Source organism: Pectinophora gossypiella, chromosome 23, assembly GCF_024362695.1.
Source record: "Pectinophora gossypiella chromosome 23, ilPecGoss1.1, whole genome shotgun sequence".
Taxonomy (NCBI): Eukaryota; Metazoa; Arthropoda; class Insecta; order Lepidoptera; family Gelechiidae; genus Pectinophora; species Pectinophora gossypiella.
The window spans coordinates 3,495,109-3,567,197 of NC_065426.1; the positions used below are offsets into that span (position 1 = coordinate 3,495,109).

General features: G+C 39.2%; 3 protein-coding genes across 6 annotated transcripts; all 3 read left to right on the forward strand.

Moving 5' to 3' along the window:
- Nucleotides 1-16,106: 16,106 nt before the first annotated feature.
- On the forward strand, nt 16,107-34,129 carry LOC126377350 (vitellin-degrading protease-like). Of its 2 annotated transcripts, none has more exons than XM_050025067.1 (10): nt 16,107-16,264; nt 17,580-17,739; nt 19,906-20,143; nt 22,894-23,040; nt 23,855-24,038; nt 24,314-24,458; nt 24,598-24,651; nt 25,672-25,924; nt 26,883-27,038; nt 32,989-34,129. In XM_050025067.1, exons 1-10 carry the CDS (start codon nt 16,201-16,203, stop codon nt 33,172-33,174), a joined length of 1,587 nt encoding a protein of 528 aa, XP_049881024.1. In that variant the 5' UTR covers nt 16,107-16,200; the 3' UTR covers nt 33,175-34,129. The 2 variants fall into 2 exon arrangements, with proteins under 2 accessions (XP_049881024.1, XP_049881025.1); XM_050025068.1 differs by lacking the exon at nt 32,989-34,129 and adding an exon at nt 29,585-29,734.
- Nucleotides 34,130-34,265: 136 nt separating this feature from the next.
- LOC126377363 (vitellin-degrading protease-like) lies at nt 34,266-47,875 on the forward strand. Of its 3 annotated transcripts, none has more exons than XM_050025087.1 (6): nt 34,266-37,233; nt 37,818-37,998; nt 39,159-39,411; nt 39,894-40,043; nt 40,307-44,228; nt 44,889-45,026. In XM_050025087.1, the coding sequence occupies exons 1-5, from the start codon at nt 37,191-37,193 to the stop codon at nt 40,481-40,483; spliced, it is 804 nt and encodes a 267-aa protein (XP_049881044.1). In that variant the 5' UTR covers nt 34,266-37,190; the 3' UTR covers nt 40,484-44,228; nt 44,889-45,026. The 3 variants fall into 3 exon arrangements, with proteins under 3 accessions (XP_049881044.1, XP_049881045.1, XP_049881043.1); XM_050025088.1 differs by having other exon boundaries at nt 34,266-36,421; XM_050025086.1 differs by lacking the exons at nt 34,266-37,233; nt 37,818-37,998; nt 39,159-39,411; nt 39,894-40,043 and adding exons at nt 46,436-46,655; nt 47,573-47,875 and having other exon boundaries at nt 41,409-44,228; nt 44,889-45,111.
- Nucleotides 47,876-65,224: 17,349 nt separating this feature from the next.
- LOC126377458 (uncharacterized) lies at nt 65,225-65,742 on the forward strand. The gene is made up of 2 exons (XM_050025193.1): nt 65,225-65,630; nt 65,735-65,742. The coding sequence occupies exons 1-2, from the start codon at nt 65,225-65,227 to the stop codon at nt 65,740-65,742; spliced, it is 414 nt and encodes a 137-aa protein (XP_049881150.1).
- The last annotated feature ends 6,347 nt before the right edge of the window (nt 65,743-72,089 follow it).

Sequence of the window (72,089 nt, forward strand, 5' to 3'; positions counted from 1 at the left end):
CATGAAAAAAAGTACCTAAAGATGCCAATATATAGCCACTTCATATTGAAACAATTATAAAAACATTATATAAATACTTATTATTAAATTGGATTTATAATGATTTTCAAACAGAAAATGTTACAAAAAAATTGGAATGCTCACAACTTTTGTAGGGCTTTACAATTGGCTCAGCATTGGAATTTTGTTATTCGCTCGTGTAATTTACGATGAAATGTAGAACATAGGTATAATAAATTATTTGTGAACCAAGTCACGGTCTAACAAAATTATCACTCTCATTGCAAAGGCCAATTTTGCTAGCGCCTTGGCGAGAATGCGAAGGGAGGTATTTGATAGGCCATGACAACGACGGGAATTCATAATCATTTTGGTTTGGAAAACTTTCTTTGATGAAAATCCAAACACTTAGTAATTGAGTACCTAATTTATCGAAGGGTGACCAATATTATCAGATGAAGTTTCAAGCAAAGAGATCCCTTGGAAAAAGATATCATTAATTTTCGATGAGATAATCTCATTATCCACGTGAGCCGTGGCAGCCCAATTTTAGGGTCGCAGGTTTGAATACAGCACAGGCTTATGCCAATAACTATCGAATTTGATTTCGAATTCATGTCTGGTTAATAAATATCGTGAGGAAACCCACATTCCCGAGAAATGCATTAAGGTACGTGACCTAACCTGTTTTGGGCTAGTCTTCCCTTCGCGGGTCGCTTCTGTAGAAAACCATACCTGTCAAATCTTCAGGTTAGGTGAGCGGACCCTGTGAAAGACGAGATCACAAACGAGTCACCACTCGATGACAACGACTGCTGTTCAACCAATCAATCAATTAATAATACTTTATTGCACAACGACATATACAAAGGACATAAATAAGCACAATAGGCGGCCTTATTTCTAAACAGCAAATTCACAATTTTTTTGTCATTTTTTGTTGTTCGCACACCTCAATAAATGACGTCATACTTTTTTACTTCCAGCAGGTTAACTACTCGGCAGGAGCCATCATCCACAGCCTGCACTCATCCACTGCTGGACATAGGCCTCTCCTATGGTACCATCATAAGCAATATCATATAAGTACCCACTTTAGTACCCTGTCGCACTATCATATTTGACATTTAATGAGACTTACGGTTTAATTTGTCAAAAAAGTTAATGTGAGATGATTTCAAAATGTATACATATTAGTACCCGTGACCGTATGCCACTGAGCTCGGTCCTCAGATTCTCTCCTCCAGCCGCTGGCAGCCCTCTTAGGGATGTCGTTACTCCATCTAGTCTGAGGGCGTCCAACACTACGTTTATGAACAAATATTGTGAGAGAGAGAGAGAGAAACATTTATTTCGCGAAACTGCACACACAAAAATCAAGCAAAAATCAAAGAAGAACAAAAAACAGTAAGATTTTACAATAAAAATAAAAATTACAAACAAAGAAATATACAAAAGTTGTGTGCAGACAGGAAAAAGGGGTACGACTCAGCGATATGCTTGCTTCATACAGTATTATAATGCTACAGTACTTGAGATAAGAAGGAATATAAAATAGGTTAGTAAGATGATTTAGACGAACAAAATGCGAGCCAATTTTCAATGGGTTGCCGTGCGTAAGCGAAATTAAAAGAAAGATTTAAGAGGCGGGGGGGGGGGGGGGGGGCTCGTGCCGCAGTAAAGCAATTCACCGAAAAAAAAATACAATATTTCTATTTGACGTTTCCTAACATCGCGTAATTAATTTTAATTGCGCAAGTATCAAATTGCAATATTGATTTTATGACCTGTTTCAACCTCCAGTATCAAGATTCACCTCGACGTAATCCCCGCACGTTGTCTGGCCCGCATTCAAAAGTAAACTTGTAAATTCCCCTCATTTTACACGGAAGCGAGGACAAGGTGAAACCGAAAATTGTTTTCTCAAATTGTTTATATTGCTGAGTGAGCGACGAAATTCCTTCGTGTCTGCGCCAGGCCCGTGAGATAAACGCTCTGCTAACCCACTTTGATTCAAACAAAGCAGTTTTTAATGACTTTGCCGATGTTAATGGACTTTCTTGTGTTTTGCCGGACGTGGCAGATGTTGAATAAACTGTTGATTGTTTTTGAACTTTCGTCTTTAAGTTTCGGCCTCTGGAATGAAATTATTTTTAAAATGTCTTGATCCTTACAAAAGCAAACTTAGTTTTGAAGAATTACCCTATAGAGTACTCTAACCGGCAAGCATGCATAGAGATTTTGATAAGAGTGGAAGAGGGAGTTGGATTACCAACCCAACCTAGGTTAGGTTATTATTGAGCCGCCAAAGGCCCCTGACATGGCTCATGTTACGACTACTTACTTATCAGTAAGCAGTAACCGGGAACGGCCTAACGTGCCAAAGCACGGATCATCTTTCTTTCGGACAATCAGGTGATTAGCCTTTAATGTCCTAACCAAACCAGGATTCGAATCCGGGAGCCCAACAATCAACCACTGGACCACAGAGGCCGTTTACAAAAATAATAACTAATTATAAATGTTTTGGTCCCGGTTACTACTCACTGATGTAGGTAAGTTAGTGGTCGTTACATGAGCCATGTCATGTCAGGGGTCTTTGGCGGCTCAATAATCTGACACCAGGGTTGATGGGGTTGGTAATCCACCTCACAACCCACATGACAGAGAAGAATGTTTTGGTAACCACAAAGCTGAAAATTAGCTAAAAAGGGACCGAATGTTGCCACTATAACAACAAACAGATATTTATCTCACTCCAACAACATTGGTGCATACTAAATTCTCCAACAAAGGAATTTTGAACACCAATTTATAGATTTGCAACTGAGTTACAAAATACCCCACAATTCAATAATGTTTAATCATATTTATTATGCGGCAAAGACATTGCGGGTTTTGCCAATTCAGTTTCTCTTATTGTCAAGAAGATGTTTGGGCCAAGGTTCCTTTCAGAATAATGATTTCCGCCAAATGTAACGAAGAGGCGTATTCTTGAAGTCAAATGGAGACGTAACGATGGCGGGTCTGAACAAATATATTATGACATGACAAAGTGATTGTGGTAGGTATAATTCTTTAGAGAGAAAATGAGAAAAGACATGCACATTTTGTTACGCCAAGACTTAGGTTCATTGTCCGTATAACTTCTATACCACCTAGTAGTGGGATATTTCAGTCTAGTATTTATTGTGTCACGAAATTTAGATATGAAGTAAATGAAAAAATAAAAATTCAACAAGTTGCAGGTTAAAATTTATCATTTAACAACTTCCATGAATCAACTGTCTCTGTCTAGCAAATAAGGTTTTAATCGCACGAGGTCTATCACTAATTATTCTACTCCGCAAACCTCTATTTCACCAGCAAAAACCTCCTTTAACCCTAATTCCCAACTTTTCACTCCGACCAACAAATTTCCTTAGATAATAACATCCACATTACTTCTAAAAGACCAACCGACTCCGCCATCAAGGAAAAAACTACAACAGATATTAGCCGAAACAAATTATGGGCATTATATTAGGCGCTTCCATTTCATTTCGCTAGAATACAGCTTCTAACATTAACTGGAGCATACTTCCAAATAAACATGGCCGTTCCCTTTTTTTCTGGCATATTTATCGGCCCTTATTAAGCGCAAACGGTCCCAAACTTGCCAGCGTAATGATAACAATAGGAACGCGCAATTCCATTCGGGGGGCTGGGCCACGAGGTTATCTTTTTGGGATCAACATTACTATATTGAACACAAGACCGTGGAAGTTAAGGGCAAAAAGTTGCTTTTTGTTCTTGTGATTGACTTTGTTGCGTAAGTATGTTGTTACAAATGTTGCATTAGAATCAGATAACCATTTTTCTACGAGTAGCTTGCAGAATGCAAACGCACATATAGCATTTTTAGACTTAGAGAAAGAGTTTGACAATGTTCACTAGAAATTGATGATGGAAGCGCTCACGGACATTGGAGTAGATTATAGAGACCGGAAAATAATAATAGAATTCTATAGAGAACTGAAAGCACTGATTGAGAATGGAGAAGAAAACTTCTCCAGAGAGAGTCCGTTTCTCAAAAGAAGATCATCATCACTTATTAGACTTGATTAGACTTTTTATTAAAATATTTTCTGCCTTAAGTAAGTTGAGATGCCAATACACCAGCTAAGACGCTCTAACGCACAGCCGGACACTGGGAGCCATAATAATATAATCTATAGATGGACCATGGAGCTCTTTCCCTCAAATACCTTGTTTCTCTATCAACCCAGAATAATCAAACAATATGAAGCTTATTGCAGTTTCCAGATGGGGTATAATAATCGTTTTTTTTTCTATCTAAAGGCTAATCGAACGAAACGAAATTATTATATTCTTCATAGATAAAGAAAGCAAAAGCAAAAAAAAAGCGCACCCCTGATGCCGGGCAGCAGCGGTATCAGTACTGGTTGGAGGCCGAGGAAATGGATTCTGGTAGGGCTCTAGCTAGAACATCACCGATTGAGAAATTGGTCGGTGTACTGCGGAACGGAAGGCGATTGGGGCAACCACCGTTCTACACGCCCTATCTATGGAGTATTGAAGGCGATTACTCCACTGACAAGAGCGCAGCTCTTAAATAAAGAGAGAGAAGGGCTAATCAATATCTGCACCTCGCATACTTTCTGGCCGAACCATCCGAACGGTTCTGTTACAAAGTGTCACTGTAATCTTTATTTATAACAATGCTGTTCTCAGATTGGCATCGCATTGTATTGTGGCTTATTGCAAATTTGCAATACATCGTGGATCTTTTTATGGCGACCCCAAATTGGGATTTGTGACCTAAATTAAAAGCAAGAGTTTTTCATCGACGTTCTCTTTATAATAAGAGCTTATCATTAGAGTCACGTGAGTCATTACAGGGGATTTTGGTGGCTCAATAATAACCCCGACATCAGGGTCGATGAGGGTGGTAATCGACTTTAAGGACTCCTCAGTGAAGCGGTTGGTTCCATACGTATATTGTCTTAGGTTAAATGTGTAAAACTGGAAAAGCGTGTCGCAGATAGTTTCCAAAACATTTTGAGTTATCAAAGCTAGAGTGAAAATAGTAAGCGGGTTCAGTATTCGTTACGAAAAAGCTCAGTATTCGTTACGGTGTCACTAACACACTTCATGATTAGTGTTTTTTTTTTCTTACTATGTTCCACCATAATTTATGTTTGTGACATGTAATAAATATGAATATATGAATATGAATATTATTTTCAGTTCCATACTTTTCCAATTCCACTTGATATCAACTCAGAATCATGGTCTGAATCATCCCTCAAAGTTTTTACTTGTCACTAACACGTGATGCTATGTTATGTGTGTTGTTGGTTTTAGGGTCTTCTTATAATGCCCACCAAAAATAACCAAAGAATATAAAGAAATGGAACATAGAAGAATACTAACACTGCTTCTTTGTCTGTGAGGTTGGGCTATAAGGTGCTATATAAAGTAAAAGCAATCTAGGCTTTCGCTGGCAACAATAGGAGCGGAGAAGTGGCCCTCACTAGCAAGGGAGTGACCATAGAACTAGGATACTAGCTAATACTAGAAAAGTTAGGAATGCAAAATGCATGACAATTTTTCTTCACGAAAAGATTATCTCAAGAGTAAATGCGTTCTAGACTATACTTTTATTTATTTTAAGAATGTGTTTTTGAATTCGTATTTTGATCATAATGGTTATCACGTGCTCTGTGGTGAAAGAAAACATCGTGAGGAAACCTATATTCCTGAGAAAGAAGTATATGAACTTAGAAGTGTATGACCAGCTAACCTAAAGTTTCAGAAATTTCTTCTGTGAACTGGAAAGTTAGATAGGCATTCGCTTTAGGTAAACCGCACCTGTGAAAAAACAGGGTATACCTAAAGAGATAGTGATTGTTGCATTTTTATTCCATAAGACATGAAATACTTTCATCTTGCTTGAAATAAGTTGTTGAACTTGCGTCAATGTAAATTGGTAGTTTAAAATAAATCAGAAATCATAATCAGAATCATTTATTCAACGTTATTATCATAGATAAACTTGTTGAAGGTCAATATAACATTTTTGAATTTACGTCATTTCGCAAGGTGTTATGGCTGAGGAGAAGAAATTACAAGAAACTGCAACAGCAACACATCTTTTTAACACCAATGAGGATATACATTACAAGTTATTTAATATCTAGAAGAACACATTCAATACCAGACATTTTTATCATTTAGGTAGTCATTAATCTTAGAAAAAGCTTTTTTACACAAAGTAAACTTCACATGAGCTTTAAATTAATTTTCTGACAAATTTAAAATATTATCTGGTATTTTATTGTAAAAACGTATACATAACCTCAAAAAACTAAATAGTTATTTAGTGTATATAGAGTTATAGAGTTATTAGTGAATATGAATATGAAAAAGATGAAAATAAAATATATCTTAATCCAGCGTCTTTAAGTCTGTTGTAAACGTCAAGTGGTCTACTAAGAACAGGCGCCGTCAGTGGCCGTTTTATTATATTTTACAGAGGAAATATTGCACATAGAAGGAAATTGCAATATGTCTGCCACTTAGGAGAAGATGAGGCCGCGCTAATAATATTGTCTTGTTGGTACATTCGTTTGTTCAGAGAATTTGTAAATGGAATCATGAGAGATTTTAAATTACAGCAGAATTTAATGTGGGACTTTTTGATAAGCTTTTGCCATATTATATTGCACTGACTGTACCCACTAACTGAGTGTGTGTGCGTGTAGATGCGTATATAAGAATGTGCGTGAGTTAGGGAATGCCATCTTCATTCATTTTTCAGGATCAATCCCAAAGAATCATTATATTATTCGAGATTGACGGGATTGGGCGAATCTCCTTGAGTTATAACAATAATAATAAAATATTTAATTCAGATTCTGCATCCATATTATGTTAGTAAAACAATAGAGACTTACAAACTAAGTTAGTAGATTAAATTAGGTAGCATTACATGAAACTGGGCCACACGGCGTATAGGTAACACATGGGTCATGTCATGACCCAGTGTTTCCAGAATGAACCATCTGTTCCCTCTGCTACGTTTTTTGTTTTGATTATGCTAATTTACAAAGAAAAGTAACTAAATAGTAATAACTAACTAAACAGTTAAAAGTTACGAACTTGACGAATAAAGGATTTTGATCTCGAAAATTTCGGATACTCGCGGGATTTCGAATTTGCGATCTCGAGTCGGGATTGCATTCCGTAACGTGTGTGCGTCCGTGTCTCTCTCTGTGTGTGTGTGTGACAAGTCATAATAATTCTATGCTGAATCTGCCACTTTTCGTTTCACTGGCTATGTTATGAACCTGACTATTCTCTTTATTCTTCGTTTTGAAATATAGTGGATTTAGTTTATTTTTCTAGAATACGTGACTCAGGAAAAACTGTCTCCAACAAGGGTAAAGTTAGAATTCCGCGGTACAGATAACTCTATTGCCTTTCTACGAGTATATATATTTCAGTGGAACCGTGCGCAGTGCTTAGACAACATCAAAGCGAGTATTCCTTTGACGTAAACTTGCCACATTACTTTACAATGAGCAATGGTTTTCAGTATTGTTTCAAATACTGAAAATTCTCAGGCTCCTTTCAGGGTAGACTGAGCTACAAGCCTGAATATTCAATTCATTTTTTTGTGATAAGTGTAAAACAAAGATCTTTTATCGTGTGGGTTGTGAGGTAGACCAACCTCAACAACCCTGGTGTCAAGGTTACTATTGAGCCGCCAAAGGCCCCTGACACAAAAAAATAATAATCGCCTATCATACAAGGAGATCACTCCTTACCACAAGAAAATTAAAAACTCCAGTATAATCAGCTATTTGTCAAAAAAATACTTTTGTTTTTTACGAAAAGTAATGATATTGCTGCCTATCACATTAAATATAGATTGCCGATAAAGTGGCTATGGAATTTGAGAAGAAATAGAGCTATCGTAGTTATCTGTTTGCAGGAGTAGTACTAAAAGAGAGTTTGGTTGAACCGGCGACAGCGGTTTTCATACAAAATGCTCGTTAGGGGCCTTTCCAACCTCTTTCTTCTATTCCGTGATGAATACATTGATATTAACTCAGAATCATGATCTGAATCATCCTCCTGAGTATTCGGTACGATGTCACTAACATCCTGTGACTATACATGTATACAGTATGTTAGTGACATCGTAACTAATACTAAGGAGGACGATTCAGACCATTATTCTGAGTTAATATCAAGTGGAGTTTTTCGTCGCAATATTTATGTTTTTTTTTTAATTATTTTCAATTCTATACTCTTGTTGTCGAAAATGCCATATCTTACTTGATATCAACTCAGAATCATGGCCTAAATCATCTCTCAAAGTTTTCGTTACGATGTCACTAACACCCTGTTTGTTAGTACTTAAAACTCGAAGTAACAAAAGTTAACAATTTAAAGCAGTTATCAATTCAATCTGCTTCTACTTAAGCCAGCAATAAACTCTTACTTCCTTTAGAACCAGGCAGAATGAGAATATACGCAGTAACCAGTTTCAGCTTTCTTTTATAACCGCAAAATTACTGTGCACCTTTTCTAACCGGCTAAGAAGGTGGAAAATACTGCCATGATAATCCAGGGAACTGTAACGTGGAATGGTAGAATTCTCTAAAGCTGAAGCTAAGAGTGGAAACTGGTTAGGAAACCCAGCTTTGTTTCTTTCAAGTGAAATTACATTAATAAAATTACATTGAATCGTTTCACTCTTTTTAGATCGTCGATTAGGTTGTTTGTTGTAACAGAGTGGAAAGTTAGTTTTAAATTTCGAATCACTTAGCATTTCGAGTGATTCTAATCTAAGCTACTGAACGCAGTGCGTGAGTTAAAACACGAGTCATAAAACACATTTCCTCTTGTGTGAAACATGCAACTTTTTATGTCTAGGAGCTATGGTTTGATTTTTTAATGTAAATTAATCGTATAAGGCTAGGCAAAAAATCAATGATTTTGTTTTCACAGCAGTTACCGGTGCTTAGGGAAACTCACAAATTTCCATCCGATTTAGACTCTTCATTTAGGAACGGATGATTGACAACTGTCAATTTTAAAATGAATGAATGAATAATCTCTATCTCGCTGGTATGCAACCCATTTGAGGTGTGCTTTCAACGTAATTCTGTCGGATTTTTTTCAATTCTTGTTTTAGATTTCTGCCTAAAATTGAGGTGTGTTCCAAAAATTTTATGCCCGTCGATTACGCGTCCGTTTCTTTTTCAGCGGATGAGTGTACAGGAAATTAGCAGCATTATGTGTATAAATATTTATTAATAATATTACAGCATGAATTTTATGGCACAAAAGGACCATTCCAAAATATATAGAAAAGTCCTACAATCGCATTTTTCCTACATCTAAGCCAGGGAGAACATTTGTGCTGGCTAAAGGAGCCATTATGGTATTTACAGTAAGACCTACGCTCTTTGTGGACTTCACACAATAGTTGATACCGTTTATCCATAGCATAGATAGAACAGTGGGTTCACTCCATCATTGGGGAGTTAACCCGCTTTGGGGGTTAAACAATTTGCAAACGATTATGACAACCTACATACATACATAATAAACTGCCTATATACGTCCCACTGCTGGGCACAGGCCTCCCCTCAAACAACCGGAGGGGGTATGGAGCATACTCCACTACGCTGCTCCAATGCGGGTTGGTGGAGAGACAAACTACAGTCATCAGTAATTTAAGAGCCACGCCCTTGTCGGTGTAGCATTCCCCATGGAACTTTTTTAAGGAAAAATAGAGCTGTGGTTTCCCTCTTGCTTTCTGCCCCGCAGTACTAGTGGGATGGAGCCCAGAGTAGTCTATTTCAAACCCGTACTAGGACTCCTTGCCTCCGCTTCTGAATAGTACTGACAGTTACTGCTACCCTCTATCAGGGTCCAGGTTACAGTCCCTGACAGTGATAAAAATGTATGATAGTAACATAAGGTGATGGTGATACGGTGACATCGTCATGACCTTCCTAGCGTTATTCCGTATTCACGGAATACGCTTACCTAACCTGAAGATTTGACACAATTTTTTTTCACTGTCACTGTCCATTACCATAATCTTTTGCAACTTGCTAAGGTCCTTGGTCAAGTAATCAAAAGCTGTGCATGATCCTGGTTTCAAATCCTGGTGAAGACATTGTTAGAACTCACTATGAGACTGTCCCAGTTTATTTGGGAAGTAGCAGGCAAAATTACCGGATTCACCGTTAACATAACTTGCTTCGGAAGCCAGTATTTCAAATTAAATGGCTACACATCAGCATCATCACCCACCTACACGATAAGAAGAGAGAGAAGAATGCCTACATAGGTACTCGTTACATGACACATTTGAGAAGCAGTTTTTAACAATAAGGGCCGCCGTACACGGACTGCTCGAGCAGTTAGCGGCTGAGCTACGTTACCCAACTGCTCGAGCACATTGATTTTCTACCACAGTCGAGTCATGGATTCGATCCGCAAAGGGCGGGGAGAGGGAAGTCGGAGAGCCGTCGACTGCTCTAGCGCAGTCAACGGCAAGAGCAGTCGGTGTATGCCTCGCAACCGCTCGCGAGCGGTCGACGGCACGATGAAATTTCATCATGCAGTTGACGGCTTGAAGCGGTCGCGACTGCTCGAGCAGTCGTGTGTACGGCAGCGAATGAATGACTATAGTTCACCGCGCGGTCGCGGCTTTTAGCAATCGGTCTCAACTGCTTGAAGCAGTCCGTGTACGGCGGCCCTAATAACTCTGACACTATATTTTCGTATAGTTGGTAAACGAACCTACTCACATACCGTCGTGAATTTATTCAAAATTAGTCGTTTGGGCGATATTGCTATTTGACATTTGCGCATATAAAAATAAGTGCGCAATTCAAATTCAAATATATTTATTTCAGACATTAACACATCCATAGGGGTTAGTATGAAAGGAAACTTAATAGCTAATGTTATCTTAATACTTAATTTACTTATAAATAAGAGCTGGGTTACGGCAATATATGAGCCTCTGTACAGCGCTCAAACAATGAACCCTGGCCACAGGCTGCTACAATTTTCAGGAGGCTGTTTCCGCTGCCACGTACCAGGGTGCGTACATCAAGGATGCTGCTCTCTTGCGATGCAATGTCTATAGAAATATTGCTTTTCAGATGGAGTGCTTCAATGTGGCTTTTTTAGACCCCCACCCTACTGCACCTTAACTAAATTACACCAAGTTATGCACATATACATACATTCCTTTTCCTTCTCTTGTATGAGTTGAGGTCAATGACCTTGGTGTTATTATTCTATGAAGTGAACCAACCGTTTTATTTTTACTACCCTTTGACTGCGACGTTTGAATCCCATATTCTATCAGATAAAGACTTGAATGGGTTATAGTGTTTTGTTCGAGAAATGCTCTGTTGAATTTGGGAGGAAAATGATAGATAGATACCTGTTTCATTCAATGTTTAAAGACTGAAAGGACTCTAGTGGGCCGATAGTGGGCCGATAGCGATATGCAATGCATGAGGGAAAACGTCCTTATTCGAACGGGTCGTTGTGGCGAGCCGATTGGCCAGGTCGTGGCCACAGTCGTTTATAACGTCCTGTAGGCACAGATCAAACGTAACAGTTTGGCGGGTTAATATTGTAAGAAATAAAATTGTACTTACCAATTTAACAATAAAAAAAAAAAAAAAAAAAAGATATTTTTCAGTGCCGTCCTTAAGGATGATGTATTCGGAAGCAACTACCAGGGGATTAGGATAGTGCGGAGCTTTTTTTTTTTTTTGACGTGACTTATTGTAGATTTGCCGCAGATGGCATTGACTACTTGGCCGGACAAATGGGGAGCGCTGAAGGCTCTCACCCGGTACAACGTTTAAGGCAACAGGCCTATAGTGCGGAGCACAATCGAAGAAGCATTTAGAAACTAGTTTGAGCCATTAGGCAATGGCGAACGACCTAGGTCAATTTCCGTTATAATCAAAACATCGTTAGCACGTTTTTGAGAAATAACATTCTGATGTGATTTTCATAAAAAAAAAACTCGTTTTCATTCGATTTCGAAGTCACAATAACCAGAGTCGCAATAACATTATATTACATAAAAAACAGCCTATATACGTCCCACTGCTCGGCACAGATCTCTTCCCAATCAACCGGAAGGGGTATAGAGCATACTCCATCATTACAAATTAAAAAAAAACTGTATATATTTTATTATAAACTGACTTTAAAAAAAATCAAACCAATTTAAAAAAAAAAAAACGACAAAACAATCTCTACATAGGTAACTAAAAAGCGATAAATAAATCACATAATTTATTTATTTATCTACCTATAACTATTTAAATATTGACAACTTATTACCTAACAATTTTACAAAGCATAATTACTATTTAAATATTTACAATTATCACTTATTTTTGAAGTCGGTTAAATTAGGCTCGCGTTTGACAGAGGGAGCGGGAAGACTCTGTCGACTCGCTCCCGATTCGCCGCAGGCGACCGGGAAGGCGGCGGCGGGCGTACCTGGTCGCAATCGACCGAGCGCCGCCTTGACGGGTACCTGTGAACGGTGGTCGGGGGACCGCCGTCCACAACATAGGTCCCGTGATGTAGGGCTCCCCAAGTGTTCCGGGCAGCCCTCGGCGGAGGGGGAGGCGCTTGACGCGCTCCTGTGCCCTAAAGGGCATCCGCCGGCGGGGACGCGGTTGTGTGCAATTGCGTTCCCGTATCCCCGCCACACGGCGGCAAGGAGGAACACCGTTGGGTTTTAGTGGCTATACCGGGTGGCGACACCCGGGGAGTCCCACATAACCACGTCGCCCCCCCGGGCGGCGTGGTATGCGTAACGCATTTCCCAACGTTAAAAAAAAGGCTCGCGTTTGACCACAATCTCACCTGATGGTAAATGACGATGCACTGTAGGGTGGATCACGCCTACCTAGCAAATGCCTATTCACTCTAGCCTTGAAGACTCCCAGATTATAACGAGTTGGAAAAGAGACGACGGCAGACAGTTCCAGTCCTTTGCTGTTCGCAACAAAAAGGAAGAGGCAAAATGTTTAGTTGTCCTGGATGGAATGGAGTGGATGAATGGAGTGGGTGGAATTAACTCGTGAATAATACATTTATAATACACTAGCTTTTGCCCGCGACTTCGTCCACGTGGCGTGTTCTTGAGAGATCTTTGTGTGTGTGGGAGTGCATATCACAAGCGTCTAACTTAAGCGGTTTAGATTTTTCATACAAAAGGATTTTCACGCTAATTCCCGTTCCCATGGGAATTCCGGGATTTCCTTTCTTATTGCATATGTACGGTACCTATGCTACGTCCCTTCCAAATATCAAGTGCCTACGTTTAGCCGTTTAGGCTGTGCGTTGATATGTCAGTCAGTCAGTTTCTCCTTTTATATATTTAGATTTCCTGTAAAATAAATTATACACCTCCACCAACACGCAGTGGAGCAGCGTGGTGGAGTAAGCTCCTTACCCCCTCCGGTTGATTGAGAGGAAGCCTGTACGGTCACGAGCATTAATATGTATTATACACTTTGGTACCATGTCACATTAACTTTTTTGACAAATTGAATTGTAAGTCTCACTAAATGTTAAATATGTTAGTGCGACAGAGTCCTAAAGTGGGTACATTATATTGCTCATGACTGTACCCAGCAGTGGGACGTATACAGTCTGTTTATGTATGTTTTATGTAATATTTGTACAAAACTTGGAAAATTCCCATTTCAGCAACTGCCTGATTTAAAATTTGAGCCGACGAGCGTTCGTCCCATTCATGACCCTGGGCTATCACCATCCATCCATCAAGTGGGGTAATTTAATCTGTCCATGATCGATCGTCGTAAGATTCCCGTTCCATTCGGGCTTTTTGACTTATTAATGGCGGGAGAAGCTTCCATACTTACTACTGGTAAGCAAACAAACAAGTATGTGGCAGGTACGGAAGTCCGGAAATCGTTTACGTTTTGCCCCCCCTTCTTCTTCCCCTCCCCCCAGGAAGACCTCCTACTCTTTTGTTATAAAAAAAATTGATATCACGTGGAATTTTTCGTCCAGTTCCGTACATATATATATATAGTATAATATCCCCCTTCCTCCCTTCTCCCCCCCCCTCGCCGAGGGGGACCTCGTCCTCTTTTGTTATAATATACAGGGTGTTAGTGATATCGTAACGAAAACTTCGAGGGATGATTCAGGCCATGATTCTGAGTTGATGTCAAGTGGTATTTTCCGTCTTAAAATTCATGTTATTTTTTAATATTACATATTATATTTGGTATAAAAAAGGTCGTTAACTATTGTTTGTATATCAGACAAATTTAAGTAATAAGACAGGCCAAATATTAATTTTAAACCAAGCTAACGTAGCGTTAAGGGTAAAAGGCCCTTTTTGCCATAAATCCTGGAAATCACGTGATAATTATTCAAACAACGAATCTCTGAATTACCTAACACACATTTTTTGTGAAAAGTAGTCATGTCTTTTTCAACTTATAGATAACTGAAGGGCAATCCTAACATGTGGAAATCCCTAAAGAAGAAGACAAATAGGGATGTATGTCAAGGGTCATTGACATCTTCTTTCTTTCGTATCTTTTCTCGGTGGATTTCGGTACAAATATATTCTAGTAGTAGTAGAGGAGCTCGGTGGCGCAGCGGTAAACGCGCTCGGTCAACGATTGTTGAAGTTAAGCAACTTTCGCAAAGGCCGGTCATAGGATGGGTGACCACAAAAAAAAAGTTTTCATCTCGAGCTCCTCCGTGCTTCGGAAGGCACATTAAGCAGTTGGTCCCGGCTGCATTAGCAGTCGTTAATAACCACTCCGCACTGGGCCCGCGTGATGGTTTAAGGCCCGATCTCCCTATCCATCCATAGGGAAGGCCCGTGCCCCAGCAGTGGGGACGTTAATAGGCTGGTGATGATGATATTCTAGTTAGTATTCCCAGTCCAACAAAAAAAGACACGAGAACATACATACATACTCACGTCTATTTCCCACCGGGGTAAGCAGAGACTATAGAATTCCATTTGCTTCGAACCTGACACACTTCTCTTCCCTCCACCTTCATCACTCGCTTCATACACGCACGCCGGTTCACAGCAGATCGTACTGAACCTTTTCTAAGAACATCTCCAATTTGGTCAATGTAAGTCCTTCTTGGTCTTCCTCTGCCAGCCCTACCATCAACTTTCGCTTTATATACCGCTTTCGCAATTCTATTATCCTTCATCCGCTCTACGTGTCCAAACCAACCTAACATTCCCTTCTCAATCTTAGTCACTATATCGTCTTTTACAGCACATGACTGTCAAAAAGAATACAATACAATACACAAACGCTACAGCACATAATATAAACACAACACTAAAAACAATTACAAATGTGACAGGAGAAGTCCAATCGGTGGCCTTATTGCTAAATAGCAATTTCTTCCAGGCAATCTTTCAAATTCAGTAAATATAAAAATCTGTTTGTATATTTAAAAGCGAAAGGTCACAATGACTGACTCGCTCATCACGAAATCTCAGAAACTGCACGGCAATTCTCCAGGGCTAGGTTTAAACAATGTCTGTCTGAAAAAATAAGTTGAGTCCGTGTATCGGAGAGTACTTTAAGCCGTTGGTCCCGGCTATTAGCCGTAAAAATACCTCCACCAACCCGCGGTGGAGAATCGTGGTGGAGTATGCTTCATATTTCGGGACGTATATAAGCTGTTTATGTTATATATTAATTTGAGTGTAAGTACTAGTGGTTTTGATCATCCTAATAACTCCGACACTAGCGTTGATGAGGTCGGTTATCGACCTCAACACACACGAAGATGTAGCTATCAGCCCTAAAACATCTCCCGCACTGGAGCAGCGTGGTAAAGTATGGCCTAGGAATGTGCTCAGCAGTATATTTTAGAGTCTATTAAAGTTTTTATGTTTCAATTGAGTGGAACATGCATTTGCGTTTGCGCATTTTTATGTCTAATTTTATTGATATATTGAGTGATTTATTAACACCAAGCTAATAAATTCCAATTTATTTATTACTGTAGAAGGTATTTCTCAGACATAATAATATATCATAAGCACTAGTATTTATAAGTAAAGTACGTACTATTTCATACCATTTGGAGCACAAAGTTACAACGATGAAAGGCATTCAAATAAGCATCCTGGCTCTTTTGGCGATCACGCAACCCATTTGGTCTTCAGGTAAATACATACAGGGTTTGAGTGACATCGTGACGAATACTAAGGGGGATGATGCAGGCCATAATTCTGAATTGATATCTGAATTAAAAAATACACAAAAATCTTCATGAATTTTTCCGGCAAGAAATTCCACTTGATATCAACTCAGAGTCATGGCCTGAATCATCCCTTAAAGTTTTCGTTACGATGTCATTAACACCCTGTATTATTATTATTAGCCTGTGTGATCCCAGTTGGGCAAAGGCCTCCCCCATGTCTTTCCAAGTATCCCGGCCCACACTCTGTATATACTTACTTAATAAAGCACACAGCCTCTGTGGTGTAATGGTTAAGCGTTAGTTTATGTTTTTTTTTACTTAAAAATAATCCATTAAATATTAATAATAATCCATATAATAATCCAAGGAGGCGTATATATTATGGTGTCTGTGTGTGTACAAAAAACAGGTACCTACTTATTCTTCTTCTACAGTGTGGGTTATGAGGTAGATTACCAACCCCATCAACCCTGGTGTCAGGGTTATTATTGAGCCGCCATAGGCCCCTGATATGACTCATGTAGCGAATATGTACCTACTTACATCAGTAAGTAAGTAGTTACCGGGACCAACAGCTTAACGTGCCTTTCGAAGCACGGATCATCTTACTTTTTGACAATCAGGTGATTAGCCTGTAATTTCCTAACCAAACTAGGGATCAGAAAGTGATTTTTGTGATTTGTCTCCACCGGGATTCGAATCCGGGACCTCCGGATCGTGAGCACATCGCTCAACCACTGGACCATAGAGGTCGTCGTTTAGCTATTTACATAACATAATATAAACGACCCGGACCCGGACCTACGGAGTATAACGTAGAACCCTAGCCCAGGGATACGGGTGAAGATCTCAACGGTTGCAGACGCGAAGATGGGAGCCATCGGTACGGAAATGCAGGACGGAAGCGGCAAGTCACAGGGACTGTAACCTGGAACCTGACAGAGGGCAGCAGTAACTGTCAGTACTATTCAGAGGCGGAGGACAGGAGTCCTAGTATGGCTTTGTAATAGACTACTCTAGACGCCATCCCACTTGCGTCAGACAGAGTATTGCGGGGCGGAAGGCAAGAGGGAAATCACTGCCCTATTTTTCCCTAAAAAAGTAGCATGGAAATGTTGCACCGACAAGAGCGAGGCTCTTAAATTGATGATGATGGATATAAACATAATACGTCCCACTGCTGGGTACAGGCCTCCCTATACCACCACGCTGCTCCACTGCGGGTTGATGGAGGTGTTTGTACTTACTATTACTTACTTTATCAATTTTGTCTACAGCGCACACTTCGCCGAAAGATATACAAATAGTAGGTGGTTACGATATTGATATCAGCCAAGCACCTTACCAAATATCTCTCGAGTTTAAAAACGGGCACATTTGTGGAGGTACTATTGTATCTAAGGACTTTATTGTAACCGCTAGGCACTGTGTCAAGAAGTAAGTATACTTTTTAAATATTATTATTATTATTTAATAGTTTATTGTACACAGAAACTAAAAAAAAACATGAATTTTGCTACGGAAAATTCCACTTGATATTAACTCAGAATCGTGGACTGAATCTTCCCTCTTAGTATTCGTTACGATGTCACTAACACTCTGTGTACTTATTATAATTTTGTTATATTTTTATTATCTGAAACGTGTGTCTGTCTTACGTTAGTATAATGTAACTATTTAGTACTAACTATTAGTACTTACTACATTATTTAATAAGATGTTAGTCTAAGACTGACATAAGTAAGACAAACGGTTTATTTATTTATTTATTGTATCAACAGCTTATATAGTATACATAGTAGTGATATAATATTTTAAGTAACAAGAAAGCCAATTATAGATTACCCCGGGTTACATATGAAACGTGTAGGTATCACTTAGTTTACAATTATACATAGAAAATCCTTCGATAATGTATATTATGATCTAAGTAGGAAACAAACAAAAATTAAGAAAATTATGCCTGGTGTTGGTCACCATAAGCCATTACTACTACATGCACCCACAGAAAATAAATTTCAATATCAACTTGCGCCCATATTCACTAAGGAAGTAAGCAGAGTAATTCAGTCAGAAATGAATTATCAGGAGATATAGATTACCCCATAATAGAACAAACATACCCCACACTTACTTTAATATAGTCACCGAGGCGATGATGCCTCTTCGGTTCAGCTAATAAAAATATAACATAATTATAATAAGTACACAGGGTGTTAGTGACATCGTAACGAATACTAAGGGGGATGATTCAGTCCATGATTCTGAGTTAATATCGAGTGGAACTTTCCGTAACAAAATTCATTACTTTTTTAGTTTTTTTTAATATTTTTAATTCTATACTTTTGCGGCTAACACCCCGTACAGATAGACATACAAGTAGGTGTGGGTGTAAGTGACATCGTAAAGAATACTGAGGGGGATGATTCAGTCCATGATTCTGAGTTAATATCGAGTGGAACTTTCCGTAACAAAATTCATTACTTTTTTTAGTTTTTTTTTTTAATATTTTTAAATCTATACTTTTGCGGCTAACACCCCGTACAGATAGACATACAAGTAGGTGTGGGTGTTAGTGACATCGTAAAGAATACTGAGGGGGATGATTCAGTCCATGATTCTGAGTAAATATCAAGTGGAACTTTCCGGAGCAAAATTCATGATTTTTTTTGTATTTTTTTTAATTGTTTTCGGTTTCATACTTTTCCACTTGATATTAACTCAGAATCAGAATCATGGCCTGAATCATCCCTCAAATTTTTCGTTACGATTTCACTAAAATACTATATAAAATAAATATAAAATAATGTTTCCTTTTTATGTGACTTATTCTAAATTTGTCGCAAATGGCACTGTCTACATGGCCGGACAAATGGGGACCGCTGAGGGCTCTCACCCGGAACAAAGTTGAAGACAACAGTACTGAGCTTTTTTCGTTCCATGTGAGAGCCCTATTATGTTGTATTACCATAGAATAATTACTACTTACAAAAGGGACACTTCCCTCCCCGCACTGTTACAGCTTATTTGCCTCACCCCCTGTTGTGGGTTGCTTTAGAATTTTCAAGTCGCAAGCCCTTAAGGGGTAAGGGAGCGCGCGCGCTCTATTTGTCTCGCTCGCACACATGGGATAAGGCGGTAAACACTGCACCTGTGTTGTCCGCGAAAGGATAAGTTTCTTGGACAGAATGTCCGAGGTGTAGTCATTATGGTTAATTTTTTAACAGCCTCCGTGGTCTAGTGGTTAGAGCGTTAGGCTCACGATCTGGAGGTCCGGGTTCGATTCCCGATGGGGACATTGTCGAAATCAATTTGTGAGACTGTCCTTTGTTTGGTAAGGACTTTTCAGGCTTGAATCACCTGATTATCCGAAAAAGTAAGATGATTCCGTGCTTCGGAGGGCACGTTAAGCCGTTGGTCCCGGCTATTAGCCGTAAAAACACCTCCACCAATCCGCAGTGGAGCAGCGTTGTGGAGTATGCTCCATACCCCCTCCGGTTGATTAAGGGGAGGCCTGTGCCGTATTGATTGAGGGGAGGCCTGTGACAATGGGACGTATATAGGCTGTTTATGTATGTATGTATGTGTGTACATTTTTCGTAGATTCAAGCAGGAAGAATTACGAATCCGAGTCGGTTCCTCCATACGCAATGAAGGAGGGGAACTGCACCAGATAAGCAAAATAGCCTGGCATGACGGTTCAGGCAGCGATGTTGCGGTGCTGAAACTCACCAAACCATTGAAATTCAATGAAAATGTTAGCGCCATTCCTATGATCAATAAAGATGTTGAAATTCCCGAAGGAGAGCAAACAAATGTAACAGGATGGGGGCGTCTTAAGGTAAATGATTAGCCATATAAAGTTATTTATCATTATTTATTAAGTTCCTCCACCAACCCGCAGTGGAGCAGCGTGGTGGAGTATGCTCCATACCCTCTCCGGTTGATTGAGAGGAGGCCTGTACCCAGCAGTGGGACGTATTTAGGCTATTTATGTTATTATGTATTTATTAAATCACTTCTTCAATCTATCAGTAATACTTTACTGCACAAGGACATAAACATATGAATAAAAACATAAGCAGCCTTATTGCTAAACAGCAATTTCTGCCAGGAAACCTTAGGGTGAAAGAAGTTAATGCATTGGAGCACGGACTGGTGTAATAAACATATTATTATTATTATAATGATACGAACATAACTAAAAAATAATAATAATAAAATAAATTAACACAACACATACTAATAATTTCTTCTTCTGCTTCTCTCGTGTGAGTTGTGAGGTAAATTACCAAACTCATCAACCCTGGTGTCAGGTTTACTATTGAGTCGTCGAAGTCCCTTGACATGACTCATATAACGAGTACATACTTACATCAGTAAGTAGCAACCGGGACCAACGGCTTAACGTGACTTCCGAAACACGGATAGGCTTACTTTCCGACAATCAGGTGATCAGCCTGTAAGGTCTTAACCAAACTAGGGGATATTTGCCCACTGGGATTCGAACCCGGAGCCTCCGGATCGTGAGTTGCTCATTGCTCAACCACTGGACCACGGAGGCCGCTAAGTCACTGTGATTCTGTTATTCACTGATTTGCTTTTCAAACGGGGAGTACCAGTTCCATCCCGCGATAGCTGACTTGCACCAGAGAGTTATTAGCAATTTTCTCAAACACATTTGGAATACGGTACTTACGAAACAACACGGTTACCACAATGAGGAATGTTACTAAGACAGTAAAATGACTTTCAGAAATCCCAAGTAGTAATTATTTTAACATTGTCGAAATGACTTTGTGAGACTGTCCTTTATTTGGTAAGAATTTTTCAGGCTTGAATCACCTGATTGTCCGAAAAATAAGATGGTTCCGTGCTTCGGAGGGCACGTTAAGCGGTGGGTCTCGGCTATTACCGTAAAAAAAACCTCCACCAACCCGCATAGGAGCAGCGTGGTGGAGTATGCTCCATACCCTCTCCGGTTGATTGAGGGGAGGCCTGTGCCCAGGAGTGGGACGTATATAGGCTGTTTATATGTGTGTGTGTGAATGTGGCACAGTTGACACAGACTGTCATAGTTTGCAGTCTGCATAACTATGCAAGCACTGTGACTTACAAAAACATAGAATACAATAACGCTTTATTGCACACATGGAGACAACACTAGAAACAATCACAAAAGTGACAAGAGAAGCGCAATCGGCGGCCTTTTTGCTAAATAGCAATTTCTTCCAGGCAACCTTAGGGTGAAAGAACTTGCTACATATTGGGGTCGGGGACGATGCAATACAGGTATAAGTAAATAATGCAATATAACTCAAAACGATCTACATCAAAACATAATGATACTATGTAGAAACAAATCTAGTATTAACTTAAAATATACATACATACATTTTACTTAATTTATCGTAGATTTTACGCATATGCCATTAACCACTAGGACTTGGCCAGATCAAACACTATGGGAAACTATGTCCACTTTGTGAGTTAAACTAAACTAACTTAGTTGAGCTACTAGTCTGCAACAGGCATTAAGATAAACAGGGTGTAAGTGACATCGTAACGAATACTGAGGGGGATGATTCAACTCATTATTCTGAGTTAATATCAAGTAGAATTTCCTGTCGCAAAATTTATGAATATTTAAGTGTTTTTTTTTTATTATTTTCAGTTCTGTACTCTTTTTTTAAATCTTTATTTAATAAAGAGGGTTTTGTCAAACATTGACTACGCCACCCCCATCGGACTAACCTAGAGATTATCGCTTACGTAAAAACAATTTTACATATTTATATAGCACCTTAGCCTTGTCCAACAATGGGTAAGCCAAGATACTATTATACAAACCAATATCTTCGATATTAATATTCAGGAATCGTATTAGAAATTGTTGTCTTTCCGCTTCGACCCGCGCGCACACCGCCATCACATGCAGAGCATCCTCCACAAGCGAAAACATGGCGGACAACTCCTCAGGTATAAAGATGTTCTGAAGCGGCATATGAAAAGATGCAACATTGAGCCTTCTCAATGGGAGGGTTTGGCAGCACAGCGCCCAGAATGGCGCAGGCTGGTGATGAGGCGAGTACACGAGATCGAGCAACAGCGCACGGCAGACCTCGACGCTAAACGTGAGTTGAAGGCCCGTCCCTCTGCCGCTATTCATTATAATTACCAAAACGGTGTGCTCACGTGCCCTCACTGTGCGCGGGAGTTCACTGTAAAGTTAGGCTACATAAGCCATCTTCGGGCGCATCAGCTTCGTGCCGACTAGGAGTCGAAGTGGTCGCCATGGCCGAAATCGGTCGGAGAGATCATCATCATCATCTATACTTTAGCGATGAAAAATACCACTTGATATCAACTCAGAACCATGGTCTGAAGCATCCCTTAAAGTTTTCTTTACGATGTCACTAACGTTGTATCATCATCATCAATTTAAGAGCCACGCTCTTGTCGGTCAACATTTTCCATGCTACTTTTTTAGGGAAAAATGGGGCAGTGGTTTCCTTCTTGCCTTCCGCCCCGCAGTACTCGAACGTTGTATATCCATCCGTGTTGAAATTCTAAAGCTATATTTCTTTCTAGGAATATGGAAAAATGGCAACGAAACTGCAAATGGTGCAGGTCCCCATTGTTAGTCAGGAGCAATGTCAAAAAGGCTATGTTAATAAGACAATTAAAATTTCAATGCTTTGCGCCGGGTATTCTGAAGGAGGCAAAGACGCCTGCCAGGTAAGAGATGATTAGACGTCTTACAGATACTGACTAACTAATGTGAGATAACAGCCTCCGTGGTCTAGTGGTAAGAGCGTTAGGCTCACGATCTGGAGGTCCGGGTTCGATTCCCGATGGGGACATTGTCGAAATCACTTTGTGAGACTGTCCTTTGTTTGGTAAGGACTTTTCAGGCTTGAATCACCTGATTGTCCGAAAAAGTAAGATGATTCCGTACTTCGGAGGGCACGTTAAACCGTTAGTCCCGGCTATTAGCCGTAAAAACACCTCCACCAACCCGCAGTGGAGCAGCGTGGTGGAGTATGCTCCATACCCCCTCCGGTTGATTGAGGGGAGGCCTGTGCCCAGCAGTAGGACGTATATAGGCTATTTATGTTATGTTATGTTTATGTAATGTGAGATTCTTCTTCTATCGTGTGGGTTCTGAGGTGGATAATCAACCTCATCAACCTTGGTGTAAAAGTTACTATTGAGCCGCCAAAGGCCCCTGACGTGACTCAAGTAACAACTACGTACTAACATCGTTAAGTAGTAACCGGGACCAATGGCTTCACGTGACTTCCGAAAAACAGATCGTCTTACTTCTGGACAATCAGGTGATCAGCCTGCAATGTCCTAACCAAACTAGGTCTCATGCCAAAATACAGGGTGTTAGTAGACATCATAACGAATACTCAGGGGGATGAGACCATGATTCTGAGTTAATATCAAGTGGAATTTTCCGTCACCGAGGGCATTTAACGATAAAACAATGAAAACTGAAAATTTGCTTTGGCAAACTATAATTATTATGGTTACTTTTAATTGTCAGGGAGATAGCGGTGGACCCTTAGTCTACGATGGAAAACTCGCTGGTATTGTGTCTTGGGGCATAGGATGTGCCAGGCCTGAATTACCTGGAGTCTACGCAAATGTCTCAAATTTAAGACCTTGGATCGATGAAGCCATTGCCAATCTGACAGAAGCATACATTCTTGAAGCACCTCTGGATCCAGGTTTTAATTTTAAAATGAACATCGAAACTAATTCTTAAATACACCTCACGTATTAAAAGCAACAATAAAAAAATATAATAATTTTTCGTCTTTTTTGTGCAGTGGATTACCAACCTCATCAACCCTGGTGTCAGTGTTATTATTGGGCCGTTCAATGCCCCTGATATGGCTCATATAACGACTATTTATTTAAAATTAAAATAAATAACATTAAAATTCATATTATTCATTTGAATCTTTTCTCTCTCCTAATGATTAAATATTTTGTTGCACAGTGAAAGCAAATATAATTGGTGGACATACCATTGATATCAGTGAAGCACCTTACCAAGCATCTCTCGTGTATGATGGAGAGCATTACTGTGGAGGCACTATTGTTGCCAAAGACATTATTATCACCGCTGCTCACTGCTTTGATCAGTAAGTAGAATGTTACGGAAGTGGGATTCAGGTTTGCAAGGAAACTCAATGAGCCCGAGGAGAAACGAATTTATTCACTATGCACACGGGTCAGCTTCCACACAGAGCTCCGCGATTCAGAAGTTCATTTTTTTTTCAGATTCAAGGAACTGCAGATGACGTACGAACAACAAAGTGATATACTTTATCAACTGTAAGTACTTAAAGCACATAATAACGGGTTCTTACCGCGTTTTGGGTTTCTACCTACTCCACTCCAATCTCATCAGTCATCCCGTGATCATGGCACTTGCAACAGTGTCGAAATATCGGGAGTCTCATATCCCCATTTAAGCGCGGTAAGAACCCCTTATTATGTGCTTTAATTATGATAATAACCGCGTAAACTTAAAATAATGTAAGTACTTATATGCATACCGATGATTTTACTGGGCTGCACATAATGCTAAAATGCCCGTCGATTTCTGGGCATAGAATAAGGAATGCTACATATAAAACGGCAACTCTTCGCTCCCACCAGCGGCTGAGCAAGGTTTACCTCACCCCCTCGGACTTACTGCTGTCTTCAATCGCATGGGCGTCAAACGTCACACACACAGATGCGCGTGTACGATAACGTTAATGTGTAGTATCTGTGTAGATCGAAGTTTTTTGCATGAAGTGTCGGGGGTGACCTCTGGGCTAAAACCCTTTGATAGACAAGAATGGAGAAAGCTACACCGACAAGAGCGTGGCTCTTAAATTAATGATGAAGCTCTTCTTGTTCATATTCATATTTATTTAATGCAAAATTTTATTGCACAAATTATGTGACAACAAACATAAATTAAGGTGGAACATAGTAAGAAGGTACATGTGACGCCGTGCAAGAGCACGACAATATAAAAGAAACGATACGAGGTGCCTCATTATAAGATATTATCTAACTAAATATTATTATTATTATTGGAGATGTCCTTAGAAAAGGTTTACTACGATCTACTCTGAACCGGCGTGCGTGTATGAAGCGATTGATGAATGTGGAGGACGCAAGAGAAGTGTGTCAGGATCGAAGCAAATGGAATTCTATAGTCTCTGCTTACCCCGGTGGGAAACAGGCGTGAGTTTATGTATGTATGTGTGTGTGTTAATATTATAAAATTAAGTAGTTAGGTACAAAATTATGTCATGGTCCGCTACCTGTATTTTCTTCTAAAAAAATATTTTATTTCAGCGACAACCTCATAAACTTTGAAGTTCGAGTTGGTTCTTCATTAGTTAACACGGGTGGACAACTTTACCCGGTTGGAGCTATCATTTTACACGGTCGTTACAACAAGTACCATCTTATAGAAAACGACATTGCAGTGGTGTGGCTCTCCATACCTCTGCAGTTCAGTGACGATGTAAAAGCCATTCCTATGATTAATGACTATACTGAAATTCAAGAGGGAGAAGAGACTATTGTAACCGGATGGGGTCTTACGGTATAGCAAACTAAAATAATTTTATTTTTATAGCACTCATCCGTGCTAAGGGAAACCCTGTCTGACCTTCCCCGCAACCCGCGAAGGCCAAACCAGCCCAATACAAGAGGTTAGGTTAGATTACCATGCCTGTGCCGAGGTTTTTCTTGCAGCTTCTTTTCCCCGGCTATACAGGTTGTGAGAAGCTGCAGTAGTTTTAGGCGGATGAGACGTTCGTTATGTAAAATTGACGATTCAAAGTGTAACTATGTTACCTATTGAATAAAGATAATATTTTTGAATTTGAATTAGCACATCACACGTGGTAGCCTAGTTGGTAGAACGCTTGCCTCTCACTTTGAGGTCGCCGGTTCGAATCCAGCACAGGCCTAAACCAATGATTGTCGAATTTGTTTTCCAATTCATGTTTGGATCATAAATGATTATCTCGTGTTCAGCGGTGAAGAAAAATACCGTGAGGAAACCCACATTCCCGAAAAATTCATTTTCGGAGGTATGTCACCTAACCTGTATTGGGCAGGTTTTCCGTTCGCGGGTTGGAAGGAGACAGGCAGTCGCTTCTGTAGAAATCTGGACCTGTCAAATCTTCAGGTTAGGTAAGCGGACCCTGTGGAAAACGGGATAATGCTAGGGAGATGATGTAGATAGAGATGGTCCGGTCATAAAAGCACTCATCATTGAACCTGCTAGGTTACAACAAATTAAACTCAAAATAAAAAAGACGGAATATACCTAACAGCAATGTAATTATCATTGTAAATGAAAGGTCGATGACCCGTGGTCGTTGCGACAAAACCACTGTGGCATGCAAAATATTATTTTATTAAAAATAATGAATGATACATTAAAAATAATAAATGATACAATAAAAATGATAAATGATACATTAAAAATAATAAATGATACATTTAAAATAGTATATTTTTTGATACATTAAAAATCATGAAAGTTTTTTCAGGGTGAGGAATATTTTCCTTATGAACCCACCACGATACTACAGAGGGTGGCCGTACCAATTATAAGTCAGAAACATTGCAACGATATGTACTCTGGGATGATATCACCTTCTATGCTTTGTGCAGGGTTGCCTAACGGTGGCAAAGACTCTTGCAAGGTAAGAAATAACATACATACCGTTGTTTTATTGTAATAACGACTTCCGTGGTCCAGTGGTTGAGCGCTGGGCACACAAACCGGAGGTCCCGGATTCGAATTCCGGTGGGGACATATCACGAAAACATTACAGGCTGGTCACCTGATGGTCTGAAGGTAAGATGATCCATGCTTCGGAAGGCACGTTAAAACGTTAATTCCGGTAGCTACCTATTGATGAAAGTATATATTCGAAACATGAGTCATGTCAGGGGCCTTTGGCGGTATAGTAACCCTCACACCAGGGTTGGTGAGGTAAGTAATAGAATTCACAACCCACACCATAGAAGATGGTGAAAACCACGCAAGCTCTGTTGTCGCTCTAATGGCCTACCGGTTAAGGTACATACAGTTTCACCTCACCTCTCGCAGTTTATTAAAATTAGTGTAAAAGTTAATTTATATTCAAATATTTGTGCTAATTCCTGCAGTCGCCATCTAATTTTATTTTAAGTTATAGCTGTCACTTTCTTATCCGTTGAAAAAGAAAGGGACAGGTAATCGACAGGCATAAAATTTATGGAATATACGTCAATTTTAAGCAGAAATCTAAAACAACCGTCTAAAAATTTTACATCGGCCAATAACCCGATAGAACTAAGTACCTAAAAAGCACGTCAAACAGATTGCATACCAGCGAGATGCCTATTTTATTCGCCGGGGTTATTCATTCGTTTTAAAATTTACTTGTTGACAATCATCCGTCCCTTTCCTTTTCGGTGGATAAGATAATGACGGGTATAACTTAAAATAAAATTAGGAGGTGTCTGCAGGAATCGGGGCCAATGAATCGTTTATTGTACTGAACTGGGGTTATTAGTATAATTACATTATTATCTTTGGTTTTTTTTTTGTATTTTACCATCCCGCCTCCAATACTGATGATATTTGTGATGTATGCCTTAAAGAAGGTAGTTTTGTTACCATATTTTTTATATTTTTGTAGGTACGTCAATAACCTTTCTCTTTCGAAATACAAGTTATTAAGAACGGACGTGTTTTAGTGTTATCCCGAGTTAACCCCGAATTCGTAGTCTCCTACGGGATTCTTCAGTGGCGACGAGGATTTAGTGCTCACGAGTGTTGTTTTTGTGATAAAGGTTAAATTATTTTATGGAATATGTCAATTGGCAAATTAGAAACGTTTGACCTTGCCAAGGACAGTTGGGACTCATACATTGATCGTTTGGAGCAGTATTTTGTGGTCAACGATGTTAAGGAGGCGTTGAAAGTAGCAACCTTGATTACAGTTATTGGCAGTGAAGCTTATGAGCTACTTGTGAATCTGTGCACCCCAGCTAAACCATCGAGCAAGACTTACAGTGACCTTGTGTCAATAATGAAAGGTCATATACAACCCAAGCCCAGTATTTTAGCACAACGTTATATTTTTCGGCAACGTTCACAACGAAGGGACGAAAGTATTGCGGAGTACGTGGCAGAGTTAAAGAAATTAACTAAACACTGTGGATTTACATCGCAGAGTTTATCAGAAAACTTACGCGATCAGTTCGTATGCGGCTTATCAAACGATAGCATCAGACAGCGGCTGTTCACAGAGGAGGACATCGGGTTCGAAAGAGCATATAAATTAGCTATCAGCATGGAAGCCGCCGAGGCGAATGCAGCAATCGTAGAAAATCGTACAAAGAGATGCGAACAATTTACCCCGGCAAACGAGTCAGCTGTGCATAAGGTGTTATCAGTGAAAGATAACGGGCGGCGCGGGGAGTCGCAGCGCAGCAGAGGCGGGAGCGGCGGCGCGGCCAGCTATAGTGGCCGGCCGAGCGGTCGCATAGTGCGCGGCGCGAACCCGGCAGCGATCGGCGCTGGAGTAAACAACAACAATAGAAACCGAGCTGGTAGTTCAACGTGGCCAACAGGCAACCGCGAAGCAAATGACATGATGAGAGGCCAGGGCACTTGTGAAGCGTGTGGAGGACGACATAATTCCAGTTCATGTCAGTTTACTGATTATGTTTGTCGTGTATGCAATCGACGCGGCCATTTAAAGCGGGTGTGTCCTAACTTCCGAGCCAAGACCACACTATATAATATGATGGAGGAGGTTTTGAAGGACGACTCAGACGGAGGGAGCGACGAGGTAAATATTTTTTGTTTACAAACACGTAAAATGAAAAATAATGAACCGTATAAAGTGAACGTTTGCATCAATAAAGTGAATTTAGAAATGGAGATAGACACGGGGAGTGCGGTGTCGTGCATAAGCTATGATTGTTATAAAAGATATTTTCCTCAGTGCCCGATAACAAAAAGTGACTTATCTTTACGTTACTATACCGGTGAACGTGTTGAACCGGTCGGAATGTTGACAGCAGAGGTTAGGTATGGCAACAGAATTAGAACATTGAATTTGTACATTGTAAATAGAGGAAATGTTAATTTGCTAGGTAGGCATTGGTTAAATGAGTTGTGTATAGATATTTTACAAACCAATTGTAATAACATTGTTAGATTCGATTGTGTATTCAATTTAGAAAAATTCAGTTCCAGATACTGTGAAGTGTTCTCGGAGGGTTTGGGGCGGTACACGGGCGGCACGGTCGGGTTCCAGGTGCGCGAGGGTGCGCGACCCGTGTTCATGCGCGCACGCCCGCTGGCGTATGCTCTGCGCGAGCCGGTGGAGCGAGCACTCGACTCGTTGGTCAACGATGGAGTCATTACACCTGTTAATACTTCAGACTGGGCGACTCCTATTGTACCGGTAATGAAGAAAGATGGCAATATTCGGGTATGTGGCGATTTCAAAATTACTCTCAATAAAGTATTAGAGGTGGACCGTTTTCCGTTACCGCGGGTCGAGGATCTGTTAACGAAGTTACATGGGGGAGACAAATTTACTAAGATAGATTTGTCTCAGGCTTATTCCCAGTTCGAGTTGGATGAGAAATCGAAACAATACACGGTGATCAATACTCATCGGGGATTGTTTAAATATAATAGGCTAATTTTTGGCTTGGCATCAAGTCCCGGAATTTTTCAACGGAAGCTCGAGCAGTTATTTGCTGACATGCCCCGCGTGGGGGTGTTCTTAGATGACCTTATTATTACTGGACGAAACGACCAAGAACATATAGAAACTTTGCACGAGGTTTTCAATAGGTTAGCTCAGTATGGCTTAAAAATAAGAAAAGATAAATGCTCATTCTTTACCGACTCTGTGACGTATTTGGGTTTTGTAATAGATAGGGACGGAGTTCATACTACACCTGAGAAAATGGAAGCTATTTTAAAAGTTCCAGTGCCGCAAAATGTATCAGAGCTGCGCTCTTTTCTAGGTTTAGTTATGTACTATGCGAAGTTTGTTTCCAATATCAGTACAGTGTTATCTCCTTTGTATAAACTGCTACGCAAAGAGTCCAAGTATATATGGGATGAGGATTGTGATCGCGCTTTCAATAAGGTGAAAGAGATGTTGGTGTCAAGCGAAGTGTTGGCCCACTACTCCCCGGAGCTGCCGCTGATACTGACGACGGACGCCAGCAGTGTAGGCGTGGGCGCGGTCATCTCACACGTCACCCCGCAGCGCGAACGCCCGATATCCTACGCGTCGCGCGCTCTTAACTCTGCGGAAAGGGCGTATTCGCAAATTGAAAAGGAGGCACTCGCCATTATTTTCGGAATCAGAAAGTTTCACCAATACTTGTATGGTAGGAAGTTCGTGCTTAGGACAGATCACAAGCCATTGGTAGCGATTTTTGGTGATAAATATGGCATTCCCGTTATGGCCGCCAGTCGGATGCAGCGCTGGGCAGTGTTATTGTCGGGTTATGATTACAGCATCGAGTACGTTAGCAGCAAAAAAAATTCGGCGGATGCGTTGTCTCGTTTACCCGTAGGACGGCCATTAAAGGAATGTAGGGAGACCACCTACGTTAATTTTGTACAAGATTTCTTACCAGTCACCAGGAAAACGGTACTAGAACATTTACGTAAAGATAAGGTATTGCAAAAGGTAATGTTGAATATACACTCAGGCTGGCCCGGTAGTTGTGAGGAGGAAAGTATAAAACCCTATTATAACCGCCGTAATGAGCTATATAATGATATGGGTTGTATTGTTTGGGGTTACCGGTTAGTTATTCCAGTAACATTACGCGAGACAATGTTAAAGGAGCTGCATGTAGGTCATCTAGGCATTGTTAAAATGAAGAGTTTGGCGCGAAGTGTGATGTGGTGGCCGGGCATCGACGCAGACATCGAAGCAGCGTGTCGCGAGTGCGCCGTGTGCGTCGCTGAGAGCCCCGCACCCCCGCGCGCCCCGCCGCAGCCCTGGCCACATGTCACAGAGCCTTGGTCTAGGTTGCACCTAGATTTCCTAGGTCCAATAATGGGGAAAACCTTTCTCATCATCATAGATTCGTCTACAAAATGGTTAGAAGCATTTCACATGGCCAAGACAACAGCCGGCGCAGTAATTAAAGTTTTGAGAGAGACATTTGCCCGTTTTGGTTTGCCTAGGGAAATTGTTACAGACAATGGCCCTCCTTTTACCAGTCAGGAGTATACGAATTTTATGACTAACAATGGAATTAGAATAGCTCATTCGGCGGCCTATCATCCGTCTTCAAATGGAGCAGCGGAGGGCGCAGTCAAGTTATGCAAGCGGGCAATTAAGAAGGCAAATAGGGATCAATGTGACGTAGATGTGGCCTTACAGACTTACCTAATGGCGTATAGAAATGTGGAGCATAGCACCACCGGCACCTCACCAGCTATGTTGTTACAGCGTAGACAGTTACGCACACGTTTAGATTTATTGAGAGGTACAAGGCAAATAGAGGATAGGGTGCGGGAAGTACAGGAAAGACAGGTGTCTCAAGCTGGGGGTGTCAGTAGGAATTTCAAAGAAGGGGATAAAGTGCATGTTCGAAATTTCACAGGAGGTGAGAAATGGGTTAGTGGTAGCATCAAACAAAAATTAGGGACACGTAATTACTTGGTTAACAGAGAGAATGGTCCACCTGTAGCGAAACATATTGATCAGTTAAAACGGAGATCGCCCCATACATGGTCATCTTTCTCAGAATCTGTTTCGGAGAGTGAGTCAGCCGAGACGCTAGACGGGGACATTGAGAACCCGGGCGATAGTCGAGTGCAGGCTCCTTCGACGAGCGATGGCGGCCAATCCTCCAACCCGACCGTCCCGCTCGCTGCCACTCGGCGTCCTGGTCTTAGACCTAGAGATATGCTCCGATCCGTTACGAGATACGGTTTCGAAATCGATTGATAAATTTGTTATTATAAATATAATTAATCTAGGTTTACTAAGTTAAGTTTAAAACTGTATAAAACAATTTATTTCTTTATTAGACGATTGTCAGGTTGTAAGATTAAGCTTACTATTATTATATTCAACTTTTGCACAGTGTTGTTAGTTAAGGGTGAGGGTGTGATGTATGCCTTAAAGAAGGTAGTTTTGTTACCATATTTTTTATATTTTTGTAGGTACGTCAATAACCTTTCTCTTTCGAAATACAAGTTATTAAGAACGGACGTGTTTTAGTGTTATCCCGAGTTAACCCCGAATTCGTAGTCTCCTACGGGATTCTTCAATATTAAACCCCATTTGAATGTAATTAATACTTTTAATCAGATAATTAAGAAAATACAGAGATGTAGATAAGCGCGTCTGACGTGTCGATGACAGACAGCAAGCCTATCTATATTTTAAGAACATTACAGATAAGCGTGACATTGCTCTGAAAGTTTTCTCAGGCATTGTTTGCATTCCCTTAGATTTCATCAATTACTTTGCCTGCTGTCACCCTCAGTCTGGCAGAAATTGCTGCTTAGAAATAAGGCCGTTAACTGTGCTTGTTTTATGCGGTTGTTCCCTATATTTTATACGTGCCATGAAGAATAAAATTATTGATTGGTTTTTATTTCAGTTTGACAGTGGTGGTCCCTTGGTCTACGATGGACAGCTGGCTGGTGTCGTGTCTTGGGGCGATGGATGCGCAGAACCACAGCAGCCTGGAGTGTACTCAAATGTATCCTACCTGAGACCTTGGATCGACAAAACTATCAATATTTTGAAAATAAAGCACATTCATACTTGGTTTCCCAAGATGTAATAAAACAAAATATTGAGGAGTTCTGGGGGGTTACAATGGCCACGTCGAAGCAATCAGATCCAGAAATCAGAAATCAGAAATCAAAATCAGTTATTTAACGTAATTATCATGGATAAACTTGTTGAAGGTCAATGTAACATTTTTGAATTTACGTCATTTCGCAAGGTATTATGGCTGAGGATAAGAAATAACAAGAAACTGCAACAGCAACACATCTTTTAAAAACCAATGAGGGTATACATTACAAGTTATTTAATAACTAGAGGAACACATTCAACACCAGACATTTTTCATACCAGACATTTTTATCATTTAGGTAGTCAGTCATCTTATAAGAAGCTTTTTTACATAAAGTAAGCTTCACATGAGCTTTAAATTTATTTTCTGAGAAATTTAAAATATTATCTGGTATTTTATTGTAAAAACGTATACATAACCCCAAAAAAGATGAATTGAATTTAATGAAACTAGAATTTTGAATAGCAATTTTATTTTTATCCATCAATTCATCTAAGAAAGCAGTATTGCTATTTGACATTCGTTTGCATTGCACACTTACTTTTGTATGTGCAAATGTCAAATTGCAATATTGCTTTCTTAGATGAATTGCTTCGATGTGGACATTTTAACTCCCTAGTAATGTAATTGAGTCGTTCAAAGTTAAAAAATCTTGTATTGTACCTCTTCTATCGTGTGGGTTGTGGGATGATCAACCTCACCAACTATTGGGGTTTTTATTGAGCCGTCAAAAGCCCCAATAACGATACAAAATTAAAAAGTCACATGAAAGCACAGGACAGCTAGGTATTACACCCAGTAATGCAGTAGTTTACAGCTTAGAAACAGACTTAATCAGAAAATGCTGAATCGAGTAGACATCTCTTTATTTTACTCAAAGCGAATTGAGCTATGTTAGCCGTAATTTTTCAAAATAAAGTTCATAATAACATGAAAATGAATATTATTATACCTACGTATATTAATTAAGTATTATCCCCCCCCCCCTATGGTTGATTGAGGGGAACCCTGTGCCCAGCAGTGGGCGGTATATACTATAGGTTGTTTATATATGTATGTATGATGCGTTATTATTGAATGAATGATATGGGAAGAACGCCTGTCTCTCACTGTGAGATCTCTGATACGATTTCTACGAAGCCTTTGGCCCCTTTACCCTGGTCAACAAATAATGACTACTAGTACTTATATCGGTATGAAACGTGATAATTACATAAGTGACATATCAAAGAAAACATAAATAAAAATAAGAAAAACTTCATGAATACAAAACACTTTTTAACGTCGCAAACAACGGATTTTCAGTTCCTTCCAAAAGTTTCGTATTTTTTCCCGTAAATACAACGTAAATCTCTTGATACGCAAAGTTAGGAGATAATCCCGAAAACCGGAAAAGTGGAAAAACAAAGCGAGACATCGGAAACAATGTCGCATCTCTTAAAACTCTTAAAACGAGGTTAACTCTCAAAGCGGAATCAAGACTTGCATAGGAATCAACTTTTTTAAACACTGACACAGCGTTCGCAAGCTTGAAAGATTTTTATATAGGTAAATGATCTCGAAGCACTTCAACAAAGCCAAATCAAACTGCGAATAGAAAATTAAATCGAAAACGTCTAACTCCGACTGGACTTGAATCCGCAGATCCTTTGAAGCCGGGACGAGCGTTTTAACCGTAACACCACTGGGGACGGGTCTTCATACTGTACAGTCATGAGAAATATAATGTACCCACTTTAGGACTCTGTCACATTAACAAATTTGACATTTAGTGAGACTTACAGTTCAATTTGTCAAAAAAGTTAATGTGACATGGTACCAAAGTGTGACCGTACATTAGTATTTTTAGATCCACATCGTCATTCCGCCGACGGCTAATTGATGGTGTGGAATTTTTCTCTTTGAGAGATTAGGTACCATCATCTCAGGCCTTTATATCTTTATCAGATGATTCAAACAGCGTTTCTGAGAGATTAGGTACCTAAGCGTGAGTAAACGCTGTAAAACCAAATTAATATCCTTCAAAATGAAAATGTTCTTATTTCAAAACTCAGCAACGTATAACCTGCACGAATCGAGACTCATCCATCGCAGTTAGGCGGTTACCACACGACGCGGTCGTGGTCGCGGTTAGCTGGTTTTATAGCGAATACCAAGGGGCGAGGCGGGCCGACCGCGCAGTCGCTTTGGCTCGCGTGTCAAAGAGAAAACATATTAGTTCATACACATTTATATCGACATCCAACATTCATTAATATACTTATACATTTGTTTCGATTATCTACCAATTACCATTATTAGGCTAGTTTCCAACTAGTGAAATCAGTTACTTTTACTAAACGTCAAAATACGATATGACTATGGAATTTTTGTAAAAAATCACACTTATTATAAAATAAAAGTCGGACTTATTATTATGTTTTTCTTGATTAAAATTCATAAATACCTAAGTTAATAGAAAAATGGAAAATGTTCTTCCCTGGTTTTAGATCTGTCCTTATTTAGTACTTAATCAGAATTTCATAATCTATCTTAAACCTAGTACACGACCCAATTAAATATTTGTAGTTTAACCATGACCAGTCCTTTTTGCTCCCGATCGTCAACTGTCTTCTTTTCTTCTTAAAAATATCCACCATTATGTTTCTTTTTAAAGGACTGGACCATAGAGTTTTGGCCAAAGGAGTATTTACTTCGTTTGGCGAGAACACATGTATTAAGAACAGACGGTTTACACACAAGTTAATACTACCTTTGCAACCACTTTACGTCTCTTAATAACCGCATATTCCGTCTTGAACGCGAGTTGTTCAACTACCTAACTAGTCGCCCGTATGTAGCAGGAATTCTGTATGAAATTGTGGTACATACAAACTAAAAATAAAACCAAAAAGTGTTGTTAGTTTGTTTAGTATATTTTTTGAATAACTAAGATACAAATAGTTTTTAAGTAAGAAAATTACTATTAATATAGTAAGTAAGTACTCACTATATTAATAGCATTAGTGCCTAATAGTTCTGTTTCAGAAAATGTTCGACCAAAACTATGTGGCCACCAAAGTTTTACAGAAACGATACAGAAAGTGTTGTGCCTAATAAAAACCACGAAAAAATTGTTAAACCACGTGCATATAGTTTCAAAATGATATTACCAAAACGCGACCACAGATAAGAAGTAGCATAAACGACGACAAGGATCCATGTCAAGGCACAAATCGACAGTAGTTGGGTAATTTTAAAACTGACGTGCAATCTTTAGATTATAAAGTACGTACTTATAAATAAATATATAATCTAAGCCACTAATAACATTACTAAAATAAAAATAAAAAACTACATAATATGTAGTAATGTTGGTAATTCAGGGGGGTTAAATAGACCACATCGAAGCAATTCATCTAAAAAACAATATTGCAATTTGACATTTGCGCATATAGAAGTAAGTGCACATTGCCAACAAAATAGCAAAAAGTAATATATTGCTTTTTTAGATGAATTGCTTCGATGTGGCCTTTTTATCTTCATAGATTTTTATATCTACGTGATAATTTTGTACAAAACATCTTCAAAAAATCTTAAGGTGTACAAAAGTTTGCTTTTGTATGCTTTATGAGAAGTCTGAAGGATAAATAAAATATAACTCAAAATATAAAAACTCGAAACACAAACTCGAAACTCAAAATATATACGAATGACGTGTATAATTATTATTCTAGTGTTTATGTGGTTTATTACCTTTATCTTTTTTGTTGATATTATTATTTTGTCTTATCTCTCATGTGTGATCTATTTACTTAACTCTTGTTACGATTATAAAGATATAATTATCATGATTTTATTTTTATCAGTCAGAATATGTGTGAGGGTCAACACAGTTTTATCATGAAGATAATTATGTTGACCTAATAATCTTTTGTAATTGTCAGGTATAAATTCTCTTTCGTCAATAGAAATTAGATCTATTTCTAGTTTGGTATTATTGAAAGTAGTTGTTGAATATGATCAACCTGTGTTTTGCTGTAGCCCTTTTTGGGTTTGTAGGTAAGATTTGTTTCATATTTTTTGTTTATTCTGGTGCGATAGGCATAATATCATTATTAAGTTCAATACTAAGTGTACTCAATTAACCTGTCTTCTTCAAAATCTGTAGACTGTAGTGTACCGTAATATTAGAGTTACCAGTTCGAGGGTTCTCTAGCAGGATCTTCATTATTCTTCACATTGATCGATTATGATACTTTATTTTGAAGGTTTTACTTTTTTACGCTTTCTGATTTGTATCACAGTGTTTTTTTATCTACCAAAATCCAACTTACGGTTTTATGAACAAAAATAATGAAATTATGTAAGAAAATTGGTCACTGTGGCCTGTAGTCTACCGGCTTGCTTCTAAAATGAGGAGCGCCAGTTCGAACCCCGGTACTGGACTTGCACCTATGAGTTACTAATTTATCAGCAGTTTTCACTAACACAGTTGGCTAGGCCATTATAGATGGCGATACAGCTTACCGTCTATCACGTTGGTCTAATTGAAATCACGGTGCGGTGTGGGTTCATCTTACGATGGATATACCTCTGAGTACCACAATTTGTATTAACAATAATTGAACCTTTTATGTTCCCAGTGGCAACCCCACTCCCAGGTACATTAAAGGCTATGGAACAAACGAGAATAGTAGGTGGCGAGGACATCGATATTACTGAAGCTCCGTATCAAGTGTCTTTAGTCAACCGAGGCATGCACTCATGTGGAGGCTCTATTGTGGCAAACGATCTTATTTTGACCGCAGCACACTGCGTTAGGGGGTAAGTTCTTTTTCTTCATTTTAAATGTCATGACAATGAGGGCTTTTTTTTTATCCTAACTGCTGGATAGATGGCACTAAACTTGATAGGTTACTGCAAAGAAGAGGGGGTGAAAAGGCCACATCAAAGCAATTCATCTGAAAAAGCAATATTGCTATTTGACATTTGTTTGCATTGCGCTTTATATCCACTTTTATATGAGCTATGTTGTTTAGATGCATTTCTTCGATGTGAGTTTTTTTAACCGGTGTAATTTTAAAATCATAAAAATGAAACGTTCAAGAATAACAATAAAAACGTCGTGTATTTTCTTTATTATACTTAGGCAATGCTTCAGTAACATACTTGGTTAGCGCCATCTAACGAGTTCATGAGAACAATTTTTTTTATTCTGTAAAAAAATATCTCCTATTACAAAAAATCAACAAACAAGTTACTCGTAAAAAGGACAAATTGAAATGTGAATGTTTTATGATATTAAGTTCCAGAGAAATGGATTAATTTTGTGCAGTCAGAGAAACAGATCTTTTCATAGAACATTGACTAGATAGTAACTCCTTGAGCATTATTGGCATTATATATGCATGAGGGAATAAAACTAGAAAACAGTATTATTATCATAATACAATTTTGGAATTTCAGCGACTAAAATGATATTGTAATTTTACCTGAGGGATATATTGTTTTCTAAATTATTTCGTCTTTATTGACTGTTGCTTTAAAATAATACGAATAAAACCGTTATGTAACTACAACCGTTATGTTGTTGATCAGTTTATTTCGGAGTACTTCGTTTCGATTTTAATTAAAATCATGAAACTCATGATTTGATGAGTCTTCACCACGGTTCTAAGAAGATTTGTCCCCTATACCTACCCTACCTTTATCACGTAACAAATATTTTTATATCACTTCACGAAAACTTTATGCTGAGTCGTTTACCTTTTGAAATTATTAACGCATAATACGCCTCACTACTTACTATAATTACGTTAGTTTTTACTTTCCTAGCAATGTTCTGTTGTAATTTGTCTTTTCTGTTTGTTGTAATGTAAGTTTGTCTTTATTTATTTGAATATTTCTCCATCTCTCTCTCTCTCTCTCTCTCTCTCTCTCTCTCTCTCTCTGTCTCATGTCATGCTTTATGTTTTCTATTTCAGCTCTAGACCAGAAAACTTCCAAATCCGTGTTGGTTCTTCCATACTCAACAAAGGCGGCGAACTTTACCCGGTAGGAGAAATTATCTGGCATCCAGATTTCGAGTTTTCAAAAATGAACAAAGACATTGCAGTGATGTGGCTCTCTGAACCTTTGCGATTCAGTGACGAAGTAATGGCAATTCCTATGTTGAGTGAAGATGTTGAAATCGAGGAAGGAGAGGAAACGACTGTTACAGGATGGGGAGCTATTGAGGTAAATTATATCCCATTATAACATTAACTTTAAATAATTATTAACAACTTTTCTTCGAGAAATCAACCGACGAAATAGTTGAAATTTAATGAATGCATTACTCAGTTCAACAGAATTTCTCCCGAACTTGTTAAACTTTTATTTGTAAAATGTAAATTTTCAGAAAAGCCAAACAACTTCTGTTAAGACTTACATAGATAATGTTTTTTTGAGTTTATTTCTTATACAAATACATTTCTTATACAAGTACATAACATAATGTAGTCATGAGCTTATGTTCCCAATTGGGGTTGACAGAGGTATATCCATCGCAAGATGAACTAAGTACCTACTTTCAGTTAGACCAGCGTGATAGGTGGTGAGCCGTATCGCCGTCTATAAGGGCCTAGCTAACTGTGTTAGCGACAACTGCCCTTAAGAACACACTTTATACAAATACTTAGGTAAAAAATCTATTTCAAATCCAAAATATAATGTTTCAGGAAAACGGTATTGCTCCTAAGATGCTCCAAAGGGTCGAGGTACCTATCGTAAGTCAGGAAAATTGCCAAGATGCGTACTCTCCGATGTACAACATCACAAATTCGATGCTTTGCGCCGGTCTGCCGAGTGGAGGAAAAGATGCTTGCCAGGTAAGACTTTGATTGTTTTTAATTTGAAAAGATTGCTCCTAACTATGTGACGTATACAAAGGTCGGCATCTAAGCTGAAAGCGTCCTAGAGTGTATTTTCTATTTTCACAGAGCTTTCTGTTATATTTGCCTTGGATTTCATCATTGGAAATTTCACTTGATAATAACTCAGAATGATGAGCAAAATCATTCTCTGCAGTATTCAGTACCGTGTCCCTAACACCATGTATAATAGTTTTTATTTAAACCTACTCATTGTCTAGGGTGATAGCGGCGGTCCTTTAGTCTACGAGGGACAACTTGCTGGAGTCGTGTCCTGGGGATTAGGATGTGCCAGGCCGCGGTACCCTGGAGTCTACGCGAAGGTGTCTGATTTGCGCCCCTGGATCGATAACAGCATCAACTATTTGAGACAGAAGCACATACTTCGAGGGCTTTGAAAACTAATTTGAGGAGGAATCACACTTCGCTTTGTTTTAGTAGAATTTGTGATCGTTGTCTGAATAATGTTCAAATGGAATTGTTTACTTGGGACCCTTTACAAGCTTGTGTTATCTCTTCAGCTCTATAAGTTTTGTCTGAATTACCCGAAAATGTACAGATTGCAGAAGACAAGCCAGTAAGGAGCACTCAGGGCTAAGTATTGCTACACTAAGTACTACTACATGCATTCTGAGAATACATAAAGTAATGAAAAAAAAAAATCACTACCTGCTTTGTTTATTATTTGTTTCTCCCATTAATTTATTTTCAAAGTTCTATTTTATCAATTAAAATATGTATCTTAGTACATACATACATACATACATAAACTCACGCCCGTAATCCCTAATGGGGTGGGCAGAGCCACAAGTAATCAAAGACAACTTGCAGCCACTGTTGATACGAAGTCCAAAGAGGGATATGATGAACTTTATGGTGATAAGGGATCTGCCTATCGCCCATAACATTAGTCCATCATGTTAGAGGACACAATCCCTCTGTCGGTTTTTACGACATGCCAGGGAAGAGAAGCAGCTGAACGTGTTCTATGTTTTTTATATGCTCCCAGAACAGCATAGGTGTATGTATCTTAATGCAAATTCTACTAAAAGAAATAAAATAAAAAAAATAGCTATATTGTCTAAGTTTTATACTTTTCTATAATTGCGCATAGCACTATAAAATTCATGACATGACACTTTTAGCGGTTTTATGATAGTTTTGTTATTATGAAATTAAATTAGTTGCAGTAGTGTTTAGTAAAATGTTTGTAGTTTTAAGATTGACTTGAATATTGTATTTTTATTGGATTAGATTTAGTATTATGTGATATTAAATGACATTTTACACATACATAATTTACATTTTTGTTTATTTCCAACACAAAATCCTGTTTTGTACAATACTTCTTAATATCAATGCGTTAATGCATATCAACCTGAAAAAGGTATTATACCATTTCTATTAAGATGAAATATCTATGGTTGAGAAAGATTGGCAACCTGTTATCGTTCAACTAACAACAACATCAAAAAATACAAGAAAACCTACACAACTTCAACAACAACATTGCACAACACAACACTTATCTCCTGTTATCTCCCTCCTCAATTATAATTACTTTCCCGGTTTGACCAAATTCAAAGAAGTACAAAAGAAATGTTTCCAACAAGAAGAATTCAAAACGAAGAATTTATTTTGTTGAAGAATTTTAGAGAATTTTTAAACCAAGCTATTCTATCCGGAAAAAAAAATTATTATGTAGCCGTACATAACTCTGAGAAATACCCGAGAAGCGCAAATAAACATTGCAAGTTGTAAGAAAAACTTTCCTTAGCGCGGATTTAAATTTCCAGAAGATAAAGCAGTTTAGACTTCTTTAAATAAGTGAAGGTTTTAAAAGCATAAAAAAACCCTTTGTGCCGTTTTTCAACTGGTTCATTTGTTCTCAGTTCATTATTGCTAGTCTGAAGAATCGTTCTAATTAGCAATTGAGTCCTAAGCATTGATTCGATTGATGTAAGAAAATGTTTTATTCATAACTTACGAATGGTTATAAGCGACTTCTTTTAGAAAGAGGAACACATTTTACATATTTCTTCAATAGAAAAATTATTTGTGCTGACTGTTCTGTCATCATCTGTTGTAAAAACGGCCTCTGTGGTCCAGTGATTGAGCGTTGGTCGAATCCCGGTGGGGACAAATCATAAAAATCACTTCGTGATCCCTAGTTTGGTAAGGACATTACAGGCTGATCACCTGATAGTCCGACAGTAAGATGATCTGTGATTCAGAAGGCACGTTAAGCTGTTGGTCCCGGTTACTACTTACTGATGTAAGTATGTAGTTCTTACATGAGCCATGTCAGGGGCCTTTGGCGGTTCAATAATAACCCTGACACCAGGGTTGATGGGGTCGGTAATCCATAACCCACACGATTAGAAGATCTGTTGTAAAGTTGTCATCCAATACTATCTTACTGAAGCTAGATCCACACAGAGCCAAGAAAGATAGGCAAGGCGAGTGGGTCGCCAGATGTAAGACCCTATTTAAAATTCAAATTAAAAAATGTCTTTATTCACAATGTACGTAGTTTACTTTGAATCGTCATCTTTTTCATAACATTAATCGGGCATGAGGCTTAATTAGGCTCGTCTAAGTATTGTTTTTTTAATATGGCAAAATACGGGATGTTAATAATACATCAGGTGGGCAAGGCCGGTGCAGCGTGTCCGGTAAATCGGTAATACAAAAGAATAAAGTAAAAGCGCTCTTGTTTACTATTTTATTCAAAGTACTTACCGCTTTCCCAACTCTGTGTACAGCAAGCATTATTTCGCCTAGGACTTGTACCAAATCCTTTCAGAGTAATCGTTAAAACTTAGCAAAGGTAAGCATTTTGCGTTTTTCACAGCAAATTGCTGGAAGAAATTAAAAAGTTTCAGTTGATTTATAAAGTCGTTGTTTAAGAGAAGCTCTGAGTTTATTTAAGCGGTATTTTTTAAACTTTGTAGTCGGTACGGAACTCTGGGAAGTGTAAAATAAAAACGGGGAAATTACAAAGGAAACCCAACCTTAAAAAATTATTACAGAGCCTTGTTTAAATATACAAAAAACAATAAATAAAAAAAAAAATAAGTAACTAAGTTTGCAATATGCAATTATATTTTGATTGCATAATATTATATTTTCAAAATTAAATCTAGTCGTTGGCTGTTGCTTACAGTTATCGATTAGACGACTATTGATAGTGGCTTATCTCTACTCCTCTAGCTATATATACCGGTTACTCGTTCACCTTGAACCGGCATACAAAACCGACCCAAACAAATCATTAGTCATTCGCGTCTCATCCGTATTGCAACATGTATTTTAATTCCGTGCTATTTCGCAATAGTTTATTTATGTCAAAGTGTTTTGTCTGCTAGGATACTAGGCGTGTTTCCAATACCTTCATTAAGTCACCAATTGGTATTTCGAACTTATACTCAAGAACTAGCAAAACTTGGCCATGAACTAGTAATCATTACACCCGATCCAATCTGGCCTAAAGATAGACCAAAAGCCAATGTAACAGAAATTGACGTGAGATTCTCATATCAATTTATGCTTGATGAGTTGGGTAAACTTGACATATTTCAAAAAGGAGTAGTAGCCGATGTGAACACAGTGTCATTTTATTTATACAAATCATTTATAGAATTGATCAAAAAGCAAATAGAGCATCCAGAAGTGAAAAAACTGATTGAAGATAAAAATGAACGGTTTGATTTGGTGATAGTGGAAGCGTATTTCAATTTGCCTTTGGTGTTCAGTCATGTTTTTAAAGCTCCCGTGATTCAGATCTCCTCGTTCCATGGACGTCCAGAGAATTATGAGGCCGTCGGTGCATTAGGCAGTCATCCACGTTACTATCCAAATTTTAACAGGAACAAGTTCCGAAATCTGTCCTTTTGGGAGAATCTTGTTGAGATATTTTACGAATTGAAACTTAGATATGAATTTTGGTTGACCGAACAATTTGAAAACAAAGTAATCAAAGAACTATTTGGACCTGATGCGCCAACTATAAGAGATTTAAATGAAAATGTTGATATGTTGTTTATAAATACACATTCAATTTATGAAGACAATAGACCTGTGCCGCCAACTGTTGTATTTTTAGGTGGTTTACACATGCAACCGATTAAAGAATTACCAAAGGTAAGTGAAAAAGACAATTATCAAATAGGTACCTACATTATGTACCTAATTTTCTACCACGTTCATAATCTTTTTATTAATATCGTTCGCTGATCATAATCAGATTAAGTATTAGCTATTACTGGAAATCGTAATATTTAAAAGACAATGTGAGTTTATGTGATAGTGTTTCAATCACCATGTTGGTCCAATAGGCATATGGATAAAACGGGTAACCATAACATAGTTTATCATTCTTCATGTCTCTTCTAATCACTTTTACTTCACTTTCACTTCTAGCCACAGCTTTGTCCTGTCTATTGTTACGAACAAGCGCCATTTCGCGTGTATTTTATGAACCAATGAGTTCGCTTACGATGTCAATGCCAAAGATATTTGAAAATGTAATATAGTAAGAGAATGTCGCTAATAAGTGACGCCAATAAATAAGATTACCAAAATGGAGTGAAATAAACGATTTCTATTCTATTCTTCTTCTATACGACAAAATCTAAAAAAAAAAACAAAACGAATCTATGTCTGATTGTTGAAATTTTAAAATATATTTGATTCGATTTGATTTGACGTAACACGGGTTTATTTTCCACTCCCGATTTAAGTGTAACAAACCAATTCATACCTAGGACAAGACTTTGTTTCTAAGTACTTATAATTTTACAGGACCTTAAGGAATATTTGGACAACTCAAAACGAGGAGTGGTGTACGTGAGCATGGGTAGCAACGTTCACCCTTCAAATATGGACGAAGTGATGTTGGAAAATTTTATAAAAGCGTTCGGGGCTTTGCCATACGATATTCTGTGGAAGTTTGACATTGACAATTTTGGACCTATGCCAAGAAACGTTAAGACACAGAAATGGTTTCCGCAAAGGGACTTGTTGGGTAAGTGTTGCGTGGTGATCCGCTTTTATGGGTTTTTAATAATATTTGAGGGCCTAATTTAATTATATTATTTTATAATAATGTTTTATGAGACAATTGATTAACATTTAAGTCATCAGCAGAACAGTGTATATGTGATGTAAACACCTACACTATTCTACAGAATGAATAGAACAAATAACAAATAGAATTTATAAAAATCAATTCACGTACATTTTGAATTCAATTTATTTGCATGCAAACTACATGGAAATTCAAACTAACCGGATTTGTTTATCCTATTTACTGATATTGTTAAATACCTATTACACTTGTGCTAATTTCCTTGTATGTGTAATGTGTCGAAATAATTTGAAAAATAAACTGCTGTGAAATGTGTATTTACTGAATACAAAATTATAAAACTAGGAACTGGATAAAATTAATAACGATATTTTATTGCCCAATATGTTATACTTAAATAAAATAACTACGTTTTATCAAGTTCGACAGACTTCCAAAATATATATTCAAATCTAATATGGCTAATTTATTGCACACTCAGAAAATACAAATCAAAAGCGAACATTAGGTACGCTTGCTACTAGACATAATTGTGTCATTCATCAGTAAACAGATTAGGATAATGTAGTATTTCATCAAACTGGTGCATTAGGCGATTCTCACACATCTTCCGTTGTTATAAGTATCTCCGATTGTATAGAAAACACGCACAGTCTAACACACAGAAAATGTGTTCGCATGAACGCGCATGGATGTATTTTCTGTGTGTTAGACCGTGCGTGTTTTCTATACAATCGGAGATACTTACAAGCAACGAAAGAACACGCATCCACGCGCTACGCTGCATCATGCGGGGCAGTGCGAGAATCGCCTAGCGGATAACTTTTTAGCCTATATGTTTGCTTTTGTCCATCGCACCTAGATATTTTCTTTTGTTTGTTTCTTTTTCTTTAGTTTGTGAGACCTTACGTGGAACAAATGAAAGACAAAGCGAACATCGTGTCTTAAAAGGAAGTCAAAAATTGACCTTTCATAGACAAGAATGGAGAATGCCGACAAGAGAAAAATCTTTACAAAGTTTGAATATTGTCTTATGAACTCGAAAGCCAATTGAACTTATGTGGTGTAGAGCCTAACTTATTATTCAAATCTGCAACTCCTGAGTGAGAAAGTGGGCATTTTGGCGGCAAGGTCATCATGGCTTACTAGTACGGAACCCGTGAAAATTTGTCAGTAGCATATCAAAGAGATGTCCTATTTATTTTGCACACACTATATGTATAACTAATAAGCACTACACCTAATAAAATGTTTGTTCCAGTTCATAAGAATATAAAAGCATTTGTTACCCAAGGAGGTCTTCAATCATCAGACGAGGCTATCGATGCTGGAGTCCCTCTAGTCGGTATACCAATGTTGGGTGACCAGTTTTACAATGTCCATAAGTATGTGGAGCTTGGTATTGGAGTGCAGGTGGATGCTATGACGTTTACGGCTCAAGAAGTGGTGGACGCTGTTAAGAAAGTGGTTGAAGATAAAAGGTGAGAAGTCATTAGGATATTATTAACACTAAATAACAACATCCACTGGTTAGGATGTTTCGCTTTGTACAGATTTCAGTAAAAACTTTTTAATAGTAAGGACACCTGCCTACTTTTTTGTAAATTGTTCTTTCTTGTCATCATTACTAATTTAAGGGCCACGCTCTTGTCGGTGTAGCATCCTCCATGCTACTTTTCTTTTTTTTTGTTCTTTCTTGTACTCTGATCTTATTTGCCTAAAGGCTTTTACTCTTTAACTTTCGGGAACGTTCCTAAAGACGGCACATCATTGATTCCTATACAAATGCGTCCTCACGATCTTTATAAACGTGCTGGAGGTAGGCACAGACATTCGTGAATGTCGACGCCTCGTACAGTACTTCCGTTCCAATTTAGGTCCAGGAAATGAGCAGCTTCAATGCATGCTACGTGTTTAACAAAGACATTAAGAGTATTTATACAGAACAACCGTCCCGCCATCTTATAAACTGACTATTGATTGACTATTTTATGTCATGTTCCGACTTAACTCGCAGGTCCGAATCCCAGCACGGCCTTAAACCAATTATTTTCAAATTTGTTCTTGAATTCACGTTTGAATCATAACTGATTATCATGTACTCAGGAGTGATGTAAAACATCGTGGGGAAATCCACATTTTCGAGAAATGCGTTTCAGGGGTATGTGACCTAACCTGTGTTCAGCTAGTTTTCCCTTTTTGGGTTGGAAAGTCAGACAGGTCGCTTTTGTAAAAAAACTGGACCTGTCGAATCTTCAGGTTAAGCGGATCCTGTGAAAGTGGGTATCGTTATGGAGATCATGATGATGTTATGGTCCGACTTATCCGGAATTATGCAAATTCCGAAGTATCATTTTACATTACTTATCTTCTTTACGTTTCATTTCGTCTGTTCCAGTTACAAAACCAACGTACTTCAGCTTCGCTCCGTTTTTCGTGACCAGCCCCAACAGCCGTTAGAGCGTGCAGTCTGGTGGACAGAGTACGTGATACGGCACTCTGGTGCTAAACACCTGCGAGCGCCTGCTGCCAACGTTTCCTGGGCTGAATACCTTCTACTAGACTTACTATTAGTACCAATTTTATGTGCAGTTTCTACTATTGTCCTTTGTAGTGTTGTTGTGTGTCGCTTGTGTAGAAATGTTGGTAGGGGTCGTAAGAGAGATAAATTAAAAAAGAATTAGATTTCAATTTGAAATAAGACGTTACTTTCATTCAAGACTTTTGTAGGTGTGATCCTTTCATTCAGCTCGTTTATTCATAAGGGAGTTGAGGAGCTCGGTGGCGCAGCAGTAAACGCGCTCGGTCTGCGATTTTTGAAGTTAAGCAACTTTCGCAAAGGCCGGTCATAGGATGGGTGACCACAAAAAAGTATTCATCTCGAGCTCCTCCGTGCTTCGGAAGGCACTCTAAGCCGTTGGTCCCGGCTGCATTAGCAGTCGTTAATAACCACCAATCCGCACTGAGCCCGCGTGGTGGTTTAAGGCCCGATCTCCCTATCCATCCATAGGGAAGGCCCGTGCCCCAGCAGTGGGGACGTTAATGGGCTGGTGATAATGATTCTTAAGGTGAAATTGGTACTGGCTTCTGTAAAATCTCTATCAGCTAATACTTTCAAGTTAGATAGCGCCTCGTGACGCTTCCGAATGCATCTCGCTTAGGGACGATACCGAAAAGTATCGGCGCTCGAAGGACGTAATATACGATCCCGATGACCCGATTACACTAGCCATAGAAGCGGCCAATTAGCTAGCGAGAACAAACACTTCAGAACCACGATACTGACCTCGCCTGCGTGGTCGAAGAACTTCCTCATTCAGCGCTTACCGCTATCGACCCACTAGGGGTTCAAATATTATTCTCTCAGGCGACGCCTGAGCCGAGGGCCAACTGGGCACCCTCAGGCTTGTTGTCTTCAATTTTGTACCGGGTGAGAGTCCTCAGCGCTCCCCATTTCTCCGACCAAGTAGTTTGCCATTTGCGGGAAATTTACAATAAGTCACGTCAAAAAAAGCCCCGTGATGGAATGAACGTTACGCAGGAAATGAAGACTATCGTTACATCATCATTTTATTAGATAAAAAATGATGATGTAGCATCAAAAGAACATAACATAACTTAAAAAAAGAAAGAAAGAAACATTTATTACTTTCAGACACCACAGACACAGACAGACAGGTAAATTACATTCAACACACAGCTATAAGTTTAGTTTAAGTTCACAACTATAATTAGGGTCGCCAGAGGTACATCTATCGCAATATGATTAAGTACACACGCCTCACCGAGCTTTCTGTTAGACCGACGTCGATGCTGAGCCGATTCGCCGTCTATAAAGGTCGAGCCAACTGTGTTAGTGAAATTAAAAGAACTCTGGTAGAAAAAATTGGGACTAAACTTACGAAGTATGTTTGCTGACTGATTGAATCTTTGCGCAACAAGGCAATCAAATTACCAAATTCTCTACAATGCACTACAAGATTTAGTATGTAACGACCAACATAATATCTAACTCAAAAAGCCTTATTTTATTTATAAAAGATAACCAACGTGTTACATTTACTGTTTTTGACAGATTGACATAAGTTTTTAAGCTATGTTACATAACACACTTAAAGGCTACCACAGCCTGTTTTGAGAAACACATTACAAATATATTTATTAAAATGAAACTTATTAAAATAAAAAAATAATGAATTTTGAATTAAAAATAAATGTAAAACAAAAAAATCTAAATGCGATACAATAACACATTAAAAAACAATTAAATACTTACATTAACTAAACACGAAATTACTTACATAAATAATTAACAAAAATAATACTATTTACTGCACTCGTCAAAAAGTCCGCCCCTGACTAATCCTGGAGCAAAGGTGCCAATTACACTAGCCGCATTTCCTCGCTGTACAGCAATGGACAATCTTTGCGCCAAGAACAATCCGGCACGGGGGTTATCTCCACTCTCTCTTAAGCGACGTCCGATTTCCGCTATAAATTTTTAGTATTATAAATTGTTAGGAAAACTTTACCAGAATGATTACTTAAAAACTTCCAATTTTTATAGATTTTGAGGGCAATAATATTTATATTTATCACCTCAAGTTTTAAATACCTCATAGCGAGTTGAGGCATAAAATAGTCATAAACGGACTCAAACTTTGGAATTGCTTCAGTTGAAAAGTACATAAACGCTTAAAATATTAAGTTTTGCTTTAAAATTAGACATTTTATCTGGAGAAGTATGTTGTCTAGAATATTTGACTAGGAATACATAGTATAGTAGCAAAAATATAAAAGCATTTATGCCTTTTTGGAAAATAGAAAATAAAATCAAGACTATCTAGTCAGATAGTTTAAACTATCTAGTAAGATAGAAAGTCCTTCGAGTCGAAGGGCCTTGAACTTGCAGCTCGTGTCAAGCTGGGACGAACGTGTTACCGTGTCTTCATCCTGTCGTCTTTATATCGTTATTACGCCGGAGTATTGTCACTAGTTATACATACTAATTATTTTTATTTCATTAATATTTCATTATTTATTTATTTAATAATTTATTGTATACAAGATATCACAGAAACACTATGACAACAAAAGGCACAACCAAAGGGTATTTTTAATAATGTAGAATATTTATATCATCATTAATAATAGATATGATTGCCATTTTACCTAAATAAACTTTTTTATTATTATTATTATTTTTATCTATCTTTGAGATTCTCAATATTTTTAAAAAATATTGGTGTACTAATGAAATACACGGGCCTAGGCCAAGTGTATTTCAGTTTCAGTGTCTGGTGCAGTCAAAGTTTGGTCGACGTCTGTTGGAGTAGGAATCGGTAAAACTGGCTGAATCTGTAAATTTGGAGGTTGAATGTCGGTTTGTAAAAATTTTCTAACTATTCTGCAGGTATTTAATATAACGGCTTTTTGCATTAAGGCATAAGAGAGTGGCGGCAAGGATAGCGTGCTTAAAGAGGTATGTATTTGGTGTGGTATAACACCTGTAGTGGACATAACAACAGGTACTATTGTGACATTATTTAATTTCCAGATTCTGGTTATTTCCTCTTTTAACTCTGTGTATTTAGATAGTTTCTCAGATATTGTACTTTGTATATTATGGGTGTTAGGGATTGCTATATCAATTAGAAATGCAGTTTTGTTTATTTTGTCCACTACAGTAATGTCTGGTCTATTAAAATGTATGGTTTTATCAGTGAGTATTGCCCTGTCGAAATACATTTTGTGGGTTCTATTTTCTAAGACACTTTCCGGATTATATTTGTAATAGGCTGTGGCTGGTGGAGTAATCAGTTTATATTTAATGGCAAGTTTTTGGTGTATAATATTAGCTACCTGATCATGTCTATGTTTGTAATCAGTTTGGACTATTGCTCTGCACGCTCCAGTAATATGTTGGATGGTTTCTGGTGAACTATTGCATCTTCTACATGTATCAGTTAATATTCGTCTCATTATATACTTTTTGTAGTTTCGGGTCTCAATGACCTGATCTTGTATAGCCAACATAAAGCCCTCAGTCTCTGGAAAGAGTTCGCCGCGAGTTAGCCATGCGTTCGACGCAGTTTTGTCGACATTGAGTTGGCATAAATCTTGGCGATGTCTTCCGTGTAGAGACTTTGCGCTCCATTCTGCTATTTTCGTTTTGTGATCAGTAACTTCTTCTGTTTTTTGTTTGGTTCGGTCTTGCAGGTTCAGTGGTGTAAAGCGATAATCGTTCTGTTCTATGGCTTTGTGGAGGTTGGACACGTCGGATTTTTGATGAAAATATGCTCTTAGTGTAGCAACTTGTTTGTTGTGTAGGTTGGTAATGTCTATAAGTCCTCTGCCGCCTTCTTTCCTAGGTAGATTTAATCTCTGTATACAGGATCTGGGGTGGTGCTTCCGGAATTTCGTCATGGTGGTATTAACAGTTCGTTGGAGAGCTTTGAGGTCTGACTTAGTCCAATTTATTATGCCAAAGGAGTATGTTAGAATGGGTATTGCATAGGTGTTGATTGCTTTTACGGTGTTACGGGAATTTAATTGCGTTCTAAGAATTGAGTTAAGTCTGTGTTTAAATTGCGTTTTTAAAAGATTTTTGGTTTCTTTATAGTGGATCTGTTGTGACTGTGCATATCCTAAATATTTATATCCAGTTTTCTCGTCCAACGGATCAATATTTTCTCCGGACTCTAAAGTGTAATAGTGTCTGTATTTTTTTCCAGCTTGTACAGAATTTATTTTGCACTTATCTATGCCAAATTCCATCTGTATGTCTTTCGAAAATACTTCTGTTAAATTGGCTAACTGTTCTAGGTCTGTTTCATTTGATGCATAGAGTTTGATATCGTCCATGTAAAGTAGGTGATTAAGGTGCGTTTCATCTTTGTCCGTTTGTCTGTCATTAGTATTTCTTTCATATTTCAGCCGGTATCCTGTATCTGTATTGTTGAGTATATTAGATAGGGGGTTGAGCGCTAGACAGAACCACAAAGGGCTGAGTGCATCGCCTTGAAAAATTCCGCGTTGTATTTTGATTTGGTCTGATTCTATTGTTCCAGTGGGGGTGTTTAGCCTCAGTCGAGTTGTCCAGTTATGCATTATAGTTTGTAGGAAGAGTGAAATTTTTGGGTGGATTTTATACATTTCTACATGTTATTATTATTATATGATCAGATATAGGCTTTTTTGTTTCCTTTGTCTGTTCTGTTGTGTACAGATATAGATATAAATAAATAAATAAAATCACACAATTTATCCTGGACTTTCCGCTGGCCATTGCCCAAAAGAGGTTAACAACAATACTCAACGGATAATATCAAATATCATATCACAAGCTTTACGTAATTTAAACTTCCAACCGCTCTGAATTATGAACTATTGTGTTAGGAACTTCAATTTAGTTAGCAACATATTAAATTTGCCTTTATTCGCAGATAGATATGAATAGTTTCATACAAATATTTATTCATTAGTTACATCGTTTACGTAACGAAGTACCTAATTGACCGATGATACAGGTCCGTATCTAGGTTTGTATTCAAGGGTGCCTGTCGTAAAACTGCACTGTTTCAGATGGCCTCCGTGGTCCAGTGGTTGACCGTTGTGCTCACGATCCGGAGGTCCCGGGTTCGAATGCCGGTGGGGACAAATTACAAAAATCACTTTGTGATCCCTAGTTTGGTTAGGACATTACAGGCTGATCACCTGATTGTCTAAAAAGTAAAAAGATCCGTGCTTCGGAAGGCACGTTAAGCCGTTGGTCCCGGTTATTACTTACTGATGTAAGTACGCAGCCGTTACATGAGTCATGTCAGGGGACTATGGCGGCTCAGTAATAACCCTGACACCAGGGTTGATGGGGTTGGTAATTCATCTCACAATCCACACGATAGAAAAAGAAGAAGACTGTTTCAGAATGGCAAAAGATCCATAAGTTTCAAATTCAGATTCAAAAATATCTTTGTTCAGAAGATACGATAAGGTGCAAAAGTCCAATCAGTTTCTTGCCAAGTAATAAATTAACACCTCCTAGTTACATGAGCATGGAGCTCGGTGGCGCAGCGGTTAATGCGCTCGGTCTGCGATTGTTGAAGTTAAGAAACTTTCGCAAAGGCCGGTCATAGGATGGGTGGCCACAAAAAAAAGTTTTCATCTCGAGCTCCTCCGTGCTTCGGAAGGCACGTTAAGCCGTTGGTCCCGGCTGCATTAGCAGTCGTTAATAACCATCAATCCGCATTGGGCCCGCGTGATGGTTTAAGGCCCGATCTCCCAATCCATCCTTAGGGAAGCCCCTTCCCCAGCAGTGGGGACGTTAATGGGCTGATGATGAGTTACATGGTCATTACTGTAATAGAACAAAAACACATACAAAAACATAAATTTTATAATTACGACATCTAATGGTTTTTAGTTTCGCCACTGTTTACAAATAATTCGCTGGGTTCAAGGACTGCACTTTTGCTCGTTGATTGTACTGCCTCAGTCATTTGTTACATAACGAACGTCTCATCCGCCTAAAACTACTGCAGCTTCTCACAACCTGTATAGTTAGGGAAAAGAAGCTGCAAGAAAAACCTCGGCACAGGGCCCTATTCTTATATCCTATCGTATTTTTACAATTAAGTATTTTGGCTGCATAATATCAGTTGCCAGACAGTTAATCCCTTGCATTCATATTTTCTAAATAGTGACTAAATTTATAATAAGTAACCTTTTTTACAAAGTTCCTGTTTAATTACCGTCGTGTCGCCGAAACATACTATTATATACGTTATGCCGCGAAGGAATAGCGTGTTACTGGATTCCTAATGTTCATTAATATTGCGGGTATAATAAACAATTTCTATTCTGTTCTACACCACATACATACCTCAAGAGGTATGGTTTTTATCATCACTACTTTAAGAGCCACGCTCTTGTCGGTGTAGCATTCTCCATGCTGCTTTTTCAGAGTATCCTTGAAGGAACGGTAGAAAAAGCTGAGGCAAAATATGCAATATTGACTTAAGGCTGCTACCCGGGATCAGCGGCTAAGCGTGCACTCCGAAGCACGGACTCATCTTACTTTTTCGTACAACCAGGTGATTCAAGCCTGCAATGTTCTTAGCAAACAAAGGACAGTCTCACAAAGTGATTTCGACAGTGTCGCCATCGGGAATTGAACCCGGACCTCCAGATTGCCTAACGCTCCACTAGACCACGGAGGCTGTCAATAAGGATCCAAACATGAATTTAAACTTACAAACTCGAATTCAGTAGTTTAATTTTTTTTGAAGTCGGGAGCGCATTTTTCTAAGTTGCCACGCGTTTTCGAACAGGGATATCTACACAATAGGCTAGTTTCCAACTAGTCAAATCAGTTACTTTTTACTTAACGTTTTTCAAAACACGAAATTACTATCTAATTTTTATGAAAGAGCACACTGTGACGTCATAGAAAAATGTGACAAAATGTCGAACTAATTATTACGTTTTCTTGATTCACAAATAATTTATTTATTTTATTTATTTATTATGGACAACTTACAAGCTACACTCTGCACATGCAAAGTTACAGACAAAAAAAAAAAGATTAAGAGCTAGCTCAATTACAAGTAGTCACAGCATGCACAATCAAGTGAACAAGAAAAACAAGATAATAAGTTAAATAGAAAAAATAAAATTTTTTTCGTTAGTTTTAGATGTGTCTTTATTTAGTAATCAGAATTTCACAATTTATCTTGTGAACATCAGGGCCGCCTATGTAGTATCACATGTCTTGAACCTAGTACCACGACCCAATTCTATTCAATATCTTCAGAATCCCTGTACCTTTGGAAGCTATGAGCCCCTACTGCCTAAGCACGCTCCTGAATTGATCCCTAAAGTTATAACGAGGGGTCCGACCTAGTCAGCAATAATAATAATTGGAGACTCGTGGTATTCGACGGTTTTGCTTGGTGGGCGAATTTGTAACAACATTACTACAGTTGATAGTGATTTCCTCTATGGAAGTTTGAATTAAGGTGTTACCGGATCAATCGATCGATAGAAATGGAAATACTCTTTATTTGCCTTTGAAAAGGGTACATTAATAGATGGACGTACAGAGAATTTCCTACTTATCAGCTATCAACAATAACATGCAAATATTGTCACAATTTAGGTATGTATATACTTGTATATCATGTCATGTACTTGTAAATAGTCATTACATTATATCATTGTAATAGTCAAAACAATCAATTTCGATATTTACATAATTAAGTCATTCGTTACAACAAACAACAAAATTAAAGGAGTCATCAACACACTTAGCAACACATTTTCCACGTTAAGCCGTTGGTCCCGGTTACTACTTACTGATGTAAGTAAGTAATCGTTACATGAGCCGTGTCAGGGGCCTTTGGCGGCTCAATAATAACCCTGACACCAGGGTTGATGAGGTTGGTATTCCACCTCACAACCCACACGATAAGAAGAAGCGGACCCCGTGAAAACGGGGCAACGATAGGGAGATATTGAAAATGCGTTTTTACTGCCACATAAATTATACTTTACTTACCTACTTTACACTAGACTTTCTCACAATTTATACATAATAAAACTGAATTAATTCCGACAGCCGACGTCAGTATTCAAACGTTCACAGGATTCTCTAAGGATTTGAACTGGCAAACATTCGGCTAATTCCTTCACCTTTTCGTATGGGATTATATTTAATCCTTGCTGACATGAATTTTCGGGTTAGGGAGGGGTGGGGTGTTCGCATTTTATGTTAGGGGATAAGACATGCCACCGTGATTTATAACGTTTAAAAACGTTTTCACATTGCCTAGTATATTTTCTATAAATACTGATGTCCTCTTTTCCGTAGTCCTCAATGGGATAGGCAGCGCAAGAAATAATAAAAAAAAACTTGCAGCTATATTTAACTCTTTCAAGGACAGAACGTCTACAAACGTTCCGATTCCAATGTGTCATACTACCTTTTATGAACCACCCCACCCATGGTCTCTGTAAATGAAAGGGTTAATACGTTAATCTGGATTGGTCTCGGGTACTCAAAGCACTTACTGCATTAAAGACTATATTGCAATGCGACTAGAAATCATTACAGCTATTGAACTGTATGATGGCATGGAATAAGTCAACAGTGGCTGCAAGTTGTCTTTGATTACTCGTGGCTCTGCCCACCTCATTAGGGATTACGGGCGTGAGTTTATGTATGTATGTTAAAATCCGTTTATAAATTTGCAATAAAATAAAAGGGCGATAAATTTTAAATTTATTAGTTTATTTATTTATTTTATTCATTTTATCATAAATTTATACAATTTGTCACTTAAAATTACCAATAATTAAAACATTTCAAATTATTACACAAATACTAGTCAGTCTAAATTTATTTTAAATTGAAATGTCACATCACTAACCTGGTAAAATTATGTCAGGGATTCACAAGGGAGATTTTCGAACGAGGAGTTATCTGTACTCTTATAATGCTGTTTTAATGCGGCATTATCGCCAGATTGAAAAAGATTGCCAATTGTTTTTGCAAATCAAATTTTACTGGCATCTGATGGGATTTTGAGAAGAAAATATCCAGGATGTTTTTTTTAGAGCTGAAACATAATATTGTTTTCCGTGAATTTTATTGTACCTGCATACTTTATTTTCATGCCGAAGACGAATGGAATTTTGAAGAAAAATGGATGATTATGCTGCGTTGATTCGAAATGTTCATTTCGGGACGCTAATTATTTAGATTTTATGGATTAAAAGCGAATACAGAACAAAACACGCTACTTATCTCGCTCACTCTTTCGACAGACATTCTAAATGATCGTTAACCTAACTAATACTATCGGAAATCAAACCCAGACCACCAGATCGTGAGTCCAGAGCTCTAACCACTATACCACAGAGGCTTTCTCCTGAGGGTTTTTGTTACATACGTAATAGGGGGGCCTCAAAAGAAAGCCCTGAATTGTGAACGTGTTAAGTATTTAACACGTTCACTGTGTCATCATCATCAGCCGTACGACGCCCACTGCTGGACATAGGCCTCCCCCAAGGATCTCCACGACGATCGGTCCTGCGCTGCCCGCATCCAGCGGCTTCCCGCGACCTTCACCAGATCGTCGGTCCATCATCATCATGAAAGCCGTGTCCGGCGACGGCGACTCCTAAATGTCTATCCCAGGTCGATGTTATGATAGGCTCTAATGTGGCTAGCAAAACCGAACTTCGATTTGAAGGTTCGGCCACATGGCGCACAGAATAACTGGCCAGCAGAATTAAACCTTGTAGCGGGCTTACCCACTGAGCGTCGTCCGACACGTGGTCGCCACTCCAGAACCCTTCCGCCCCAGCGGCCATCGGTTCTCCTCGCTATGTGTCCTGCCCACTGCCACTTCAGCTTTGCAATTCTCCGAGTTATGTCGGTGACTTTAGTTCTCCTGCGGATCTCCTCATTTTTGATTCAATCGAGCAGGGAAATACCGAGCATTGCTCTCTCCATTGTCCGCTGAGCGACACCGAGCCTCCTCACGAGACCCATAGTAAGCGGCCACGTCTCACTGCCGTAGGTCATCACTGGCAACACGCACTGGTCAAAGACTTTCGTCGTGAGGGGTTGATATCTCATTTTCAGTTAGGTATCAACCCCTCTCGTGCAATGTTATTTTTCAGTAAACACTTGAATTTATGTACAGTCATGAGCAATATCATGTACCCACTTTAGAACCCTGTCGCACTATCATATTGGATTCATTTGTCAAAATGAAACCGTAAGTCTAAGACATGGTTTCAAAGTGTATACATATTAGTGCTCGTGACCGTACATAGACACACTATGGCAAGAAAAAGTGTGCCCCACATATGGGACATGCACGTATGAGTTTCAAATAAATTGCGTCATATGTGGTTCATACATAGGAAACGTGTTAAACATAGCTGGCGTGGAGTCAATGTATATTATACACCTTTGCTCACCCTATACAATGTATTATATGGTGTGATGCTATAATTATAATGTTATGCTTTGCTCAAAAATATACTAATTAAGATGAAAGGTTATGAAATGTGCTACCGTTTTGGAAACTTCAGGTACTGTCAACCTACTTTCGTGCAGTGCAGTTAATGTGAAAGTTTAAGTCACATAGAAAGTTACCGGCGCATACCACTGGAGAATACGAATTTCCCGTCTTAGCCTTTTATTTGGTTCGCAACAGGTTAAAACACTTGCATATTCTCTGCTTTCATTACCATAAATGTTTTTGTTATTAAAACACAACTGCTTTAATAGTTCCGTTGTAGATATTTTGGTTTTCCGATTGAAATAGTTCAGTTTCTGCAGCTTTCAGAGTACTTGTAAGTCGAGGGTGTTCTTGCATCAACTTTTCTTAAGATATTATACAGGTTGAGAAGCTGCCGTAGTTATAGGTGGATTCTTACTTTTTTTGACGTGTCTCATTGTAGATTTGCCGCAGATGGCATTATCTACTTGGCTGGACAAATAAGGAGCGTGGAAGACTCTCAACTGATACAACGTTTAAGACAACAGACCTGAGGGTTCCCAGTTGTGCGCAAACCTCGGCTCAGGGAGTCGTCTGAGACGAAAAATATTTGAAAGAATTAATCGACCCTGGTGGGTCGATAGCGATAAGCGCTGATCAAGGGAAATCGTCGACCATGCCGGCGAAGTGGGTATCGGGGTCCTGAAGTGTTTGGTGTCGCGAGCTGATTGGCCGCCTCTATGGCTAGAGATGTTCGATATAACATAATTATATTTATATTATTATAGAAGCCAAGGCTTGGCTGCCAAGCGAACAAATAATTAATAAATTATTATTAAAATTGACGATTCAAACGGTAACTATTTTGTGTCCAGTAAGGCTAACTTACACAACGTGATGAAAATTAGGCACGGTAATTTTATCGATTCTGTCGATATAATTATGTCGATTTGTCAATTGGTACTAATATGTGAATCGAAATAAGCCATATAGTTCTGTCGAAATACGAACAAAATCATGTGACACGCATGTTACTGAAAAAAAAATGATTTCGACAAAATTTACTGAATCGATCGATAGTTTTGTTAGAACTGACCCTTAAAAAAACTACTCCAGTCTAGAAGACTTTTCATTTTGATATTTATAAGTATTTTACCAATTCTCGTGATCCAATTTACTTTTTTAATCAATATTCAAAGAGTTCAGGTGTTTAATAATACCAGCGCCAATTTCCCTGAGAAATATATTACCTTTTCTATTCCACAGAAAAGTCTGATCCCTACAAGGTTGAAAAATATAGGAATAGGCATTCCTAAAATACATTTTTAAACGAGTTTTTGTGCTATTTTCCATTCCACTTTAAACATTCTGTGTCCAACAAAAAATATCAAAAATATTTATCACGATAACTAATATTTTATGCGTTTTATTGCAGGTTTTCCTTATATGGTTTTAAATAGTTGGCCGAACAATAGGATAGATTCCAACTAGTCAAATCAATTACATTTTATTTAACATCAAAACACGAAATTGCTATGGAATTCGTATAAAAAAGCAACCTGTGACGTCAAAGAAAAACGTGACGTATTATTGCATTTTTTTAAAATTCATAAATAAGTTAAATAGAAACAACAAAACTTTTTGTCACCTTCAGATCTATCTTTATTTAGTAAACAGAATTTCATAATTTACCTTTGATAACTCAACCAATGTATACGTTTTTACAATAAGATTCCCATTGACATTCAGAATTTGCCTTTCAACTGCTTTAAGACAGTAGTTAAACAAAAACTTTCCAAAAAAGGTTACTTATTATAAAGTTAGTGATTATTTAGAAGATATGAATGCATGGGATTAACTGTCTGAGAACTGATATTAGGCAGCTAAATTACTCAATTGTATATCAATATTTTATGTTTATTTTTATTTTTTTAAAGAACGTCTAGGGCCCTGTGCCGAGGTTTTTCTTGCAGCTTCTTTTCCCCGGCTATACAGGTTGTGAGAAGCCGCAGTAGTTTTAGGCGGATGAGACGTTCGTTATGTAAAAATTGACGATTCAAAGTGTAACTATGTTACCTAAGATATTTTTGAATTTGAATTTGAATTTGAACCAGCACCGCTCATGGCGTGGTGAAAGAACAAATCGACCCTAGTGGGCCGATAGCGAGACAGGGAAAACGTCGACCAGGCCGGCGGGATCTCTTTCGGGATCCTGAAGTGTATGTTGTCGCGAGCCGTTTGACCGTCTCTATAGACAGAGTAATCATATATTATCAGACTCGTGTATTGCGTCATCCAGCGCCTATTGATATATACTCTACCTGTTATCCTTACTGTAGATACCTGTTATCCTTAAATTGCGTCTTGGGAATCCATATCCCGTCCCTTTCCGTTTCGTCGGATAAGAAAATGACAGATAACTTTATCTCCCTATCGGTTTTCATGACATGCCCGGGGATATAAACGTCGGGACGTACTGGATATTTTTTATTCAGTCCCAGTTCAGCATAAAAGCATAACGTAAGCTCACGAATATATCCCAATTGGGGTAGTTAAAGGTACACCTTTTGCTCCGCCGTCCGAGAGACCTCCGCCAGGTCTTGATTTGCCGTGGCTTACCTGGAAGTAGTAGACTTCGGACTCAGGTGGGCCGAAGTAAGGACAATCTGTTCAGGTGGGGTTTCTCGGATGGCTCGGACTTAAAGTGCAAGTGCGGCACTGTTCCCCAAACGATGGAACATCTTACATCGTGTCCTGCGTGCCCGAACACCTGTACGCAGGAGGATCTGATGAGCGCTGCAGATAGCGCCATACTTGTTGCCAAGTTTTGGGCCGATACAATTTAGTTTGCCATCGACACGATAAGAAGAAGAAGGTACATCTATAGCAAGATGAACTAAGTACCTACACCTCACCGAGCTTTCTGTTACACCAACGTGATAGGTGATGAATCGTATTGCCGTCTTTTTTTATTGGTCAAGCCACGTGTGTTAGTGAAAATTGCACTTAGGATAAATGAAAATTCATTGGTGCAAGTTCAGCAAACTTAGTAAGCTGAGGTGCAAAGAAGCACCGCTTAAGAAGATAAAAAATATTTACCGAAAAATAATGATAATGAAGTCTCATTGAATATTCCATATCAAAATGTAGAACAGAGCGGAAGCTACAATTCATAAACAAAGTAATGAAATTCGGCCAAACAAGAAAGTGGCAAATTATGCGACAAATAAACAAAATGCAGGCGAACCTGAATCACAGATATGCTAATTTCCATCATTTGGTAAGTGGAAGCGGACTTGGTTACGAGCGGAGCGGTTATTATGATAACAAACTTTTATACAGGGTGTTAGCGACATCATAACGAAAACTTTGAGGGATGATTCAGACTATGATTCTGAGCTGATATCAGATAAATTGGTCGTAAAATTCATGTATTACTGTTTTTTGATTATTTCCTATTCTTTCGCAAAACTTTTGCGATTCATTCCAAGAAATTGCTGCTAAGCTGTCATTTTCTAATTGCCCTTTATGTTGTGTTTATGTACAATATAGTGTTTTGAATTGAATAGAACTTTAGCGCTGACACCTTCAAAATCGTTACCACTCACCGCTCCGCTCAACCTATTCCTCTTCTCACCATCGTTAAATAAAGGCGAGCATTTCGTATAAATTTTCTCAAGTTTCCGAGCAAAATAATCGTATTTACGCTTCATTTGAGTGTTTCCTTTAGGTAATTCGCTATCTCCGCGCAATCAAGGTACGAAGGTGAATACTTAAGTAAACCTTTTTATAGTACCTAAGCTTAAGAGGTTACGAGAATTTACATTTTTTGATAATATTTGCGGGTTGAAAATAATAATTTGGTTTGCGTTAAAGATGGTTATTTAAAAATGTTATGCTTCTTCACTTTCGGAGGTAACAGACGAGCACGATCGTGTAAAGGGCATACTCGGTTATATTCGCCCATAATCGTCTATAAACGGGTTTATTGTGCTCGCTCGTTAAGCATCTGTAATCGCCGATAGTGTAGACGAGGCATAATACGCCTGAAACAGATACATTGTACGAGCATGTTTGAAGTGTGATGGATTTTAGGGTGATATAGATATATTTGTTGTTTTCTTTCTTATTATAGCACGTACACATAAAATCTTTTCACGTACACTATGTACGTACTACGTACATCGATCTATACTTCAATTTACAGGAAGAAAACATCTCGAAGTATGCAAACTGAGTGGCTCCGCTGGGGAGTATGCTCTGCAGCGAAGCCACTTTAATTTGTTGTTTTCTTTCTTATTATAGCACGTACACATAAAATCTTTTCACGTACACTATGTACGTACTACGTACATCGATCTATACTTCAATTTACAGGAAGAAAACATCTCGAAGTATGCAAACTGAGTGGCTCCGCTGGGGAGTATGCTCTGCAGCGAAGCCACTTTAATTTGTTGTTTTCTTTCTTATTATAGCACGTACACATAAAATCTTTTCACGTACACTATCTACATGGTACATACATGCATCTATATCGTCTTCAACTGAATTGGAGGTGGTGGCCCCGCGACAGAGCATCACACGATAAATGACTTTGTCAGTGCAGTAAAACGTCGCCCAGCAGTGGGACAAAATATGGGCTGTTTGTTTTATGTTATGTTATTTTTGTTTATAGACAGCAATATACAATATTATCGTTATGAGAACCTACAGAGATGTAACAAAATTAATTAATTATATTGTTTTGTGGTCTAAACGTAAACTATTAGCGGTGAGTGTTTATTTTGTAGTTATAATAAACGTTGTTTTCTTTCTTTTTTTCTATTTTTTTATTTAATCCAACGCCATGTCTGTAAAGACCTAATGACACTATTTTTACCCGACTACGGCGGAACAAAAAGGAGGGTTGTGTACGACTGCTGTGTATATGTATGTGTGTGTGTGTGTGTGTAATTGAATGAGGGACTTCCCAGGCTACGCTCCTCAAAAATAATATAGATGGCGCTGTACAGATTTTCCTTCGTTAAGCTGTAAGTCCGACATTTTGTCACATTGTTTCTATGACGTCACAGTGTGCTTTTTTCATTCAAATTAAATAATTTTTGTTAAATTTTGTTACATAATTTATATTTTTTCTTTTATATAAGTTTATATCTTGTTTTTCTTGTGCACTTGATTGTGCATGCTGTGACTACTTGTAATTGAGCTAGCTCTTAATTTTTTTTTTATTGTCTGTAACTTTGCATGTGCAGAGTGTAGCTTGTAAGTTGTCCATAATATAAATAAATAAATAATAATTTCGTGTTTTGACGTTTAGTCAGTCGTTTAGTTTAGTCGTCTATTCAGAGGCGGAGGACAGTCCGCCTAGTGTAGAAATAGACGGTTATCGTTTTGATACTGTGTTTTATGTAGTACAGGCTAAGCTAATGCCATATAAGGTTATGTTAGGTCAACCTTTCTTGTCAACAACAGTCTAGTATGGCTTTATAATAGACTACTCTAGGTACCATCCCACTTGCGTCTGACAGAGTACTGCGGGGCGGAAGGCAAGAGGAAAACCACTGCCCTATTTACCCTAAAAAAGTAGCATGGAAAATGCCGCACCGAGAAGAGCGTGGCTCTTAAATTAGTGATGAACATAGTTACACTTTCACTGTCATTTTCCGGCTTTTCCGGCTAAAAAGTCTGCAGCTTCTCACAACCTTTATAGCCGAGGAAAAGTAGCTGTAAGAAACAAATAAATAGATCGTTGATCTAAGCGAAAACTCGGTGAGGTGTGGGTACTTAGTTCATAAAAAAAAATTCAAAAATATTTATTTTTCAAAATTGGCTTACAAAGTTAGCGCTTTTTGAACGTCAAACATAATTAAATTACATATTATGTAACTAGCTGTAAAACTACTACCACATCGGAATCTGTAACGCTGAGGGAAAGACGTGGCCAGAAAACCTCCCAGCACAGGGCCCTAGTCCTACTGTTTCATGTTTTCCTTTCTTTTCTTTTAATCCAGTTTGTATTACATAATGGGTAGTAATTAAACAAGCTTCTATTTAATAGCATTATTCGCATCTGAAAATCGAATTTGCCTTCTAAATTACTAAGACAGCCACAATCAACGCGCGTCTAAATAATATTATCTTAGCCAATAGTTATCTCCTAAGTAAGCCACTCTAAATATAACTCAACATGGTGGTTATTTTTTAGCATCTAAATTTGTGGCATGCATTCGAGTAGCTAACTTCTAAAATATTAATATACTGCATCAAAAAAGTAATTCTATTAGCTTCAAATTTTATAACTCAACTAGCTTTTGCCCGCGACTCCGTCCGCGTGGCGTGTTATAAAAGGAGAAAGGTTAAAAAATGCTTAATTTTATTATTTTTAAATGAGGTTACAGTATAAGTAGCTCAGTTAAATAATGAATTGTTATTAATTTCTAGATTATTAGTTTATGATTTGGTTTGATATTTTAGGAAAATACGATCAGTTTCGAAAATTTAAACAAAATTTAAAAATTACAACAGAAATACGCCGTGAAACGTCCGCCTGGAAAATTCAACAGAAAACTACCTACGAAAGATTTGAACCATCCAAGAATAGTGAAAAGTTCGCCCGCAAAATTCAATATTTGACACGACCATCAACGACGTCTGCCCTCACGCGTCTGCCGCGTTCCGGTTGCTCACTCGGGTATCTGCCCCCCCTCCGCGCCTCGCCACCGCTGTCGCCGCCCCACGGATTGCTCTGTCCACTCGTCCGTGTTCGGGAGCCACAAATCTTCGTCTACCCACACACTGACGCCGTTGACGAAACAGAAGCAGGGGGGGGTATTTTTATCTTAAAATACCCTCCAGGATTCCGCGGCTCCAATCGGCATCACCGTTGTCGCACCTACCACCCCCGGCCTCCCACCAGCGGGTCTCACCGGGGAGGGTGTGATAACGCGTGCTCTGCCAGGCGGACCGCCAGGCTCCGCACCAGTGGACAGCCACACAGCCACACTTCGCATCCATAACCAAACGGGGAGAGCAGGGCAAGAATGGCTCCCCCAACCACCGCCGGAGTGACGAAGCGCAGGGCGCGCACCTTCTTGCCCTCGCGCGTCGTCACCACACCAGCAGCCCCCAACCTACCGCCGCCTCCGCCGCGCCTCACCGGCCTAGGCACGCGAATGTCCCCCTTCCCGCTGCTGCCGGGAGCAGGAATTACTGCAAGGAGGACCACTACGCCGCCTGAACACCAGCGACACCCATCCCAGCCTGTGGTGAGGACCATGCCGCCCGTCGCACTCTCCATGCCCTCACTGGACATGGAGACAACGCCGCCACGCTCGTACGCAAGTACAAACCCATTCTCGCCACTGTGCGAGTTGGAGAAGACGCCGCCGCGCTCATACGCCGCCGTCTTGAACACGAACCCAGACTCGCCGCCGCACGCGCCTCCACGTCCGTCCCTCCGGACGACGCCCACGCCGTCGCCGAAGCCCGTCCGCCTTCAGCCGCCGCTCGCCCCAGCGAGCAAGAAGATTCCGCCCATCGTGGTGGACCAGCTGCCTGACTGGCCGCACCACTTCCGCAAGCTGCGGGAGGTGCTCGGCCACGTCCCCAACGCGCGCCCGTACGGGAAGGGTGTGCGCTTCATGGCGAAGACCAACGAAGAGTTCCGGCTTTACCAGCGCTACCTTGCCGGCCTGGAAAAAGCGACGGGACTCTCCTGGTTCGCCTACGCCCCCCCGGCGGAACGCGCCTTGAAGCTGGCCATCAAGGGCCTGCCCATGGAGACCAACACCGCCGAACTGGAGGAGGAGCTGCGTAACCGCGGCTTCGACCCCCAGTACATCCGTCCCATCCAGGGCAGGGTGGGCGGAATCTTCTTTGTGGAGATACGACGGACACTGGGCTTCCAGTCCATTTACGCCACCACCGAGCTCCTCTGCATGCCCGGTGTGAAGGTTGAAGCATGGAGGGGACGCAAAGGAGCCCCCCAATGTCACCGCTGCCAGCAGTTTCGGCACAGCAGCCACAACTGCCACCGACCGGCGGCCTGCGTTCGCTGTGGCGAGAGCCACGCAGCGAAGGACTGCACGCGACCCCGGGAGGTACCGGCGACGTGCTGCAACTGCGGGGGAGCCCACCCTGCAAACAGCCCTTCTTGCCCTATCAAGTCGCGCGAGCTGCGCAACACGAGGGCAGGCACCGCGCCCTTGACCGGCGCAAGAAGAGCTGTCCCAGCAACCTCCACCGTGGACCCAACCAGCGAGCCGACAGCGAGGAGCTCGCTCATGGCCGCGGCGAACGGCCCAAACGGACCCAAGCCGCAGAGGAAGAGGCGCGCCCATAAAAGGGCAACTCCCGCCCCCACCGCTACCACCACCGCCGAGCAAATCGCCGTGGAACCCGTCCCGCCGCAGCCCTCTACATCAGAGACAGCAGCCGCCGCCCCTCCAAAGGGGAAGAAGGCGAGGCCCCGAGCGGAGGCACACGCAGACACCGCCAACGAGAAGTTGGAAGTGTTGGAGCAATCTATCCAGTTGCTCCACGACATCCTGGCGGCCATCCGCACAAGGACTGACCCAGTGCCCATCATCGTGGGAGGCCTGGCATCCCTGCTGGGCCAACTCACCGGTGGGCACTGACTACAAACACCGGACTGGACCGGGGCTGCCCACATCCACTACTCCTCGTCGAGTAGTTAGGATCGTGGCCACCCCCCGGGGGATGAGTTGACGCTTCCAGTGGCAGTGGAAGCAGTCCTCTCCCCCCCTCCAGCCGACTCGACACCAGCTGCCCCGGCGACGGAGCAGCTCACCGGACTCGACACCACCGCCAGCTGACGGGCGCTCACTGGGCCTCCCCCAATGGGGAACCACCCGGTGGGCTCGACCTCGCTGGCGGCACCACGGAAGGATAACATCGTGGCTCACGGAGGGGCGTTATCGCCCGCCGTGTCCCAAACCCCGTGACACGCCCGTTTTTGCGGGCGGCGAGCGCAGCCACATCAAGGGGGCTCAGCCCCGAGGATGTCTCCCCGCCGCGGGCTTCGCCCGCGACGAGAAGAAACCCGACGACGACGCCGCCCCACAAACGCCGCCGCGGCCGCGACGTTTCTTGGTTGCCACTACCGCGAGCTATAAATTTCAAGCCTCTAACTCGCTTCCCGTTCCCAGGGAAATTTTTAACTTTGCATTCACTAAGGTACTTATATAATATATGCATGTCAAATTTCAAGCATCTAACTTATGCAGTTTAGATTTTTTCATACAATTTTTTTTTACCCGCCAATTCCCATTTTTCAAAATACAGCCATAACTAAAATTTATATTTACTAAGGTATGCATGCATGCTTTTATTCGTAGCATGCATGCTAGATTGAAAACATCTATCTTACGCTGTTTAGATTTTATCATACAAATGTTTTTTCCCGCTAACTCCCGTTCCCGTGGGAATTTTTCAATATCCAGTTGCAACTAAGCTTTAAGTTAACTATGTAACACCCCATTGTACTACATGGAATGCAATAAATAATTTAATTTAATTGAAAACATCTATCTTACGCAGTTTCGATTTTTTCATACAAATGTTTTTTTCCCACTAACTCCCGTTTCCGTGGGAATTTTGCAATATCCTGTTGCAACTAAGCTTTAAGTTAACTAAGGTACCTGCATGCCAAATTTCAAGCGTCTAACTTAAGCGGTTTAGATTTTTCATACAAAAGGATTTTCCCGCTAATTCCCGTTCCCGTGGGAATTTCGGGAATTCCTTTCTTAGTGCACCTCTACGGTATCTAAGGTACCTGCATGCCAAATTTCAAACATCTAACTTGAATGGTTTAGATTTTTCATACAAAAGGATTTTCCCGTTCCCGTGAGAATTTCGGGAATTCCTTTCTTAATACACCTCTACGGTACTTAAGGTACCTGCATGACAAATTTCAAACGTCTAACTTGAGTGGTTTAGATTTTTCATACAAAAGGATTTTCCCGCTAATTCCCGTTCTCGTGGGAATTTCGGGAATTCCTTTCTTAGTGCACCTCTACGGTACTTAAGGTATCTGCATGCCAAATTTCAAACGACTAACTTGAGTGGTTTAGATTTTTCATACAAAAGGATTTTCCCGCTAATTCCCGTTCCCGTGAGAATTTTGGGAATTCCTTTCTTAGTGCACCTCTACGGTTCCTATGGTACCTGCATGCCAAATTTCAAACGTCTAACTTGAGTGGTTTAGATTTTTCATACCAAAGGATTTTCCCGCTAATTCCCGTTCCCGTGGGAATTTCGGAAATTCCTTCCTTAGTACACCTCTACGGTATCTAAGATATCTGCATGCCAAATTTCAAACGTCTAACTTGAGTGGTTTAGATTTTTCATACAAAAGGATTTTCCCGCTAATTCTCGTTCCCGTAGGAATTTCGGGAATTCCTTTCTTAGTGCACCTCTACGGTAACTAAGGTACCTGCATGCCAAATTTCAAATGTCTAACATGAGTGGTTTAGATTTTTCATACAAAAGAATTTCCCTTCACTACTCTGCTCCTATTGACTGTAGCGTGATGAAAAGTATACTATAACTTGTCCAGGAGTGTGAAGAATAATTGTACCAAGTTTCATTAAAATCCGTCCAGTAGTTTTTGTTTCTATAAGGAACATACAGACAGACAGACAGACAGACAGAAAGACAGACAGACAGACAGACAGACAAAAATTTTACTGATTGCATTTTTGGCATCAGTATCGACCACTTATCACCCCCTGATAGTTATTTTGAAAAAATATTTAATGTACAGAATTGACCTCTCTACAGATTTATTATAAGTATAGATATGTTTAAAATGTAATACATCCTACATTAATTGATCCTCAAGTTTACCTAAAATTTTCATCAAATTCTATATTAAAGCCACTAATTTCAAGTACCTAGACGCTATTGGGGGAAAACAAAATTAAATACTTTTTTATTTAAAAATCTGTGTACTTATTATTAAAATACCATAATGAAAACGTACAGTTATGTAATTAAAAGTAGAAAAAAAACATTATTGAATAATTAACGCTGCTCGCGCTTTAGTTGGCCTTCCACGCTTTCTTTTCATTCCAAGCGGTTGTGCCTTAGCCTCTAATGGTGGCGTTACGAATTTCAGTCTGATTGCAAGGCCTACCACATGCTTACAGATGTATTTGCGATAAAAGTCCGGACATTCACAGCAACCAGTGATCCAGTCAGTCGGATTTTTTGGTAGTGTTACTTTCCAAAATGAAAAAAACACTTTTTTATATTCATCAAAATGCTTAAATTTCTTCTCAGATTCATTATTTTTGAACGGCGCTCTCTGATTGGTGCAAATGGCCAGTCGCTGTCATCTCTCGCACTCCCGCCAAATCGTGCAGTGGCAATTTTCACGACAAACGAATATGAATTATTATTTTACGTGCTAAGTAATGATATATGATGTTGTCTATTGAAGCTTGAATTATTAAAAATAGAGGAGCTTGTATTGAAGCTGTAAAACGTAAAATGGTGATGAGTTGTAAAATCCGTGGCTGAGTTAGTAAATTTCGTGGCAAGGTATAAATCAGAAGGACAAATAAAAATAACAGTTGATCCATTTTTGATGCATTCTATACAATATTTAGTTGGCATTATAAAAAAGACGAATTAGTTTATTAGAGGCTATCTCATTTTCCCGTTGCTTTTTTATGAAATGAGAAGTTTGAACACGTGGCCAAATAATAATTCTGCGGCTGGACTTATAATTTCTCTTACATAATTTATAGACTTAAATACAATGGTATTCCAATTACAGTCGGTGGAAGGAAAGTGAAACATAAAGAGTTTATGTAACTTCACACATCTTGCGATGGATGTTAGTACAGGGGCCTGTTTCATAAAACTTACAATTGTAAATTACAACGAAAATTTAGTGTTCATCACGTAGTTAATATGAAAGTGCAAAATTAAATTGATGATGATGATGAAGTTTAGTAAAAAGTAACTGATTTGACTATTTCGAAACTAGCCTATTGGAATAAATCGCTCTCCGCTTGCATCTAGCCCCGTCCAAGCTGTCACAATGACAGATTATGAACGTTCAACCAGCCTAATATACTACTCGTGCCACGCAACGTCACACAACAGCATTGACAGCTGACAATCATCGGTGTTGTTGACTTCGTGATCTGTTTATCGCATAGACCTCATATAACAAATAGACAACCAATCTCTGTATAAAAAAATAAAATAAAAAATAAAATAAAAATAAAAAAATAAAATAAAATTAAAATATCCGCGGCGCATCTTGTCACAAGCGACGGCGTGTAACAACACTGCACAACCGATATTGCGCTTTATTTTAACAGCCATAACATTTTAATTTGAGGAAATGAACTTATACTATATATATAAGTTAATGTATACGTATTTACAAAACGGTTTAGATGTTTGTTTCTTTTTTTTAATTATAGCGAATGTGACATAACGGTAATAATTATTGACTTAAAATGTTCAAAGAAACACTCATGAATACTAGTAGGTAATGTTTTTCAAAACCAGCGTAATCCCGTTTCGCAGGTCCGCTTACCTAACCTTAAACTTTGACAGGTCCGGTTTTATACAGATGCGACTGCCTGACCTAATCCACAAAGGGAAAACCAGCCCACACACGTGCACAGTATATAGGTAGTTAGGTAGGTCAGCTTCGAAGCACTTTCTCGGGAATGTGGGTTTCCTGACGGACGATGTCTCCTTCGAATTTGAAAACAAATTCTAAAATATTTCTTCTGACCCATTATATAGATAATGGTTTTTTAATCAACAATTGTTTTGGAAAATAGTTTCCAAAACAATTGTTGATTAAAAAGTCAACTCTGACAAAAGATCAACTTTGGCCGTTTTGATTACGACTCTGTGCTACTCTGCATTTGCCTTCATGTTACCCAATTACCCCTGCATAACCCCATTGAAGGGGTAACATCGCTCCACTGCGCTTAATTTGCTGCGTTATCAACGCAAACGCGCTCAATTTCGCTCGCTTATCTCGCTAACAGAGGATGGGTAACTTCGCTTACGAGCGTGTAAGGGTGCGCAACTAACATGGTTTTAAGCGAGTAAACATCGATGTTTTAATTAAATACACTTTAAAATGCATCTCTAATAGTCTTCCTAACGGTGGTTTGATTATCTCGGTTTCGCATCTCGGTGGGGCATAATTATCACAAAAAATATTTTGTGAAAAAAAATAACTGTTTTTTTTTAATCATATCAAATCTAATCAAATATACTTTATTGCACAGAACTAAAATTTCAACAATCAATACAAATACAATTTGGGCGGCCTTATTGCTCTAGAGCAATTTCTTCCAGGCAACCAACAAAAGGAGACAAACATTTACAACTTGGATGCGGTATGGTGCAACAAAAAACCAACCAATTATTTTTCTGACCAATTAGGCGATTATGTCACTACATTATAAAATTTATTTTGTCTACTGTTTTCAGGCAAATACATTATTCTATTATATTCTGGCTAGCAGCATACTATACGTGGCATCCAATTTTTTCAAATTACAAAAAAAAAACCTTTTCTGTTCTATATCACCAAATCTAGTGCTAGGAGTCTCAAATTTTGCTAAGACGGGATTTCACAAACTTCAATCCCTGAAAAGGATAATAAAGGGGTGGCAACTTAAATTAAACTTTAATAATGTTAATGGTAAGATTTAATTCGAATGAAGTCTTGGGTAACAGCTAGTTTCATATAATACTAAAAATTCTGATAACGCTTCTATCGTGTGGGTTGTGAGGAGTACCAACCTCATCAACCCTGGTGTCAGGGTTACTATTGACCCGCCGTAAGTCCCTAACATGGCACATAACGACTACTTACTTACTTCAGTAAGTAAGTAGTAACCG

What these genes read in the sequence shown, in the direction of transcription:
- LOC126377458 (XM_050025193.1), top strand. Translation starts at nt 65,225, where the DNA reads ATGGCTCCCCCAACCACCGCCGGAGTGACGAAGCGCAGGGCGCGCACC.
- LOC126377350 (XM_050025067.1), top strand. Translation starts at nt 16,201, where the DNA reads ATGAAAGGCATTCAAATAAGCATCCTGGCTCTTTTGGCGATCACGCAA. An exon ending in CAGGATGGGGGCGTCTTAAG is followed by an intron (nt 20,144 to 22,893) that starts GTAAATGATTAG and finishes ATTTCTTTCTAG; the next exon opens with GAATATGGAAAAATGGCAAC. An exon ending in GTGGCAAAGACTCTTGCAAG is followed by an intron (nt 27,039 to 32,988) that starts GTAAGAAATAAC and finishes TTTTTATTTCAG; the next exon opens with TTTGACAGTGGTGGTCCCTT.
- LOC126377363 (XM_050025086.1), top strand. Translation starts at nt 43,632, where the DNA reads ATGCTTGATGAGTTGGGTAAACTTGACATATTTCAAAAAGGAGTAGTA. An exon ending in CGATTAAAGAATTACCAAAG is followed by an intron (nt 44,229 to 44,888) that starts GTAAGTGAAAAA and finishes ATAATTTTACAG; the next exon opens with GACCTTAAGGAATATTTGGA. An exon ending in TCCGCAAAGGGACTTGTTGG is followed by an intron (nt 45,112 to 46,435) that starts GTAAGTGTTGCG and finishes TGTTTGTTCCAG; the next exon opens with TTCATAAGAATATAAAAGCA.